The 71841-nt window shown below is 44.6% G+C and overlaps 1 protein-coding gene and 1 long non-coding RNA gene across 9 annotated transcripts; both read left to right on the top strand.

Moving 5' to 3' along the window:
* The first annotated feature begins 7340 nt into the window (after positions 1–7340).
* Positions 7341–12321, top strand: LOC128780280 (uncharacterized). The gene is made up of 3 exons (XR_008426221.1): positions 7341–7667; positions 10910–11017; positions 11394–12321. It is a non-coding gene; the product is annotated as an uncharacterized lncRNA (long non-coding RNA).
* A 14884-nt stretch (positions 12322–27205) lies between these two features.
* SLC19A3 (solute carrier family 19 member 3) lies at positions 27206–59447 on the top strand. 8 transcript variants are annotated; one of them, XM_045198440.2, is made up of 8 exons: positions 27206–27337; positions 28307–28370; positions 29941–30164; positions 39200–39351; positions 41088–41886; positions 43723–43915; positions 45049–45190; positions 59007–59447. In XM_045198440.2, exons 4-8 carry the CDS (start codon positions 39202–39204, stop codon positions 59031–59033), a joined length of 1311 nt encoding a protein of 436 aa, XP_045054375.2. In that variant the 5' UTR covers positions 27206–27337; positions 28307–28370; positions 29941–30164; positions 39200–39201; the 3' UTR covers positions 59034–59447. The 8 variants fall into 8 exon arrangements, with proteins under 8 accessions (XP_045054375.2, XP_045054373.2, XP_024420081.2 ...); XM_045198438.3 differs by lacking the exon at positions 59007–59447 and adding an exon at positions 45981–47597 and having other exon boundaries at positions 30037–30164; XM_024564313.4 differs by lacking the exon at positions 59007–59447 and adding an exon at positions 45981–47597.
* The last annotated feature ends 12394 nt before the right edge of the window (positions 59448–71841 follow it).

The following is a 71841-nucleotide window of genomic DNA, read 5'->3' as shown; positions in this document are numbered from 1 at the left end:
TTTTATGTGTGGCCATTAATAACTGTGAGTTTGCTGTCATTTTTACTGTTCCAATTTTTGATCTTCTTTTTCTTAGGTAACTCCCTTTAACATTTCATATAATAAGGGCTTGGTGATGATGAGCTTCTTTAACTTGACCTTATCTGAGAAGCACTTTATCTTCCCTTCCATTCTAAGTGATAGCTTTGCTGGATACAGTAATCTTGGATGTAGGTCCTTGCGTTTAATCTTGGGTAATGTAATTATGATGTGCCTTGGTGTGTTCCTCCTTGGGTCCAGCTTCTTTGGGACTCTCTGAGCTTCCTGGACGTCCCGGAAGTCTATTTCCTTTGCCAGATTAGGGAAGTTCTCCTTCATTATTTGTTCAAATAAGTTTTCAGTTTTTTGTTCTTCCTCTTCTCCTTCTGGCACCCCTATAATTCGGATGTTGGAACGTTTCAAGGTGTCCTGGAGGTTCCTAAGCCTCTCCTCATTTTTCCAAGTTCTTGTTTCTTCATTCTTTTCTGGTTGGATGTTTGTTTCTTCCTTCTGGTCCACACCATTGATTTGAGTCCCAGTTTCCTTCTCATCACTATTGGTTCCCTGTACATTTTCCTTTGTTTCTCTTAGCATAGGCTTCATTTTTTCATCTGTTTTTCGAATAGATTCAACCAAGTCTGTGAGCATATTGATAACCAGTGCTTTGAACTGTGCATCCGATAGGTTGGCTATCTCTTCGTCGCTTAGTTGTATTTTTTCTGGAGCTTTGAAGTGTTCTGTCATTTGGGCCATTTTTTTTTTTTTTTTTGTCTTGGCGCGTCTGTTACTTTAAGGGGCGGAGCCTTAGGTGTTCACCGGGGCGGGGTAATGCTGGTCGCTGCGCTGTGACGCTGTACGTGGGGGAGGGGCCGAGTGGGAGCAATGGCGCCCGCCTCACCCTCCTCCGGATTTCAATCTTTCACTCCGACACCCACAATCAAACTGGGCCCCTCTGGTGCTGGTTCCCGAGTAAGTGGGCCTGTGCACACTCTAGGCCCTTGTGGGTCTCTCCAACAACCTCTTCTGTGAGGCTGGGGGTCTCTCCTGCTGCCGCCCCAACCCCCAGGGGCGCTTTCAATCAGAGGTTTGAGGCTTTATTTCCCGGAGCTGGAGCCCTGGGTTGCACGGTCTGTCTGCTTCGTTGCCCGCCGTTCGTCAGGTTTATCTGTGGGCGAATGTGGTGCCGCGCGGGGTGCTACCCGCTGCTCTGCCTGCCCCACTCTCCGCCACTCTGAGTCTGGCCCTCTCGGTTTATCTGCGCAGATGTGGGGCCGCAGGGTCTGCTAGTGCTCGGACTGCCTGCGCCATTTGTCCCACACTCCGCCAGTCTCAGTCCCGCCACAGCCGCGCGAGTCCTCTCCACCCCGGTGCCCGTCTCTGCCCCTCCTACCAGTCTGGATGAATGGTTATTTTCTATTTTCTTGGTGTTGGTCCCCCTTGTTGTTCGATTCTCTGTCAGTTCTGGTTGTGCGAGGAGGCGCAGTGTGTCTACCTACGCCGCCATCTTGGTTCTCCTCCATCTATACACAGTTTTTAAAGCGGTTCTTAGAAGGGGCAGTGCTGTCAGAGAAGGGAAACGGGCTACCTTCACGCCGACAGCCTGGAGGCTGTTAGAGGTCAGAAGATGGTGTGTTTCTGCCTGGGCTGAGGCTGCGACCAAAAGCAGCTGGGCCGCAGGGGTGTCCACGGGCATCCATGGGGCAGGGAGTTCAGCCAGCTCCCTCGGTGCACCCACCCACCACTGTGGGTTTGCAGCATTATTCCTGGTACCGCAGCTGGTTTCTGGGCCGTTCACAGCACCATCAGTGGGGAATAACTCATCTCTTGCCAGGAAGTTAAGTGCAAAAAAGGATTTTCTCCTCCTGGATTAGTTCGACAAGTGATTTTTAAGCACCTGGCCAAGCCAGCCTGAAAGAGTGCCAGTTAATGCACAGTCGTGGCTTCTCATCGCTGTTGGGATGAAGACCAGATGCCCAACAGGGCCAAGGCCTGGGTGGCCGGTCCCCAGCAGCCCCTGCAGCCTCATCTTGCCTCTGGCCTGAAGCCATGTGGCCTTGGAAGAAAACAACCTTCCCAGGCAGACCAGGCCACCTTCCCTCCACTGACTCGGGCTGTGCTCCCGCCAGGGGTCAGCTAGCTTTTTCTGCAAAGCTCTGGATAGCAAGTATTTTAGGCTTTGCAGCCCATGGTCTCTGTCACAACTACTCAACTCTGCTGTTGTCGCACAAGAGCCCCCGGACAGCAAGTAAATGCATGGACGTGACTGCATTCCGATAAAACTCTATTACACAGAAGTTGGAAGTTCATATTATTTTCATTTGTCACGAAATATTATTTTCTCTTGATTTTTTCCCAACCACCTAAAACGATGAAACTAGTCTTAGCTCATGGGTGGAACAAAAACAGGTGCAGGTCTGATCTGGCTCACGGGCTGCAGTTTGCCGACTTGCTCTGGATCCCCTGCCCTTGCAAAGTCCAGACGAGGCCCTGCTACTTCAGGTTCTGTGGCAGGACACCTACCTGAGCCACCTCGTCAACAGATGGAATCTTAGGCATTCGAGGACGCGGAGTGTAACGTGGTAACTGGGAATCCACGCTACTCACTCTAGCTGTGGCTGCAAGCTACCATTTCGCAAAGATGCCTCCTGTGTAAGTCAGCTTGGGCGGCTCTAACAAAGGCCCCAAACTGAGTGACTCAAACAACACAAGTCTGTTGCCTCAGAGTTCTGGAGGCTGGGAGTCCAAGGTCATGGTGCCAGTGTGGTTTATGTTTGCTGAGACCTCTCTCTGTGGCTTGTGGATGGCCGTCTTCTATGGTGTCTTCATATGGTCATCTCTCTCTGTGTCCTAATCACCTCTTCTTAGAGGGACACCAGGATTATTGGATTAGGGCCCATTCCAATGACCTCTTTTAATCTAAATTATGTCTTTAAAGGTCCTATCTCTACATATGGTCATATTCTGAAAAACTAGGGGTTAGAACATGAATATGTGAATTGGGGTTAGAGGGGCACCATCAGCCCATAGCAACACCTTTTACAGGAAATCGTCTATGGCCATCTCTTTGTCCAGCCCCAACGGCCAAAGCACTGGGATCACACACAGCAAATGACAAGACTGGCCATCCTCCAGGGCAAACGGATTGACCCTTCTGCTCTAGAAGATACCTCCTGAATCTAAACTGACACAGAGCATCCACCTTCCTGTCTCGGCCAAGAACTCTTGTCAAGGCTGCCAATCTCCATATCCAAACTTCTTAGCCTCCAATGATCTCCTGGAGGGCTCGGGATGGAGGCACAGACACTCGCTGCGAGGGTGTCTCTCTGGAAGCTCTGACTCCGCCCACCACCCTCCCCAAATCCCCAGGGGAGCAGGGAAATGGCACCAGTGCTTCCTTGGGCTGCATGGGGTCTGTGATGAATGACAGGGCTGGTGAGACTTCCCTCCCTTCACGTGCCCAGTTTCCATCACAGCCTCCACACACTCACGACTCCAGGACCCCAGCACTATGGAGCCGTTCAGAGCCCTCTGCTCTGGGAGCAGGCCTGGAAATATACGAGCGTCTTCTCCCCATACAAGAAAAAAAGAAAAAGATGACAGACTGTAACAGAATTACCCAAGAAGCAACAGCAGCATGTAAGATGGTTAACTTTGGGGGAAAATAGTTAGGAGTGGAAATAAAATCATTTATGTGAACTGGCCTTGGAAAAACAGGAAGTTCCTGATTATCTCTAGGGAGGGTAATATTAAAGTGATTTTTTTTTTTTTTTAGTTTTCTGTGTTTTCTAATTTTTCTACAATAAGTATGTGGTACCTTTGAAATAAACAATAACCAACAAAAATTTTTTTAATGATTTTCTATTGGGTGACCTGGTAGTTTATTCTCAGCAGGGGACATTGAGACTCATTTCTGTCCCTTTGGTATTCTGCAGGGAGGTGGGGAGGAGTAGTTCATCCTTTTTTCTTTTCCTTCTGCATATACACAAACGAGTACACACAAATGTTTTACGTAGTTGAGAGAGTACATCAGATCTGAATCCATATTCTACCTATTTTTACTTTACATGCCCAGTGTGGATATTGGGGGAAAACCGTCTCAGTGTTTCCAGACCTGGGCTCCTTTAAGAGCACAGCCTGTGTCAAAGCTCAGCACAGGGCAGCTCCAGGCGAGCAGCGGGGCGGGAGGCGGGCTGGGAAGGAGGACCAGCCTCACCGCACACCCCACCGCTGCTGGGCCGAGTAAGATCCTGTGCTTCCCAACAGCTCACGGGGGAAAGGCAAAGAAAGACCCCTGCTCTCCCCACTCTGGTCAGCCCAAGTCCATGTCCTTCTGGCTCATACTGTCTGCCTCTCAAGACCATGACCATGACCCCCAACCCTCTGCAGAGCCGGTCAGAGGGGACCCTATGCCTGCTCTCTGGCTCCTTGCAGGGCCCAGTGTGTGGCAGGCTGATCAGAAGAGGGGGGATGTCGGCTGGAGGCTGGGACTGTCCTCTGAGCCAGCAGGTGAGGCCCTACAAGCAGTGGGCTGAGTAAATCTGGGGTGACACCCAGGGTCCTGCCACCTGCCTTCTGAATGCCACACCCTAAATCTGCACTAATGAGGAACCATTTGTCCCCCAACTGTAATATGTTTCATATTCTCAGGCAGCTTTTCAACTGCAAATAACTTGGTTAAAATGCATGTGGCCAGCCCTACATTTAAACTGTTCCCAGACCCTCTATCCCAGGTCTCTACCACAAGACCACCCTGCTGGGCAGTGGGCAAGGAAAGCTGCTGCCCGTGGCCCAGGGGCCCCACTCCCTGCTCCTAGAAAGGAGGCCCTGCCTGGGAAAGCAGCCCAGGAAGGCCTGGAACTTACCCTCAGAACAATGAACACCTGCTTGCAGGAGGTCCTTATTCCTGTTAGTCTCCTGCTTTATCCAGGGACTTCCCTGAAATGGGCGGTAATCTAGCTATCTGGGCCTGGACCCACAGAAGCCTATCAACCCCTCACGGGGGCTGGGAGTCTGGATGAACACAGCCCTGCCACAGGCCAGAGGCCGCCTGGGGTGCCCAGCCTGGGAATCTGTCTGGAACACAGCCTGATTCCTGTAAACAGGCATTGGGTTGGCGATACCTCTTCTGCTCTGGCCCACAAGCTGCATCAGGGACAGATGCAGGGGACAGGGCCTGCCCACAACCTGCACCAGGTTCCTCGCCAGCAGCCACGCAGCTGAGTGCTGGCATGGAGCTGGGTGCCTGCTGAGGCCCCCGCCTTCGACGCTTGGAGGCTCAGAACTCTTTGCTGTGGGGGCTGTCCTGGCTACAGCAGGATGTTTGCTGGCACCCCCTGGCACCCACCAGCACACCCCCCCACCAGCTGTAAGGACCAAAGATGTCTCCAGACACTGCCAAGTCTCTGCTGGGGGACAAAACGGCCCTGACGGTGCAGGGTGAGATGAGCTCCAGGAGCAGTCTGTGACAACTGTGACCATGTTTTTTCTTGGTGTCCCTGAACCTGTTCCGCTTTCTCTCTGTTTCAGATGGACGGGATCAGACTACAAAGTGGGCCCCTGGCGTCCACTCTCTCTTCTCCTCTCACCCTGACCACTCTGCCTCCCACTGACTTCTTCAACCCACGCTCTCTGCCCTCCCCCCCATCCGCCCCCAGCGATTCAGCCACTGCCCCTCTCCCTGTGGCTGCTCCTCCCTGGGTTCCCGTGCCCAATCTTGTGTCCCGCACCCATTGTCCTGTAGCAACCAGGGCGTTTATATCCAGTGCAAACCGCATCACGTGTCTCCAGAGATAGAGAGCTCTGCGGTGGTGGTTCCCATCAGCTCCAGGACAAAGTCCAGGCCTCTCCCAGGACCTGGTAGGAGACCTCTCAAAGTATCTCCTAACACACCCCTCTCCTCTTGACACCCCAAGTTCGTCTCGTTCCCCACGTGTGGCTCCATGACTGCAGCCTGCACATGCTGTTCCCTCTGTCTGGACCATCTTCCAGCCCAACCTTCCTAATTTCCTGCAAGTTTACATCTTCCAAGGAGCCTTCCCTGGCCGTCCCCGCCGCCCCGGTGTCCTCGTACTGTTGCACCTCCAGCTTACAGCCACGAGGTGGCAGCACAGGGCTGTGTTTAAGAGCTTCTGCTCCACCAGCCTGGCTGCTTACAATTAAACTGTCGGCCAACTACCAGTTAAAGGACCCTGGGTAGGTCGTCTAATGCCTCTCTGTGCCTTCTTTTCTTGATCTGTAAGGTGAGGGTAAAATGGAATCTATTTCATAAAATCACTGTGTGGATGATATGAGCTAGTAAATGGAAAGTGCCCAGAAATTCCCATGGTAACTGCCCAATTACTTTCTGTTCAGATGTCTGCCTCCCAGAAGACAGGGATTAATGGTTCATGTTTAAGCATTAATAGCAGGCAGGCTACTTCCCAGGAGTCTCTTAATTCTATCCTTAGGGCTTACATTTTCCATTTGTAATAACACCGCCCACCCTTCCCCCCACTCCCCACCCCCACTTCCAGCTGTGCATTTATTTCCCAAACCCTTTGCTCGTTTATATCCTCATCAGAGGGGATTTTAAGAGCAGTTCTGATCATGCCACTCCCTTGCTCCAAAGTCCTGTCTGGTTCTCAGTTGTTCGGAGGGTAAAGTCCAAAAGCCTTAGCCTTGCTCACAAAGGTCCCTGGGTTTTAAGGTTAACTGTGGGGCACCTGCACACCTGCACAACCAATTGCACGTGCTTCCTGGTTCCACAGGCCTTCCTCACACTCATGGCTGTGTGTTCACGGAGGTTTCTGCCCAGAGACAACCACTCTCCCCTCATGGGGCTTTCCCCCTCATCACAGCTCCCCCACACCCCCAAATATCTCTTCCCTTCTCCATGTTTCCATTGCAGGTTGCTTACGTCACTCTGACGGGAACTGTCTCAGAGTTGTTGGTGCTGGCATCTGACTTTTATGGATGGATTTCCATACAGTTAGTCCAAGTTCATAAATTTTTCAGTCGAGACAGCGTCTGGCTTTATGTAAATGCATCTTTTCTTTCTCCATTAACAGTTTAACAGTGTGGAGAGCCAGAAATAAATAGATATTTGACCTTAAACGCTCAGGAAATTTGGCTGAGCCACAAATAAAGGGTCTAAGCCTAAGCCAGTGTGGTAGATTCCAGGTGACCGTGAGTTCCTGCCACTCCCCTTTGAAGAGAGGAGGAGGTCACAGGAAGAGGAGGGGCCTGAGGCTAATGGAAGGGGGAGGAGGTCTGCTCTGCTGCCCCTGGTGGGACCTGGAAGGTTCCAGCCCCACTTGCCTTCTGAGTGCAAACAAATGAGGTGCACGGAGAACCACCAAGCTGAGCCACGTCAGCCCGCAGCACTGCAAGGAATAATAGAACAGCTTGTGTTTTAAGCCACCGAGCCTTGGGGTGATTTGTGATTCAACAACAGATTGTGGAAGCAGCCATTCTTAATTATTAATGGGTTTTCTGAAGAATAAGAATTAGCACCTTTGCCTCATGTTGACTACTCTGAATTTTAACTGACCGGGGCTGCCCCAAGCTGATGGATGGTCAGTACCTGAGTAACCATTTTAGCAGACTCAGCTGTCCAGATCTGACACTCATCAGACCTGACAATAATCAGACATCCTCCAGGGCAAGAACAGGTGAGCTTTATTCTTCTCTGAACACAGGGAAGAAAAAAACAATCAGTGCCCATTCGATGTGTTATAACTGAGCTGAATTGAACATAAATTCCTTCCACTTGACTTAGGTTTATTACTCTCATTTTCTATGAAAATAATGAAAAATTGGTAAGCTTGGTGGGGCGGTGGGGGGAGGGGGGACTAGCATTTGTTTACTTAAGCACACTAACATATTTTCTGAAATAAAAATGCTCAAGAAGTATCTGCGGGCTTGAAATCTAAACTTGAGATTTCAGTCACAGGTGAAATCTAAACACCGGACTCTGACCAAGGAACAGGCTATGGTTGTCCAAGCATCAAAAAAGAAAGGGAAGACATAAGACCACCCCTTCCTGATATCCACAAGCTGGGTGGTGAGATAGATGTTAGTAGATGCATAGAGAAGAGAAAAGCCTGTGAGAGTAGCTGTCAAATGTAAAAGGGGTTACATTTGGGTGACAAGATTCCTGGTGGACTTCTCCTTTTTATTTTGTCTAATTGTGAACTGTTTAAATTTCTCCATTATCATGATCTATTTTTGCAACATACAATTAACATAAGTTTGGAGTGGTAGGTAGACAGAATGTGTGCATTCTCTGTAAGGCTACGGTTGCCTTGTGGTTCCTGTCAGTACCGAATCCTAGTTATCCAGGAAAGAATAATAACAATGTAAATAGTCACAGCAATCTCTGAGCGAAGTCCAAAGTGAGCGGTGAGTTACAGAAGCCAGAGAGAAACATCCTAAATGTCCTCGTCCCTCTGTCTTTCCGGTACCCTCCACACCAGAGCACGGCACAGCTCCTCGTCTCCCCCACTCTTTCAAAGCCACCCCCGAGTTCCCGAAGAACTCAGTCTTGGCTTTCTCCTGAGGATCCCTCCTGTATTCCTTCCTCCTCAAATCCTTCCCTGTCCTCCACATAGAAATAGATTTTGTCTTTTTGGACTCGACGTTCAGTTCTGCACCCGTCGGCAGACCCAAAAGCTATGGGGTGGAGGGGCAGACCAGCATGTTCACCATGCCGGCACTTACCTGTGTGGCACACGCCACACCTTGTGCAGAGACTCTGCGCACACCTCTACGTACCATGATGATCGCGTCTCAGGCATTTCCTCCAGAAATACGTGAGCTGCGAGAAGCCAAGCGCAGGAAAAGATAACAAGGATCTCCTACATTTAATATTTGATTTATAGAATTTCTGGCCACAACGGAAGCATAGGTGGATACACTGTGCCCCTCGCACAACCAAAAGGACAACAACAAATTTAAGAACAAATAACCATAACTGACAGGAAATCGAACTGTATGGAAGGCCGACAACCAAGGAGCTAAGGAAGAAACACTCATCCAGACCTGTAGGAGGGGCAGAGATGGGCAGCCAGGCAGAGAGGACTTGCAGCAAGGAGGCAGCTGGAGGACCAGGGTGGGCAGGCAGCAGCTGGAGGACCAGGTGAGGCAGCGACTGGCAGACCATGCAGTCCCACATTTCCGAGCAGATAAACTGGGAGGAACAACTGGGGAGCGAGACAGACTACACAACTCAGGGTTCCAGTGCAGGGAAATAAAGCCTCAAAGCCTCTGACTGAAAACACCTGTGGGGGTTGAGGCTGTGGGAGAAACTCCCAGCCTCACAGGAGAGTTCATTGGAGAGAACAACAGGGTCCTAGAACATACACAAACCTACCCACCTAGGAATCAGCACCAGAAGGGCCCAATTTGCTTGTGGGTAGTGGGGGATGTGACTGAAAGCCAGCTGAGAGCTGAGCTGGCTGCATTGTTCCCTCTTGGACCCCTCCCCACATACAGCATCACAGCACAGCCATGTGGGTTGTCCCACCCTGGTGAACACCTAAAGCTCCACCCCTTACTACGTAACAGGTGCGTTGAGACAAAGAAATATGGCCCAAATGAAAGACCAGATCAAAGCTCCAGAAAAAATACAACTAAGTGACAAAGAGATGGTCAACCTATCAGATGCACTGTTCAAAACACTGGTAATCAGGAAGCTCACAGAATTGGTTGAGTATGATCGCAAAATAGAGGAAAAAGTGAAGGCTATAAAAAGTGAAATAAAGGAAAATGTATAGGGAACCAAGAATGATGGGAAGGAAATTGGGACTCAGATCAATAGTTTGAAGCAGAAGGAAGAAATAAACATTCAACCAAAACAGAATGAAGAAACAAGAATTCAAAAAAGTGAGGAAAGTCTTTGGAACATCCAGGACAACTTTAAATGTTCCAACATCCGAATCATAGGGATGCCAGAAGGAGAAGAGGAAGAGCAAGAAATTAAAAACTTATTTGAAAAAATAATGAAGGAGAACTTCATTGCAAATAGACTTTCAGGAAGTCCAGGAAGCTCAGAGACTCCCAAAGAAGTTGGACCCAAGGAAGCACACACTAAGGCACATCATAATTACATTACTCAAGAATAAAGAGAAGGAGAGAATCTTAAAAGCAGCAAGAGAAAGGGAGACAGTTACCAACAAGGGAGTTCCCATAGACAATTGGCTGACTTCTCAAAATAAAACTTGCAGGCAGGAAGGGGCTGGAAAGAAGTATTCCAAGTCATGAAAGGCAAGGACCTACATCCAAGATTGCTCTATCCAGAAAAGCTATCATTTAGAATGGAAGGGCAGGTAAAGTGCTTCCCAGATGAGGTCTTTCAAAGAGTTCATCATCACCAAGCCCTTTTATATGAAATGTTAGTGGGACTTATCTAAGAAAAAGAAGATCAAAAATAGGAACAGTAAAATGACAACAAACTCACAACTATCAACAACCAAACCTAAAAAAAAAAAAAAAAAAAAGCAAAAACAAACTAAGCAAACAACTAGAACAGGAACAGAATCACGGAAATGGAGATCACATGGAGGGTCATCAGAGGGGAAGGGGAAGGGGGAAAGGGGAGAATTGGGGAAAAGGTACAGGGAATAAGTAGTATAAATGGAAGGTAGAAAATAGACAGGGGGAGGTTAAGAATAATGGGAAATATGGAAGCCAAAGAACTTATATGTACGACCCATGGATGTGAACTAATGATGGGCAGGGAGAGGGGAGGGGACAGGGTTGGAGCAGCAATGCAGGTGGGAGGGGGTGTGCAGGGTGGAGGGGAATAAAGGGGGAGGGGGAAATGGGACAACTATAATAGCATAATCAATAAAATATATTTTTAAAAATATTTGATTTATATACTTTTACTTCTTCATTTTGATCCTCACCCGAGAACACCTTCCCACTGCTTCTAGAGAGAGAGGAACATTGATGCGAGAGAGAAATATCAATCAGCTGCCCTCTGCATGTGCCCCAACCAGGGATCGAACTCAGAACTGAGGTATGTGCCCCGACAAGTAATCAAACCCCCGACCAAAAGCACACACAAACACACATTTGCACATACTCAACAATATACTTCATGCCCTTTTGAAAAAAGGGACAGTATCTACCAACTATGTTAATCATTTAAGAAGCTATTTTCCCCACTTTAAAAACAGAGTCTGGAGAAATGGCTGTAAAGATGAATTGGAGCCAAATATTAAACTTTGCCCTTTCCTGGCTCAGGTGCACTTTACTCTCCTGCTCTATGTGCCAGAGCTCAGCACAGAAACGTCAATGATTCTCTAATGTGCCATTAACCGGTATTTGGCATACTTGGTATTTAAACAAAGGAGCATTGCTTGCACTGTGTGTGACCCAGCTCTCCTCTGCAGACCAGACCTTGGGCAGAATGTCACAGAAGTGCTCCAGCACCAACCAGTAACTGTGCCTGACGTTCCTGCAAAGGCAGACGGTGCCCGGTCACAAGTAACATGTCCAGTGAAAATGTCTCTGGGACCCCTCGCCTTCAATAAACTCCCACGGCTTTCAGTAACTGACTTCTGCTATCACACAGTTCCTGGGAGACGGTCCCAGAAAAGAAGTGGAACACCTACATCACCACACCCCTTCGAAGGCACGTGCCCTCCTCACCACCGTCACCACCAACGTGAGGTCCCAAATGGGTGCAGGAATGAGAGCACCAGGCTCAACCTCCGTCTTCTCCACCAGTCACTTCAGGCTGACCCCGAGAGGCCCCTTCCCTGGGCGCCAGCCAACTGTCCCTCATAAAAACTCTTTTATGAGGGACGCGCAGCCAGTGTGGGCACATCTAAGCCCGTGGACGCCTCTGCACCCCATGCTGCGGGAAGCTGGTGTCTGTCTGTGGGATTTCCTCAGTGGCTTCACCTGTAAAGCTCCGGTTCTGCAGAACAGGCCCAGTGCTCGTGGGATCCCAAATACATCAAGGTCTGTTCTGTGATTGGAAGCTTCGCCCAAAAAAGTCCAATGAAAAGAGTCCTCTCTTGGACAGAGAATATGCATGAATGGTGTGGTTGTGAAGACAGTCAAGTATTTATAAGCTGTTTTTTAAAAACTAGTAAGGGTTTGTTTTTTTTATATCCCCAAAAATAAGCCACCAGAAAAGTTATTTCTGCCTTGTATAAAAAGAAGAAAAGAAGAAAAATATTTTTCCAATACTGTTTTTATTTAGTAGTCATATACTAGTTGATTCCACATACATGATTTTTTGTATATATACAAGCTGTTTTTTCACGTGCAGAAATAAAAATGCAGAAACAACAAAGAAATGAAGTCAGGGGTGAGTTTCATACAAAAAAAGGACTCTGTGTAGTCTAAATAAAGGATCTCAAATTGGGGTTAATGTCTCAAAAAGCAGTACTTGCACAGACAAGTATGAGAAAACACCATGGAGTCACAATCTGGATTTGGGGAACTGGTCGCAGCATGGGAAGACGAACGGACAGATGGTTAAACCCCTGATTGGACCTCAGCACAAGAGGCTGTGGTGTGTCTCGGGGGAATTCAGCCCAGTCACTTTTCTCCCTTATTTGGGTAGACCTTACTCAAAGTCTGTGTTAGCAGGTATGCCTTTGAGAATAAGAATAATTTCAGGGACCATGAAAAACGTGATTTACCTGGATTTCCACAAACAAGGTATGACTGTAAAGCGTGCAGCCCTACCTCTGTGGACAAGAGGAGGGCGAGGCCTTTATCATGGTGCAGGTAAGTTTGTCTCCTCCAGCCGTACCTGCCTCTTTGGCATAATGCACAGTTTACAGTTTATTATTTTGAGGAATTATGGGGTCCATCTTGTACTATTCATCAAAATAAGGCAGCTGGAAGTTTGGGGGAAATGATTGTACAGAAAAGTGACAGGTTTTTCCTAAAGTACACATTTTACCTGCGGGAAAGAAAGGGCTCAGAGTCTATGCATCGGAGCCAATCAGAGAAGCTGAACTCCAGGAAGCTCCAGGAAAGGAAAGTAGCCACCAACATTTTTCTTGGCTGACGTGCAGGCGGCTTTTGTTTGATTTATAATTTTCTTGCTTGCTTATCTATATTCCACAAGTGATTTGAGATGGCTTTCAAAAAGATAAGGATATGATGAAATCATGGTAAAGGAAAAATGGAGCTACGTAAATCAATGTTGAGAGGAAAGATTAACACAGAGCACATATAATATGCAGTCTTCCTCACAACTAGAGTGGGCAGAGCAGTGGACGTTATGGTTTCTCCGAATCAAAGTCGGGCCGAGAAAGTTGAGACCCATTTAACATTGTCTCCATAGCATTTAAAGTGCAGAAAATGTGTTCAGAAAATGACTCTCGCAGGGAAGGGCCTTGGACTATGACAGAGAGAGACAGAGACAGAGAGAATATATATATACACACAACATTATTTTTCAACCAGGGACAGTTTTGCCCTCCAGGTAACATTGGCAATGTCTGAAGACACCTCTGGTGGTCACAGTGGCGGGGAGGAGGGTGGTGACCACACTAAGGACCTAGTGATGGAGGCCAGGGCTGCTGCTAAGCCTCCTAGCGTGAACACACAGGACAGCCAACTGCAGAAAGAGTGGTCTTGCGCACAGGAGAGCCAAGGCTGAGAAACTCCGATCTGAAGGTGCAGAGAGCGAACAGAGAGCGGGGAGGAAGTATGAGGCCGATCGGCATCACCTGGCCTGGGAGGGTCTCTGAGACATGATACTAACTGAAAAAAAATCAACTTTCTGAAAAATAAATACATCTCGATGGCACTGCCAGCAAAAAAAGATCAAGATGTGTTCCTAAATGTGTCCATATCTGTATGTAATATCTATTTATTCTAACAATATTTATTAGCATACCATAATGTGTACTGAAGCCATGTGACTCATACAAGCATGTTTTCAGTATAATCTGAATCTAAATATTCCTCTTGGAAATGAATGCAAGAGGTTAAGATTAGATAAATAGACCAAAAAACAATTTTTTCCAGCCTAGATCTTCTTAGGTCAGCCAATACAGCAAATTAAACAGAACTGCCTCTTCTCAAAGTGCCCATGCCAATGGAATAGAGTAAAAATTTCATTGGCCCTGGCTGGTGTGGCTCAGTGGATTGAGTGCCGGCCTGTGAACCCAAGGGTCGCTGGCTGGATTCCCAGTCAGGGCACAGGTCCCCAGTTGGGGGCGTGTGAGAGGCAACCGATCAATGTATTTCTTGCACACTGATGTTTCTTTCCCTCTCTTTCTCCCTTCCTTCCCTTCTCTCTAAAAATAAATAAATAAAATCTTTAAAAATATATTTCATGAATGGACCAGAGTGATTTATGAGAGGAGATAACGTGTAATTTATGGGACCACATTTTTAGGTTATCAACCCCATTTACCGCCACACCTTACAGAGTGAGACAAACAATCTGAAAGGAGAGGGTCCGTTCCTCACCTAGGTGTCGACCATATTTATTATGAATTTTAGAATGGGTTACCTTGTACAGAATCCCAAATCTCTCGGAAAAGGACAGAGGTCACTATGTATTGTTACATCACTATTAGCCAGCTTGGGCCACCGGAACAAAATGCCACAGACTGGGGCTTCAACAACGAAGCCTTACGTCCATGTAGTCTGGAGGCTGGAAGCCCGCAATCAGGCTGCCCCTGCGGTCGGTGTCTGGTGAGGGCTCCTCCTGGGGTGCGGATGGCCGCAGTCGTGCTGTGAGTCCACCAGGCAGAGAGGGAGCTCTTGAGTCTCCTCCTCTTCTCATAAGGGCACCAATCCCTTCCTCAGTCCCACAGCCTCAGGCCCCCACTTAAAGCTGAGGACCTCCCCGGGCCCGTCTCCAAGTATTGTACCATTCCCCTTCTTCTTGTAATATCTGTCTCCAATTTTCTCCACTTGTCAAAACCTTACTAATTCTTCAAGACACACCCGCCCCCAAATCACCCGCCCCCCAAATGTCATCTCTTTCTTAAAGCTATTTGCCCTTTGCACCCAGTCCCCACCCAGACAGGTCACACGGCGTCAAGGCCTGTTGACATGTTTGTTATTATTCTGACCTGTGTTCGTGGTTATGTGTGTGGCACTGTATCATAAATCACACCAGGGCATAATTATCTGTGTTATCTTTGACCAGTCCATCCCTTGAGATCCCATAATTAACAGTAGTTCAATAAAAATAGCTCTAAAAATAAAACAAGGGAAACTGCTCAGAGTTTATGTTTGCATTTTATTGAGAGATTGTCAGAAGAGCATCTGGACCGAGGCTATGGCCACAGCAAGGACAGAACACGTATGGAACAGACAGGAAGACTTGAATTGAAAGAAGGAGGCACAGTAGAAATAATTATCACCTTTTGCTGAGCTCTGTGATCATTATGTTCTCCATTTTTTCCCTTGGGTGACTGTATGAAATGTCCATGTAGCTACCTTAAAAACAGTGAAAGTTATTTAAATTAGAACTGAGAATGAGGGAGGACAGTGCCATAAAGCCGAAGCAACAGGGAGACGATAGGAAGCAGACAGACGGAGGGAGGAAAGCCTTAGCCAGGGAGCAAGCAGAAGCCCCAGCAGCACCTGCAGACCAGCCGCCTAGCAGCAGCATTTCCTCTGGCAGCAGCACTTCTGCTGACAGCAGCCCTTCCCACCGCCGCAGCCCTTCCCACAGCCGCAGCCACCACAGCCACAGCCACCACAGCCGCAGCCACCGGGGCAGCAGCAGTAGATCACGGGGACGCAGCAGCGGCCTCCACAGCCACCACAGCCGCCACAGCCGCCACAGCCACCACAGCCACCACCACAGCGGCCACAGCCGCCACCACAGCCACCGCAGCCACCACCGCAGCCACCACAGCCACAGCACCCCATGGTGTCAGTAGAGAGGACTCAGGAGAGGCGAGCAGGGAGATTCAGGAGGTGAGGGAGGTCTGATGCCCCTCCTGCTGGCGGAGCCCTTTTATACCAACTCCACAAGCTGAGGCAAGAACAGTCAGCATCTTGTTGTTTATCTCACTTCCCATAAAACACCTCACGAGGCCTCTTATGTCCTTCCTTGTTGAAGTCTTTGCCAGGTAACATTGTTAATTTTAACTTTGACTCGACTCTTAAATCTAAATTTGGATTAGAACACACTTCTGAGAACTTGGAGCCCTGAGAACTTAAGCACGTATGTTTGTTTGCCCCAGGGCCTAGAATAGTGCCAGCTTATTGTAAGTATTCAGCAGAAGTCCATTGAGTTAAACAAATGTCTCAAACATTTCAGAGTAATTCGTATTTGTGCTGAGCATGAAAGTATGGACGTAGATCCAGGTAAAAACCCTGTGTTTCTGCATATACTTTTTAGTCATCATGACTCAGAAAAAAGATTTTCTCCCTACTGGGGCTCATTATAAACTCCTAAATTACTAAAAAAATAAAAGCTCTAGAAAGAAAAAGAAGTGAAAAAAACATTCAAAACATAAACATCTTTAAATGTGTTTTTTATCATATCATATCTCCCCATTAAAAAAACCGGAGATGTACTCTTTCTGGTCTCAGTTTCTTTGTTCACAAGAAAAATTGTTTGGTTATTATAAATTTCAAAAATAATAATCATGTGATGTCAGATGCTAAAAATATAATTTTGTGCAGCCGACTCCTAAGTCAGCTTCCTGGAATAAAGTTTCTGCTTGTTGTTCGTCCATTCAATCACTGGGGAAGGAAAAATGAAGGCTTCACCAGCGGCTGGTCTCCTCTCCTGGCTCTCAGGGTGGAGACCCAGGGCCAGGCCCAGCACACAGCCAACCATGGTCCAGGGGAAAGTTGATTTTAAATGATCTGTTTCCACGACTGTACCTGATGCCCTCCACCTCCTGCACAGGTAGCCCGTGGGCATGCTAGGTAGCCCATGAGTACATTCAGTAGCCCACAGAGGTATGTTCTTGCTTCAGTGTCCTGAGAACTGAGGCCAGACCAGCTCATCCATCCACGTAGTGCAGGTGACTCCACAGTGTCTCTTGGAACTTAAACTGCAGCTTCTGGATCCAAGACAACCTGGCTTGGATGGGTCTGCTTTTCCCCCAGGGTTGGTGTCCCTGGATTCACACCTGGCACCTCGTTTACAGGCTTACCTTTCAGAAGCTAGAGAAAGCTTTCTCTCTACTTATTTGAGGAAGACTTAAAATGCTTCCCTTGCTCTACTTCTCATCAAACATCAAGGGCTGTCAGGTGCTTCTAGCCCCCCATCTGCACGGCTCAGTGTCCTGCAGGGGACTCTGCCTGGACACGCTGCCTGCAGGGGCACTCGGGAACTGCCCACAACGGTCCACATCTGTGACACCGGCACCGTTTTCGGGCTCCTGGCACAACCTGTTTTCCTACACTGTGGCAATCATTTTTCTACGTCTGGACTAAGATACAATACACAGCTGTCTCCAAGGATGCTGCTGTGTTAAAAATAGCAATGTTATCACAAGCAAAAGTATTCAAGAAGGAAGTAAATTGAATGTCTTGTGAGATTCTTCCCTGGAAATGGGGCTAAAAAAATAAGAGGAGTTGGTATATAAGGGCTCTCAGGCAGACGGGACATCAGACCTCCCTGACCTCCTGAGTCCTCTCTCTTCATATCTCCTGAGTCCTGTCTACTGACACCATGGGGTGCTGTGGCTGTGGTAGTGGCTGCGGTGGTGGCTGCGGTGGTGGCTGTGGCGGCTGTGGTGGTGGCTGTGGCGGCTGTGGTGGTGGCTGTGGCGGCTGTGGTGGCGGCTGTGGTGGCTGCGGCAGCTGCACCACCTGCAGAACCTACAGGGTTGGCTGCTGCTCCAGCTGCTGCCCCTGCTGCTGTGGCTGCTGTGGGGGCTGCTGCAGCGTCCCTGTGGTCTGCTGCTGCCGCCGCTCCTGGGGCTGTGGCTGCGGCTCCTGTGGCTGTGGTTCATGTGGCTGTGGCTGTGGGAAGGGCTGCTGTCAGCAAAAGTGCTGCTGCCAGAGGCAATGCTGCTGCTAGGTGGCTGGCCTGCAGGTGCTGCTGGGGCTTCTGCTTGCTCCCTGGCTAAGGCTCCTCTCCCTCCATCTGCTCCCCGCTATATCCCTATCACTTGAAAGTGGCTGTGTGCAAGCTAAGAAGAGAGCCCTCACCGGAACCAGGCCATCCCAGCAGTCTGACCTCGCATCGCCAGCCTCCCACACTGTGAGAACAGAACTCGTTGGTTGAGTCCCTTGTCCTCGGAAGCATCAGTGAGTCATCACTTCTCGAGAAGGACAGCAGAAACATCTCATAATCCTCCGACAGAAAGGGATGGAGACCATCGGAATTGCTCACCCACAGCTTGGTGGCTCTGATGGCCACAGCACTTTGTTCGACTGCCCTTGGGGGAAGCAGGCCTGGCCTCTGCCCCAGGCCAGGGTTGTGGGGGACCAGACTTCCTCAGTCTGTTCTGTCTGCTGCTCCCTGAGTGCTTGCCCTGCTGGGTGAGGTTGGGCTCTGCGGTGGGACCTTGTGTTGGGGTCTCCCCTTTTGCTTTGGGTAACTCAAGACTTCACACCTGACAAATGTCTAAACCAACAAGAATAACTGAATTCAAATGTATGAGCAGCCTCCAGTGCTGGGAGAGCAGCCCCACCGCCTTGACCTCAGACCAGTAGGATCAAGGTCCTCATGATTCTCTCTGCAGCGCCTGCTCGGTACACGAGCCCCAATGTCTGCCTTTCCCCTCTCTAAGTACAGTGGACTCCTGGTTTTTCAATCTCTGGTTTGTATTTCTAGTTATTACACAGCGGCCTTCTAAATGTCTAATAAACTACACTAAGTCATCCTCAAAATTGTGACTCAGAAAAGCTTCTTATCTGGTGGTTACCTCTGAGGGAGGATGGGTGGGCAAGGTGAGCAGGGAGAAAAGAGGTCTTCCTGGGTCACCTGAATTCACTGTAGCACAGACTCCTCCGGGAAGATCCACGCTAATCCACATTAGCATTTTTAATGTTTTATCTGTTTCTCATCTAATTGTGACCCGAAATTTTTTTCTTTCAAGAAGACCTCAAGCAAACTGACAACAATAGCCAAACACGTACACAGCTTTGACAAAACCCACCATGCGCATCAGAATTCCTACCATGATTCTTCATGTATATCCCTCCGTAGGCGGAACAATTGCACGAGGACACGGATTGCATATGCAATGTAAATCTGATTGGGAACAGTATCTTTCTGACAAGTGGGTTGCCTCGGTTGCATTTAAAACCCTAGTTTAGTTACAAAAGATTAATTCCCCCAGGCTTTAGCCAACCTCAGGTATACCCACAATCTAAATATTCTCTGTAACAGGAGAGGACAATACTGCTCCTTAACTTAGACCTTTATTTCTACACTAAATGTAAACAAACCCACTTCTGCGGTTATGACGCAAGCTGTCCAAGAGGGAGGCAGATCCCTGTAGAAGGAATGATTTGAGATCCATTAAATGTTCAAAAAGCAAACAACCATACTTGAACAACAATTTAAAAAAACAATAAATAATCCCCCCTCCAAAAAAAGAGAAGAAGGTGGGCAGATCACTTGTGTAAACAGAAACTGACCCCCGAAGTTATCAGTGAGGTGTAATGAGGTGTTGTGTGGGCTGCCTATGGAGGAATGAAAGGGATTGAGGAGATTTCAGGAAGAAAGACCTAGACTGATGGAAATGTTACAGGATTTAGATGCACACACACCACCGAGCTGGGTTGTGTTCCTGTGACGTCACACCTGAGAAGTGTTCGTGTCCCCAGAGGCACCCAGCCACAGAGAACAGTGCTCCGGGCAGACGGTGGCCTCTCTCCAAGCACACACGCTGCTGCTCCAGGGCTGGGGCGGGGGGGTTCCAGGCAAAACAGTGGCAGCGTTTGTGGCTGTATGGGGTGCAGGTGCCTGAGTCTCGACTGGCCAAAGACCTCAGTGTCTCTCTCAGGGTTCCTATGGGCTGAATTAAAGCAGTTTAGGGGAAAATCAGGGAATTCCTATATTCCCATTAGCTCAGTCACATAATTCACCCTCATCTAATTCCCTTCACGTCTTCCAATTCCTACAAGTCCTGTCCAAAAGATCTTCTATTGTCAGGGAATTAGACCTACAACTGTCCCTCAGATGCCTAAGGAAACACCCAGATGAGAGGAAGGTTCCCCCAAATACATTCATCAGAGAGTGAGGAGTGTCCCAGAATACATGCTATTACCGTGAATAGAAAGAGCACTAGGACAAACATGCAGAGAGGTGAGATGCGGAAGCAGAAACTGCTGCTGCCCCCTCCCTCCTGAGCCCTCCTACTCTCACTTCACATCCTAGAAATTGACGTGAAACATTGGGAAAGCAAAATGGAAAATACAAAGTATTCTTTCTTTCCTTGTTGAACATTTTTTCTGATTCTAAAGGAACAGAATTTCATTATGAACAACATTAAAATACATAAAGTTATAACAAAGAAAGTATTGCTTAAAATAACCACTTTTACCAATTAAAATAACCCCTTCCATTGTTTTCCTATGCTTTTATTTTTCCCAATATTTTTACTTTGGAGAATAACAAACTTGCAGGAAAGTTGTAAGGGTATTAAATCAAGTCCCTGTATACCAGTGATTATGCTTTTAACATACTTTTAGTTTTAGTTCTGTGTCTCTCACAATTTGACAGTAAGCTGCAGAAATGATACTTCACCCCCCAAAATATTAGCATGTGTTTCCCAAAGGGGACATTCTTCTATGGGACCACAGTCCCATATTTCCCATTTAGAAACTGTTTGTAATGACCATATAATAGACAATTATGTGCATAATTTCTGTAACTACCTCATATCCACCACTAAGACACCTAAGTAATTAGACATTTAGCTAGCCATTTGGAAATATGGCCAGCTTGAATAGCAACCACAACAAAAGGAAAAAATGATGTTTTCTTGTTTTAAAATTTTCATAGATTTATGATTATAAAAATATTGTGTAGAAGTTTCATGTACTTCTAACCCAGCATCCCTCAAAAGTACATCACACAAAATGCCCATAACTTTGGGATGGGTTAAGTATGAAAATACAAAAGTAAAACCATAAAAATAATATAAAATATGGGAGAATAGCTTTATACTCTGAGAATGTGAAATGCCTTGCTTAATATGTCACCAAAACCAAAAATCATAAGGAAAAAATGCATACATATGACTTATAAAATATTTGAACTTCTACCAAAAATTCAACATAAACAAAGTTTCAAAATTTTTAAAACTGGGAAAATTATATAAGACAAGCAAAAGATTACTGTTCTCACATGTAAAAAGTTCTTACAAATCCATGTGGGGAAAGGTGTGCAAAGAAGAGAATCAAGCATTTTAAAAGAAATATAGACCCGGGCTCCTTGAAAAACGGATGCTTTCCAGTTTGGGTTGTGAAATGAATAGGATGAGCCCCGAAAACCTTGTCACGGGGAAAGAAGGAAGCTGCAAAGAGTAATGAGACTATATCAGGAGGACAACTTGAGCGTTAAAAACGATAATAGCTACAATGAAGTGAAACACATAAAATACTTTTAAATTTATAGTGTACAATAACACCAAAGTATAAATTACAAACTTCATTAGTGATCTTCGGAAGATGCCAGGAAATGAAGACATTACTTTGAAACTGGTTTTTTTTAATGGTGGGGAAAGAGTGAGCCTTTCGGAAGTGAACTGTGTCTCAAAGTAGCCAAAGAGTGGAGGAGGAGACAGTTCTTCCCACAGAAGTGGTCCAGGTAAAGAGAGGGAGGAAAATGACCAGCATTGTTCTGCAGTCCCAATGAATCAAGGAATGCAGGCAACGGCTAACCGTATTTGGTAAAATTCTCCTGCGAAGCCCTCTGGTCCAGGGCTTTTGTCTATTGCGAGTTTTTTGATTACTGCTTCAATTTCACTAGGTACAATCTGTCTATTCATATTCTCTGATTCTTCCTCATTTAGTTTTGGAAGATTGTACGTTTGTAAGAATGTGTCCATTTCATCCAGGTTGTCCAATTTGTTGGCATATAACTGTTCATTATATTTTCTTATAATCCTTTATATTTCTTTGGTGTCAGTTGTTACTTCTCGTCTTTCATTTCTGATTTTATTTATTTGGGTCCTCTCTCTTTTTTTTCTTGATGAGTCTGGTTAAAAGTTTGTCAATCTTGTTTACCTTTTCAAAGACCCAGCTCTGGATTTATTTATCTTTTCTATCATTTTTTAGACTCTATTTTGTTTATTTCTGCTCTGATCTTTATTATTTCCTTCCTCCTCCTCACTTTGGGCCTTGGTTGTTGTTCTTTTTCAAGTTCCTTTAAGTGTGAAGTTAGATTGTTTATTTGAGCCTTTTCTTGTTTTTTGAGATAGGCCTGTAATGCTATGAATCTCCCTCTTAGGATTGCTCGCCCAGGGTCCCGTGGATTTTGGTGGGTGAGTCCTCATTTTCATTTGTTTCAAGGTATCTTTTGATTTCTTCCTTGATCTCATTGTTGACCTCTTCATTGTTTAATAACATGTTACTTAGATTCCATGCCTTTGTATATTTTTCAGTGTTCTTCCTGTGATTGATTTCTAGTCCCATAGCATTGTGATCAGAGAAGATGCTTGATATCTTTTTTTAAATGAAGTAATTGGAGAAATTTGAGCATGACTGATGATTAAAATACATTAAAAATTGTTCTCACCTTTGAGGCTGAACAGTGGTGGTGTGGCTGTTCTTTAATTGAAGTCCTTACCTTTTTGATATACATAATGAAGTATGTATGTATAAAACAGTATCTTAGGAATTGGCTTCAAAATAATTGGCCATGAATTATTGTTGAAGCTGATACATGGGAGTTTATTATATATGTTTAATGGGGATTTTTTTTACAATAAATACTTTAAAATATAAAAGATCAAGTCATGTTTCATTAGAAAAAGATGCTCAACTTTATTAATAATTAAGAGAAATACTATTGATTTTTGTTTGCTACATTAACACGATGTTATTTTAATTATATCTAATGTTCTTTGCTGAATGCAAACAACATCCAGTGTAAAGCAAGCACCGTGCAGTGTGGGTAGGAATAACAGGTACTATTTATAGAGGGCATGTTTTGTATCTGTTATCATTATGTAAAGCTTGGGTAATCTTTGATCTAGTACTGTCACCCCGGAAATTGCCACGAGGAAATTCTCCAGGTGCTGGTTCGAGCGAGCATTTTCTAATGGGAGGCAGGCCATGTCCTTTCTAAGCTCAAACCCTCTCTCTCCTGGTTGCCATGTCACTCATGGTCAAAGCTGAAGTTCGCTATGACCTGAAATGACACTGTGAAACGAGATCCAACCCACCCCTACTCCCACCCCCACCCGCTGCCCAGTTTACCTGGCCGAACCTCCCACTCCCACTGCCTTCCCTGTCCTGCCCTCTCACTGGTCCCTTCCCACCGTCCAGGATGCTCTCGTCCCAGGTCACTGGACAGGTTACTCCCCCATCGCTTCTTATTTTTTGGTATGCTATCCTGCCCAACGCAATATCAAATGGAATTGGTGATCTCCAGATCTACCCCAAAGAGAATTTATCTATTTTATGTTATTAACTGATTATCCACTAATTACACCAAACCCATCCCAGGCTCCTTTGATGTACCTATTATGTGAGAGCTGTCATTGAGCAACAAATAACAACAGCCCCACCCTGCAACCCTGGCCTCTTTGGGGACATCTGAAAAGAGACTGGGCCCGGTGGGAAGGGCGCCTGTTCCCTTTGTCCTGTGCAACCCTGGCACACACAGCCTCTCTCTGGAAGCACCTGTGCCTTTGTTATTTGGTGTGTGTCCCTGCACAGTCCCTCCTGCACTGCTTTAAAAGCAACAGTTCTGGAGCATCAGTTCTCAGCGAGTGGGAGAGAGGAGGCCAGACCTCTGTGGTCCTGGGGTGAGGCGCTGGGGGCAAGAACCAGTGGGGCTAAACCACTTCCACTGCCCGGGGCCAGCCATCTGACCCCACTGAGGCCCTCTTCTGCCCCTCTCTCCAGCTCTCACTTTCAACACGGAGCAGATGTAGGTAGAAATTCTAAGGAATAGTACAGTTTAAAAAGGCAGTGCATTCAGAAGATGGGCTTACCAACATTGGGCTCTGCATGTGGTTTCCCCACAGGGGACTCTGAGATGTTGTATGATGTCCTCATTCATACGTTCTTGTTTACTAATGATGGAAAATAATCAAAGTGGGTAATGTTTTACTCACAGCTCTTACTAATAGATTTAGTCCCTTGTAACCACACTAGTAATTTGTAACCACAACATGCCAAAGAGATAATTAACTAGTACTGGTGATAGAATAACATAATCTCATTAAACTATAACCAGACTTTAAACTGTTAACAGAACCAAACTGAAATAACCAAGACCTAAACAGACAGATAGACATTGCTTTAGGTGTTGAATGTTGAGTCCAAAATACAATGTTTCCAGAATCCTTTTTCTGACTTATGTAAGAGGAGAGTTTAAGCCACCAAATCTTAACTATGTGTGAAAACCTATTTGGAGACAGATTATCCATTAATTATGCCAAACCTATCTCAAACAAACATTGGGGTCTTACTTTATGTATTTAATTGTATCTTTGGGTGAGGCACATTCCAATAAGAAAAATAAAAGGAAATGTGATGAGAGTTTGAGGCCAATTTGGTGTGGTTTATTGAGAAAAGAAATGACTTAGGTTTGCAGAAATGGAAAATAGTAGCAGAGATCCAGGATGTAGAAGCTATAAAAAGGGGGAAAGAAATAGCAACAAACATTTTAACAGTAATATTTCAAGAAAACATTCCATGAAAATCTTCACTGTGTTTTATTGGGTTCATACTCTGATGGGTGATGGATGGAGTTCTGTGCTGGTATTTTTCCTTTGGAGGCAGGAACTCATGGACCAAGAGACAGATGGAGATTAAACTCCCTGCTTGAGAACCAGTCTCATGTCAACCTTGTGACTTTCAAATTGTGAAGGACTGGCAGGAAGAGAGAGCATCTTACCTGTGGGAGAGTCACCTGCAGCACCTGTCCAGAGGCCGGGCCACTTCGCAGCAGCACTCCTTCTGGCCACAGCAGGTCTGCTGACCACAGCCCCGCCCACAGCCGCACAAGCTGCAGTATTTGACACAGCTGATCACTGCTTTCTCCCGAATATGCCCACCCCAGCCCATTCCCTCCCTCCTTCCACATAACTCCCTCCCCTCGCTCCGCCCGTCGCTGCTGCTCCTCTCTAGACTCATCTGTAGGTCCCTCCCCACCCAGCACTGACGCCCCAGGGCTCAGGCCTCGGCTCTCTTCTCCGTCATTCTACATGCTCATCTGATCTCTGTCTTTTTTCTTTTCCATGGTGCTTGACACTTTCCAACATACCCTAAAATCCATGCCTTGGACGTGTTTACTCTTCGGTGTTCCCTGCACCTCATCCCATGAACATTCAACAAAGCAAAGATTTCCAACTCTCTTGTTCCCTGACACATCCAGCACCTAGAACAGCAATTGGCACGTAGCAAAGTACTCAGTGAATAGCTTCTTAATGAATAGATTGTGAAAGTGATTAAAAAAAACATAATATACTAATGAAGTAATGATTATAGAACACATTGTACTAACAGACTCATAGAAAAAATCATGTATTAAAAGTTTCCTTGTGAGTAATTTGTAGACATCAGCTGTCACGGTTCCTGCCTGACCAAGGCACACCCTGACCGCAAGAACTAGACAAGCGACAGCAATTCCTGTCAGAACCAGGAGAAACACTGCCTGCGCCGTCAGCGGTAGAACTGGAGCTGCAGCAATGGAACTGCACGGTGACCCAGACAGGAGATCACAGCGGGGCCACCAGGATTTCCTCCGCCTCCTCTTCCCACGGTCCCCCTCTGTAACCTAGTTGAGACATCTGAGATGCTGAAGTGGTTTGGGAGGCAGGAGCCTGGCATCTTCTCAGGTTGCCGACTCCTACATAAATCCCTTGCCTGCTCAGCCAGAACCTGCCTCACGAGTTTGGCTTTCATGGAGGTGGACAGCCAGACCTGCAGGTCATTTTCCTGGTTTCAAAGTGATTTTCAAATTCTTTTAATTGTGGAAAGTGCCAAACATACACAAAAGTGGGGAATAGTACAATAAATTCCTAAGAACCATCACCCAATTCAATAATTGTCAACACACGGTCCATCTCTGGTCATCTACAACATCACCCACACACACCCCTCCCACCGCTGGACCATAGGGAACCAAATTTAGACCTCCAGTCAACTCGTGAGCAAATACATTCACTTTTCTATGAACGGATGAACTTCTATCATGGCTCTGGTTTAGGCCATCTATGGCTAGGACATAGCAAAGCAACACAGATGTAAACTTCTCAAGGTGCAACCTGAGGTCATCTCTTGGTGAGAGGTGTGAAGAAATCATGACACCCTCAACCTTCAAGAAAATGTCACAGTGTGGTGAACTCTGGGGGAACCATGAAATTTACAAGGGCATCTGTCCCCCTGTGAACAGGGCATTTCCAGTCCCGAGGTGCATCACGGTAATTTACAGGAGGATTTCCGCAAATCACAGGAGGGTGATAACAGAAAATCCAAACACCTGGGGTAATTTCGCTCCACCTCATTCGCAACGGCAGCCCTTAGAAACCAAGCAGTGTTTTTCTTGGGGGAGGGGTCTTCATTTCCACCAACAGCTAAACACATGTGCTAAATTCCATTTTAACCAATGAGAATGTTATAATGCTTTTTAAACCTCTGTTTAATAAAAGGTATTTAATATATGAACTACTGTACTAGAAAATTCTCAGTGTGCCAGAAAACCACCCCACCCCACCACCGTTAAAGAAAAACACAGTGATTATAAACATTGGCACTGGAGACAGGATGCCCAGATAAAAACAACAAGAAAAATCCCTGGTTCTTCTATTTATTGGCCTTACCTCTTTCTGTCTCAATTTCTTCATGTGCAGAATAAGGATCGGAGCTGTACCTCACTCATAGGTTTGGGGGAGAAATAAACGGATTTATAGCAAAGGTCATATTTATAAATAGATCGACATTGCACTCAGTCCTTCCTGCTTTATTGCGTTGACACAGGTTATCAGTATACTAATTTAAATTGTCCCGTACTTTAAGGTCTGGAGTTGGTGTTTGCCCATAGTCTGAGAATTCCCGCCTCCAGGTTAAAGCTCCGGACGCCTGGAACTGACCAATACAATATGTTGGGCGGGGCCTCGGGGCTCTGTCCAGCCTCCACCCCTACCCTCAGCGCTTGACTTCAGGCGGTGGGATGGCTGAAGGTCCGGGTCTCCCGCAGCTAATCATCCAGAGACGAGAGCGATTTGCGAGCGGAAACCCCCTTCCATAGGTAAGAGTGGCTCCTTGGGAAGGTGAATGAATTGAAGAAATGCATCATCTCTGGGCCGCAGCACTCCCCTTTCCCCAGTTTGGGGAGCGCAGGTGAGACAGGTCCCTGCGCTGCCGCTGCAGCGTGTGGGTTGGGCCCGGATACCTTCGGGAGCCTCCCCGCGCTGCCGCCCTGGATCTCCTCCTCCCACCGCGCACAGACTCGCCCAAGTAGGTGTGCCTGGATTTATCTCAGCAATGTGGAAAAGCAGGTTAATTACATCCTGGCTTCTGGCGAAGGGCCAGCCTGTCCCTGAACTGAAGAGAAGCCTTAGCACAGAAGTCCACATCCCCACCCAAAACTCGCGCTTGGGCCCAGTGCAGATAAGACAGGGATCTTGGGAGTTGAGAGAGCTGGGGCTCCTTCGAGAACTCCTTTAACTGGAACTGAAAGAAAGCACAGCCACCCAGGGACGGATACTTAATTCATCAAATAACACGCACAGCAGCGATGCGGCAAGTCAGTGTTGCTGCTGTACCTATGCAAAAGGTTTCTACAGCGCTTACAGTAGAAAAGGGTGAAAGGCGATGTTCTCTGAAACTATTCCTGCCGGTATCTCAGCGCATTAGTGTCTCCTAAGGCAAAAGGTATGTTTTCATTATGGCACATGCTTTAAATCGAGAAAACAGTGCTAAATTCCCGTGTGTTTTCCTTCGGACTGTCTTAGGAGCAGCCGAAGTGGACATAAACTCTAATTTCGTTCAGTCAGTATTGCTATAGACGAGCAATAGCGATTCAAGGCTGGGGAGTGGTGGATGCTTTTCAAGCATAAATATTCAAAGGTAAATGTGTTTGGCCTGCTGTGCCTTATCAGTTTAGGGGAAATTATGGCCTGTGAATTATTTACCTTCCTGAAGTCACTGTCTGTGAACTGTGAGTGTCCAGCTGTGTTCATTCGGGTTGAATCTACCATTTGTACTTCCATGGCAGAGGTGGAAGGACGCTGAACTGAGCCCAGGACCAGATGGAAGAGCCCCTGAGATAGCCTTGTGAGGTGGGTGCAATTATTTATATTTTAAGAGCAGTCTTGGAGAGGTTAGGTCCCTGCCACAAAAGGCAGTGGGACAGGAGGAACATGAACTTCAAGCCCCTAAGTCGTGCTCATTCCACTGGGCCCCAGTGTCCACAGAAAACCCAAGCCTGGAGAGAAAAAAAATGCAATACGCCTAAATCTGGGAAGGTCTGCAGTAAGGTGTCAAACTATTAAAGCCGCTTTGGTAATTCAAGAACCATTAGCAAATCATTTACGATGACAGGAATAAACTGGAGTTATATGGATAGGCTGGAGGCATGGTGAATGGTAACAAGCATGAGAAGATAATTTCTGGAAAAGAATAAAGTCACGCCTCTCATGCAGATATAAGAATGAACACGTATTCAAGGATTTATTAACTCATTAATGAGGAAACTGGTAAGGATGCTCCAACCAGATCAAAGAAGAATCCAAAGAATGGGTACATTTCTAGGTCAGGAATACTGAAATGCAGACAAAATTGGTTTTCCACGTGGGACAAGGGAAGAGGGCTGTTGCTTCACTGGATAGAACGCGTCTGCATGGCTCAAGACAGGAATGATTTCAAGTTGTTATCAATTACTGCAATTTATGAAGTTGTAGAATAGCTCGAACAGTGCATGGCGTTTTCCTTGGAGGACACATTTTCCCTGCCTTCCACCTCACCACATGCATTGGACCAATTACCCGCACCACAGTTCAGGGTTTAGATGCTGTGGGGTGACTTTCTAGCTGGGTTGTCCACCGGCTTTGTAGTTTTGCTAGGCATATTTCACCTGGCGCACCTGAGACTCGGTTGATGTAACCATAGACATACAATTCATCAGCAAATTAACCGTCATGCAAGTGAAAAAGAATGGTAACGTATCCGGTAAAATGGACCCCGAAGCATGTACCTATTTTGAAGGTCACCTGCATTTACTCCTTCAGTGGCGTCGACCAGCTATTTTCAACCAATCTCACCTAATGGCACACAAACTATTATAATTAGTAAAATTCTGCAACACACCAAAAAATATGTTGTATTTTTTGCTGATCTGACAAAAAAATTGGTATAATTTTCATTAATTCATACCAGATGGCTATTGTCGTGTTGGCTGTTGTCATCTTTATTTATTTGACAATCCAAGGGAAAAGAGGCCAGCACCCCTGACTAAATAGTCAGGTGTTGCATGTTTTACAAATTCTTGCAGCATACCGGTTTTGAAAATCGTTGGTTTTGACCAAAACCAACAATTCTGGCTGGCATGTTGAATATCTGGACCTAATTTGCACTCTTTGAAGTTGTATGGAGTGCTCCATTTCCGTGAAGAAGGCATGGTGTTCGGGTGTTGTTTTGTTTTTGGGGGGATACATAAAGGATGATGAGTGGTTGATAGGGCTACTTTGTGGTTTTCTGAGATTCTAAGTCACTTAATACAAAATTCTAGAGAAACTAAATTCGATTATTTTAGTAAGAACACTCAGAGGAAAATGTTTTTGATATGTCTACCTTCCTAATTGTCTGTGTTTCAGAAAAATCTGAATCTGGTTTTCTATTTCGTTTAATGAGGTGCCAAAGAGGGTGACCGCGGAAGAGGGTGGGTTCCAGTGAATGCAGCCCTGAGAAGGCGGTGAGCTTTGCTGTGTAAAGCCATTCTCTTGTCAGCCCAATTCTAAGGCAGAGGACCCGAGACTCTCTCGTGAGCGGCAACAGGAAGGAGCAGAAGACGGGACTGGAGACAGGAAACTGGACTTGGTTCTAGAAAGAAAGAAGCTCAAGCCACAGAAGAACAGGTAACTCTAATTTGATCTATTTTGAAAAATGTTGTATGTAGCCAGATTTACAAAGGTTTTTTTTTGCCTGTCCTCACTTTGATTTAGGAGCACTGTTTTCATTCTGAATTTTCTAGGACAGACCCAATTTCAAAGATGCTCTTTCGTTTTCAGATTAAATAGAACAGAGAAAGTCCAGGGCAGTGGGGAGTCCTACAGAGTAAAATGTTTTGAAGGGAAAGGGAGGGGAGAGGATATATATATATATTTTAATTGAGGCATAATTTCCATACAATAAAAACAATAGACTGTAAGTTTGAGTGTCTACAATTATATACACCTATGTAATTATGTGCCATGAAGACACAGGGTATTTCATCACTCCTGAAAGTTCCCTTGCGTCCCTTTCCAGTCAGTTCCCACGCACCCCCACCTCAGAGGTGACTGTTCTGATTTCCGTCGACAGTGGAATCGTACAGGATGTCCCTGTCCTTTTTGTGTCTGGATTCTTTTTATGCAGAAAAATGTTCGAGATTCATTTGTTTTGTTTCATGTATCAGTGATTCGTTCCTTATTTCAAATCATTTTTACTGAGCTATAATGTATATGTAATAAAATGTACATTACGTGTTCAGTAAATAAGTTTTGACAAAAGTATGTGAGTTGGGCCCCAGCCTGGTGGCTCAGTTGGTTGGACCATCATCCCATGCACCAAGAAGTTGTGGGTTCGATCCCCAGTCAGGGCACATTCCTGGGTTGCAGGTTCAATTCTGAGTCAGGGCATGTGAGGGAGGCATCTGATCAGTGTTTCTCTCTCTCTCCCTTCCTCTCTCTCTAAAATCAGTAAACATATCCTCAGGTGAGAATTTTTTTCTTAAAATATGTGAGTTTCTAACTACTGCCACAATCGAGATACACAGCACTTTCACCACTCCAGAAAATTCCTTTATGGTTCATTGCAGACAATCTCCCCCTATTTCCCACCCCAGGCACCCACTGATCGAATTTCTATCACTGTCAATTAGTTCTGCTTGTTTTAGGCAGTTCTGCTTGATCTATATATTCATTCATGGGATCCTACAAGCTTGTGTCTGGATTCTTCGGCACAGCATCATGTTTTTGTTTACTTTTTTAAATTATATTTTATTGATTCTGCTATTACAGTTGTCCTGGTATTTCCCCCTTTTTCCCCTCCACCCAGCACCCCCACTCCCTCAGGCAATCCCCTCACCATTGTTCAAATCTATGGGTCATGGGTTTAAGTTCTTTGGCTGCTCCATTTCCTATACTGTACTTTACATCCCCATGACTATTCTGTGACTACCAATTTGTACTTCTTAATCCCCTCACCTCTTCACCCATTCTCCCCGCTCCCTTCCCATCTGGCAACCTCCTGGTAACTAACTTCTTTTCTTTTCCTTTTAAGAGTCTTTCTTTATCCTTAACCTTTGGAGTGGGCCTCTTTGCAGCCATCATAATTGGGACTCGATGTGCTTCCTGACTTGCATGTCCATGTCCTTCACCAAATTAAGGAAGTTTTCTTTCACTATTTTTTCAGATAGATTTCCAATTTCTTGTTCTTTTCTCCTTCTGGCACCTTATGATGTGGATGTTGGACCTCTTAAAGTTGTCCCAGAGGCCATTTATACTATCCTCATTTTTGTGGATTCTTCTTCCTTCTTGTTGTTCTGATTGGTTGTTTTTTGATTCCTCATGTTCCAAATCATTGATCTGATTCTCAGCTTCATCCATTCGACTGTTGTTTCCTTGTAAATTGTTCTTTATTTCAATTAGTGTGTCCTCTGTTTCTGCCTGGGTCTTTTCTATGCTTTTGAGGTCCTCACTAAGCTCCTTGAGCATCCTTATAACCAGTGTTTTGAACTCTGCATCTGATAGATTGCTTATCCCATTTTATTTAGCTCTTTTTCAGGAGTTTTGCTCTGTTCTTTCATTTGGGCCATGTTTCTTTGTCTCCTCATTTTGGCAGCCTACCTGTGTTTGTTTCTATGTGTTAGGTAAAGCTGCTTTGACTCTGTGTCTTGGTAGTGTAACCTAATATAGTAGGTGTCCTGTAGGGTCCAGTGGCACAGCCTCCCCTATCACCCAAGCTGGGTACTGAAGGTGTTCCCTTTGTGTGGGCTAAGTACACCCTCCTCGCATAGTTTAGCCTTGGTTGCTGCTGACAGATCAATGGGAGGGATTTACCCAGGCCAGTCAGCTGCAAGGATTGGATATGACCACTTACCACCAGCCTCTGCCCTCCATGGAGGATCAGCTATGCAGGAGCAGGGTGGTGGTGCTCTGATGTGGTCTGTAGCTGTCCACTGGGTGCATTGACCCTGGGGTTTCCCCAGGTGGTGCAGGCTAAGATCATCCTCAACCTGTATTTTGCCCAGGGTGCCCTGTCTGAGCTGTAAAGCAATCTGAGATAGCTGCTATTTGTGCTGAGCTTGGAGATTCCCAGGTGAAGCCAAGCTGTGACTCTAATCTGGTGCAGCTAGGGCTCACTGAAGCCAGCTATTGCCTGTTTGATAGGATTTAGGAGCCAAGACCAGTCATTGTTATGGAAAAGCAGCTTGGGTGGGCCCATAATTTGGGTAGGGTAGGGCTTTTGTGGACCTCCAAGGTGGGTCACACAGTGCTAGCCAGGTTGATGGAGTCTCAGATATGGCATCAGCCTACCGCCTCTGTTGGGGGAGGGCTCAACGACAGGGTAATGGCCTCTGCTTGTCCCGATGCCAGACACTTCAGTCTCTCCCTGTATATCACTGGTGCCTTTCAAGCTGCCACCCCGGTGCTGGAGCTCAGAGGTTGTGAGTCTGAGTAGGTGAGTCTGTATGTGTGTTCCCCAACAGGAACTGCTTAGGGCTCCAGCAGCCTCCTCCACCGACTCAATCCCCACTGGTTTTTGCAGCCAGCAGTTGTGGGAACTTAGCATCCTAGCGTTGGAACTCTGGGCTGGGGGGGCCTCCTGTGGGTGTGGGACCCCTCGCTCCTGAGGTATCCTTCCTGAATTTTTATCCATGTGGATGTGGGACCAGCCCATTCCGCATCCGTGCCCCTCCCACCAGTCTGGATGAATATGGTTTCTTCAATTCGGTAGTTGTCAGACTTCCACTCAACTTAATTTCCTACATTCCTGAGTGATGGTTGTTCTATATTTTAGTTGTAATTTTGATGTGGTTGTGCGAAGAGGCGAGCCATGTCTGCCCACGTCACTATCTTGACTGGAAGCCACATAATGTTTTTTATATTCACCCAAGTTTTTGCAACATTTCATTTCTTTTTGCTTCTGATTAAATCAATATTCATTGCTTTGGGGAAGGTCTTTGCTGTGAGCAGTTAGGTCACTTCTCATGCAAAAGTGTTGCATTCAAAGTGTCACACAGGCTGGCTGGTAACCCCAACAGTGCACACGGCCATTTATCCCCAGGGCTCACGCAATGCACTGCACCTGGGCAGGTGCTCTCTGGCCTGCTGGGCAGGTGGAGCGGGGAGGCTGCCCCCTGTAGGGACCACCCTGCCCCAGGAATGAACTCAGGGCTAATCTCAGCGCTGGCCTACTCCACTTGCCTTTGCTAGCTAGAGCTTCCCACACATCCCATCCCACCAAGGAAGTGCCAAATCTCTGCTGGGAAAAGCAGGTGACTCATTCAGCCTCTCTTGTGACTTCTGGCATCTTCACTATAGATGCCAAGTCACGATAGCTTGACTGGCTGACTTCATTTAGAGAATGTCCTTTTCTCTTATCTTTTAACTTACTGTCCAGATAATGTTCTTGTACCTTTTTTTTTTTTTTTGAAGTCCTGATGGAGCATATGAGTAATTTGTGAGGATCATTGCCACAGGAGCAACAGTTAAAAAAAAATTAAAAACTATCTCCTTTGGAAAGCAAAAAAGGGGAAAGGAAAAAACATCATGCTTTAAAAGAAGGAAAACTGATCCCATCTATGCCCTCAAGTTAAATTCAGTGGAGTGAAGCACTTGCAACATTCTCTTTAAAGGAGGAGGATAATGCTATGAGGTCAAAGTAGAGTGATAAACGGGCAAGTTGCAAAACAGTGGCCTGTTTCAGCGTGGTGCTTTGCCGTGAAGGCCGCGCCCCAGCCAGACAGAACAGGCCTTCTCCAGTGATGACGAGAGACGTGCTGGTGAGGGGCGTGGTAAATGGTCAGTGAAGCAACTTCCAACGCAGCGCCCTTGTGCCCCAGTGAGGTGCATGCAATGTACAGCGTGATCATACATGGGTATTTATGTACTGATAACCCAAACAAAAGGTTTAGGGAAAAAAAACCAGCTAAACTCTGAAGTGCACTCAGTATTTAATTTTCTTCTGCAACGTTTCATTAAAATCCTGTTTGCAATTCACCAAAATGTAATTTATCACCCGCCATCTGAAAAACAGTACCCTAGAATAAACTGGAATCAGAATTCTGCAGCCTTAGGCAGGCGTCTCAACTTGTCATGAGAGGAAAATTACTGAACTTGGAACAAGGAACACTGACTCCAAGTTGAGGCTCTGAGGTTGGGTAAATGTGAAAAGGGACACAAATCTTACTGCTGCTGGCCTTCAGTTTCCCCGCCTATAAAACAAGGACAGTGCCACCTCTTCTGTCACCTCACAAAATGGCCAAAGAAAAATTGTAAAGTTTTTCCAAAGGTGAAAATTACAGGAAGAGATTATGTAGGCGATTTGATTATCACAGTCTTCGTCATGACAACGGAAAAGAGGAGCAACCCCCAATGGTGAGATCAAAATCAAAGGTGGGGGCTAGTATTTCCCAACATTCTGAGCCCATTAGCCCCAGACTTCTCCAGCAGGTGACAGACTGAGTTGGACAGCCCCTAGGTTGTCTGGTTGGAACCCTGGAGCCCACATGGACATGGCCTTTGGGGCAGATGGCAAAGAAATGAGGTGAGGAGAATGTGAAAGTGGTGGGAATGCAGTGCCACAGAGGTAGGAGACTTCTACCCATCAGAGTAGAGGGAAGATATGAACTTGCCAAACACTGCCCCGACCTTGAACTCAAGTTGAACTTTCCTTAGCTGAGTGGTCATGAGCTTTGAAGAGGCTTGGCTCCCCTGCCTGAAGTAATGGAAACATTTTATATATAATTATATAATGAATAGATAGTATACTTTATATAGTTATATAATGTGAAACATGCAATTATATACTTACATATATATAATATATACGTATAATTAGGATTGCTCTAAAGATGAGAGACAGATACAGCAGCTAGTGCACTGCTTGATGGAAAGCAGGAGTGAAGTAAATGATACCTGGCAGGTTGTTATCATTTTACCTGTGTAAGTTGCAAGCTTTATGTAGGGAGAAAGGTCATTACCTTCGGGGGAGGGGTGAAGCGTCTTGCTGGGCTGGAGGATTTCACTTACCTGTGTGCTGTGGTTGCCGATGGAGCCCGACTGTGGGATTTTATTCATTGCTAACCACAGGCACTCAGGGCTCCTGTTGGGCAAGCAGTTTGCATTGGATGGAACGGTCACAAACAGGGAGTGACATGTGCCTGTGAAGGGGTTGATATCAGGACCACCTGAGGGTTGTTTTACCTGTCCGGCTCTCTCCAGGGCCCAGAGGTCCAGGAAAGAATTTCAGGGTTGCAGGTTCTTTGTGTAGCTTTGAAAATGCTCCCTAGATGACTTCCATCCACTTCTCCCACCACCCTGCAAAGATCCAAGGCTGTGGCATGGAGCCAAAGGGTCACTTTTGGCCAACCAGCCAAGTGGGTGGATGAGGGACAGTGATCCTTGGCCCTCCTGCATCAGAATCACTCAGTATATATAAATGCAGATTCCTGGGCCTCTTGTACCTGCTGAATCCCATTCAAGGATGGAGCCCAGGAACCCACATTTACCAGGTGACTGATGCACAAGTCAAGCTCACTCAATCTTTGTTGACTGGCCAGGTTTGGAAAGGGTTATGCAATGAGGCAAGTGCTGGACCACGGGACTTAGGGTGGGTAGGAAAGGAAGGAAGTGAAAGAAGAGCCAGACATTAGGAGCTGAGAGTCCCAGAGAGTCCCACCGGGCAGTGACCGTGGCTGCGGCCCTGAGGGCAGAAGAACAGCCTCCAGGAGACGCATCATCTCTGAGGGGTCTGGGAACCCCAGGACGCTCCCGCTGCTCTGCCCAGGACTTCTGGATTAAGGACTCCTGCTAAGGTTTGATGAGATGCCTTTTCTCATTTTCTCTGGCAGAAAAGCTAGCTTTGGAGAACATGTGTATTTTCACAGGGAGGGGGCTGGATAAAATGCTGAGGGAAGGAAGCCAGCCTCCTAGGGCCCAGTGATGAACCCCCCAGAGGCTTCTCAGTTGTTTGCAGCTAAATCAGGCACCCTCCCTCATTTTCTGCCTATTAGGCTAGAGTCACTGTTGAGTCCTCCAACGTGAGGAGAGCAATAGGAAGAGAAACAACATGGGGTTGAGCAGCAAACCCACGTCCTGCATGACGCCATGTCCTTTCCAGGTGTCTGGGTGTGCCGTGCTCACACAAGCCTGCACATGCCTTTAGCATTGTTATCTTGTTCAACCCAGCTGCGAGGCACCTGTAGGGTGGAGGACTGCCCTGGCCTTGACCTGGTGCAGCCAGGAAGGGCACTTAGGAAACCCAGGCAGAGCTTTACTGGTCCTCAGGGGTGAGGTTTGACTTTCTTCTCCTTCTTTACACAAGACCTACTATATGTTGGGTACCCTTCTAGACACTAGGGATCCAAACAGACATAAAAGCTCTACCCTCCTGCTTATACTTGAGTGAGTCATATACTCTTCTTCTGCTTGACCTTCCTAACTAAGTCCAGTTGGGAACAGTATTAGGACAGTAAAGAGATGCAAAAATTGATAATCCTGGGGACTGCTGGCAGCCCAAGGAACATGGGCATAGTCCTAGGTCTCTGAGATGCACGGAGACGGTGATGGCTTACGGTCATTGAACAATCTGTCGTCAGCATAGATGGAGAGAACTGTCTAGATGTAGAGCTCCAGATGCCACCCCATTAAGACTACCCTGTGAAAGATGGCCCAGACTCAGATTGCCTTCCCAAGGCAACCTTTCCACTTGAATATCACTCACAATGAGAGAAGACCTCAGCAACCCCAGCAGCATTTCAGGCAGAAGGTACATTCCATGCATTCTTGTCTGAGGGAGGCCGTGGAGGGCGGCCAACCCCAGATGTTCTTGGCAAAATTTTCACCTTTGTCAGCATTGCTCACAGTTGCTGTCATTTGATTCCAAATTAGGATTTCCATGGTCTCAGCATTGTCTCATCAAGGGTTTCATTGACCTAAAGGACAGCAGTGTCTACCTTATTTAACTAAACAGATGAACTACGCAGCTTTCTGAGACCACCTTGCGAAACAGTAGGGTGGGCGGCAGTCGCGGTGTGACCCAGCAGACCCTCCGTACCGCCATAGTCCCTAGCCAAGTTTCTTCCCCTGGATACCTGCAATTCCACCCAGGTGACCTGCTCTCCTGAAACGAGCCTCAACTTCCTTCTCTCCGGCCCACCTTCAAACTGCAGTTGTCCCTGGGAGCCCTGTGTATTAAGCCATAGTCTTTAGTGTGAATGTTCATAAGAAGACCTTCGCTGTGGGGAAAGACTGCCCTTAGGTTAGTTCCAGCAGCCGAGGAAGAAGGGCCACCAGAATGAGGCCAAGAGGAGCAGTTGAAAGGACCCCAGTGGGAGCTAGGAAGAGCTGAATTCAAATCTTGACCATGTGGTTTGAAGCCATTGGTTGGATATCTTGAATCTCTCATATACTCACCTGGGAATTTGGGGAAATAATATATATTTTATAGTTATTATGAGGATTTAATGAGATAATATGCAGAAAAGCATTGTACTCATAGCAGGTTAATTTCTTTCTTTTTCTTTTTTAAAATTTGTATTGGATTTTCTCCATTACGATTAATCTCCTCATACCCTCTTCCATAGCTTCCTTCTTATGAATTATCTCAGAGCACTTTCCCAACAGCAGTAAAACAGGGTAAGCTTTGCATAGTGTGATCTAAAATATGAAGGAATAAGTGAATTTTCCTGTGTACATCATCCGCATGAAAAAGCAAAATGTTTTCCAATATAACCACCACAAAATGGGGGTTTCTGTTTCGTTTTTCTGTGCAGTGACAAATGAAGCCCTCCACTGAATTTTTTGTCCGATGTTTGAATTTCAAACAATTTTACTTCTGGGTTAGGGAAAAAGTTTGAATTATTGATTAGCTACCTGCCCCATTGAGTGAGCAACTGTAGACTAACAGAAGAAATGGCCCCAGTCATAAATAAAAATGAAATACAATCTAAGAAGGGATGACTTCCCAATGTAGAGTTAGCACCACAGTAAGGGGAAGGGGTGGCAGCAGTTGGAGGGCGGGGCGGGGGGGGCGGTGCAATATGGAAAAGATGGCAAGTCTGATCATTTTCCAGTTTAATTCTTTAACTGAAGAATTATAAACTTGCCAGAGATTGAAAACATCTAACGAGAATATTTTGGATGTCTGTTATGTATCAAGTGTAATACTAGGCAAAGGACGGACTAAAGGAGAGATACATGTGTAAATAAACACATGCCACTCAGTGTGTTAAAGATTTCAGGGTCACGGTGCAAAACAGAGTAGGCAAATAACAGAATGCTTCATCAACTCCATCTACGTCCTTTTGGGTTTGATGTCCTAGAAGTATCCTGCCTCCCACAGGTGCACCAATAACTCACCAGCCAATGTCTTACTTCCTTTCAAACATTCCCTGGCCCGTTGTTCACTCTACGTTAGTAGCTCCTCAGTCCCATGTCTATGAAGGAGAACACTGAAGTGAGACTCTACCCCAGCAGTAATGAACGAGAAGTTCATTGACGATGGAGGGTTTGACTGGCTCATCTGCGGAATATTCGAGAGCAGTTATTCACCACACCTTTCCATTTCAGCTGCAGGTGGATGAAACTTCCATAAAAGCATTTAGAAGTCATCAGCTTTTCATTACTCCCAAGATGCCAAGAAGAGCAAACGTGAATTAATGTTGGCTTTGCTTCTGTTTCGTTAGCCATGGCCTGTTTCCCAATTTCGCTGAGCCATTCCTGGATTTATCCCACCACCGTCCTCTGCTTATACGGGTTTTTCTCCATGATGAGACCTTCAGAACCCTTCATTATCCCCTATTTATCTGGACCAGATAAAAACCTGACCAGTGCAGAGGTAAGTGAATGCCCATACATGTCTTAATGTGGCTTAGTTTTACAGGACTGGAACAAGGGCAGAGACAGGGCTTCATCCAACTTGAAATAAGATTAACACACCAACTTCAGTGAATCTCATCCTCGTGGTAGTTGTTATTTGAATAAAACTGTTCAAACTACTCTTTCCCCCTGGTACTTGCAAAAACAGGAAACTAAAATGCATTACAGGTATAACACTTTAACTTTATAGAGAGAGTTCTAGCATTGGTCTTACTGCCTGGGAACCTTTTAGGTCTCCATCAGTTCCGTGATACTGGGTTCTCCATCGAGTCTGTTACACTAATCCTGAAATAAAACCCCTGCCAGGCACTACATCTAGTCCTAGTAAATTTCCAAGCTGCTGATGGATGAGCAGATTCTGATAAAGAATTATTGCCTTTCTTTACAACATTCAGTTTTGAAAAACTATCTACCAGCATTATCTGCTCTAGAAAACCAAATTCTCTTACTTAAAAGATCCACTTCCTCTTTTTTTTTTTTTCAATAACAAGTGCAACAGAAAATGCTGTGACCCAACTGGAGAATAACCCTGGGCTAGGTTTAAAGTCTCCAGCCAGAGCTTTGAAAACGTTGCAGAGGCTGTGGCTTCACTGGGAAGATGAACTGATGCTGGTTTCCTTGGTGACAAGGTGGCAAGTGCAGAGAGGCCAACTTATGCTGTGGTGTAAAATCACTTAGGGACAACTGTGTTCCAAAGATCCCCAGATGGAAGCATGTCATGATTAAGGCAAAAGAAATGACAGACATGGGCTCAGAATCAGCCAGTGAACCTCCTGGGGTCTGCTTCTGTGACCACCATGGACCAGTTAATGTGTCCATCCTCCAAAGCACAGCTCAGTCGCACTAACCTTTCTAATCACTGAACTTTTCATCATCATTGGCACATCATTGAAACCCACAAAGGTTGTTGTGGAAAGCGGAAGGGATAGAGCAAAGGCTAGTATGACCTGCACCCATCATGATCCAAAAGTCAACAGCTTCTCCAGCCCTTTCTCTCTGGGAGTGAAACTTGAGGTCCCTGCATTTCCAACTAAATCCCTGATATCACCTATACTGAACAGAGGCCAGAACTGAGACAAATCAGTAGAATTGGAAGAAAGGGGGTTAGGGAGCCCAACAAATTTGACCAGGAAGGATATGAAAGGCATTACTATGTCCCACCCATAATTCTGCAAGGTATTCACTCTTTGATCTTCATGTATATATTTATCCAGACTTGGGAAGGGCTGACATTTTTGACACAGTGATAAGTCAAATAAAGATAAAGGTTGTCAGATTGTTTTAGCATTGAAGCCCCTTTATCTAATGTTAATCCTTGAGCAGGAAGGCATGGTATTTTTCTAAGAGCCTGAAAAAAACAGAAGTGTCTGTTGAGCAAGTTTTAACTGATTTGCTCAAATGTGTACATTATCTGAACATAATGTAGTTCAGGTTGTACATATATTCTCCTACTGGGATGCACGTAAGTATATGATTATTTTTGCAGGGCAAGGGGAGCTCTGTTTTTCTAGTGGCTTTCTTGACAATCCCTTTTCTAGAGTTCTTTTCTGTAATCTGAAGAATATCCTATCAGACTGGATGCAAACTTTGGTATTGCACAAGCAACGTGTACCTTCATGTGTACGTAGCTGAGAAAGGTGCTCTTCTCACTTCCTGGTGTTCCATGGCCCCACAACTCATTTTCCACCTTCACAGATCACCAATGAGATCTTTCCCGTGTGGACATACTCTTACCTGGTGCTGCTGCTCCCCGTGTTCATCCTCACCGATTTCGTCCGCTACAAGCCGGTCATCGTCCTCCAAGGGATCAGCTACATCATTACCTGGCTGCTGCTCTTGTTCGCCCAAGGAGTGCCAGCCATGCAGGTCGTGGAGTTCTTCTACGGGATGGTCACTGCCACCGAGGTGGCCTACTTCGCCTACATCTACAGCATGGTCAGCCCAGAGCACTACCAGAGAGTGACCGGCTACTGCAGGGCCATCACGCTGGTGGCCTACACGGCGGCCTCAGTGCTGGCCCAAGTCTTGGTGTCTCTGGACAAATTATCGTATTTCTACCTCAACGTCATATCCTTAGCCTCTGTCTCTGTGGCTTTCCTGTCCTCGCTTTTTCTACCAATGCCCAAGAAAAGCATGTTTTTTCATGCAAAAGCCAGCAAAGACATCCAGAAGCCATCGAGCACGAATGCAGTGTCAGATGAGCCACGTGGGAACAAAGCACCCCGCTGCAATGAGGAGAAACCCGCTCTGGAAGTGGCCGCCACGTCGGGGAAGCCAGAAAATGTCGCTGTGAGAGTTTTTGTGCAGTGGTTCCAAGATCTGAAGGAGTGCTACTCCTCCAAGAGTCTTTTTTACTGGTCCCTGTGGTGGGCTTTTTCCACAGCAGGTTTTAACCAGGTTTTGAACTACGTTCAAATCTTGTGGGATTATAAGGCACCGTCCCAAAATTCTTCCATCTATAATGGGGCGGTAGAAGCTATTGCAACCTTTGGAGGTAAGTGTACATTGATTGATCTTCCTTGGATGGGATACCCCCATTAAGTTCATTTTTCCAGTTGCTAACTTCCCCCTGGTAGTAAATTAGCTCTGTTCAGAGGGCACATTAATCTTCTTTAGAAATGGAAGGTGCTGGGAGGAGAAACGGGGGACGTGACACTTCTATTTTATGTGTTACAGGTGCACCGGGTAGCGCAGGAGCTGAGAATTGAGTACCAAACAATTGAATTGTAGCCAAATTCCTAAGATTTCATTTCAGCATCAGGAAAAGTCCTAACAATGCCCTCTGTTCTTCTAGAATTGTTTTTTAATGCCAAAAGGCAAGTACACATCTTGAATATACGTAGGAGTTTTTCTAACTTTAGAAAATGAGCTGGACTATTAAGGCTTCTAAATTATCCCTTGAAGAGTTTTGCTTAGTAAAGAATTTGGTTTAAATAGCACCCACCTTCAGAAATTCCAGGCTGTACACCAAAAGTTTTCGACAGTCGCTTTCTCACAAGATTTCAGTAAGGAGTGAAAGAGACGTGAGAGTCAGGATTCTAAGATGAATGGGAAATCTGCCTTTGAACTTTGCTCTACAATAAATATTTGTAACTGGTAAGTGCAAACTTAAATGTCAAATAAGACTTTGAAGATATTTTCTAGGAAGTAGGAGATTTCCACACCCTCGTTTACAAAACGTTTCAGAAAACTCATGTGGTGTCTGTTTATTTTTGTCTCCCCTTTGGAAGACTGTAATTGAACTCCTGGAAACCAGCACTGGGCTGGGTGCTACACCGAAATCGTTTCACCTACGTCCACAGTCTAAGGGGAGGAGCGGTTTTCTATTTCCTTTGCAGGCACCGTTCTTTCTTAGACCAAATGTGAAAGAAAAAGTTAATCAAATGTCAGTAATTTGAAACATACATACCTAATTACAGTCAACTATTTGACCTCTTAAGCTCTATATATCAGTATAGAGCTGTTCACTCAAAACCTCAAGTAAATTAGGCCAGATTTGAAGATGTTAAGATGGACACTAGAATTAAGATTAAGGTTAATAAAGAATAAAATTATTAATCATAATTATAATACAATCATTATATAAGTAAGATTACTATAAATACCATGTAAGCATAATAAAATATAAGTATATAAATAATAATAAATATGAAGACCACCCAGTGCAACACATCCGTTATTCATCATTGAAAAAATACCTTAACTATAGCCCTGGCTGCTCTAGCTCAGTGGATTGAGTGCCGGCCTGTGAACCAAAGGGTTGCCAGTTCAATTCCCAGTCAGGGTACATGCATGGGTTACAGGCCAGGTCCCGAGTGGGGGGAGGGGGGCACATGGACCACACATTTCTCCCTCTCTTTCTCCTTCCCTTCCCCTCTTTAAAAAAGAACTTACTATAAAAAAATGATAAAGGCAAATATAGATAGGCCAGGAATACCTCCAGAGCAACTGTTTCATCCTCTTCTATCCCCGCTCTTCCCGTGTTGTATCGACTGAATGGGTTCTCGTCTCATCTCTCCCCACTCTGCCAGGGTCAGGAACCTTCCTGGCCCTCTGGCTGGTCAGTGCGTGGCATGGAGACGACGCTAATACAAAGTGTGACAACTAAACGATTCGAAGAATAGGAAGTAAGAGAGAAGCCAAAGGAAAACATGGTTGAGAACGGGATCAATCCTCATTTAAGTGGATCGCACTATTTTCACAAATCATGAAAGCAGTATACACGTATTCATCTTTTAGAATTACCCGAGACCTGAGTTTTTAAGAGCATGCTGGTATTTCCCACGCGCAAAGCCCACGTGGTTGATGTTCCGTGTTGTTTCTTTGTCAGGGGCCATGGCTGCCTTTGCAGTGGGTTATGTGAAAGTCAACTGGGACCTCCTGGGAGAGCTGGCCCTGGCGATCTTCTCTGTGGTCAATGCCGGCTGCCTATTTCTCATGCACTACACGGTGAACATCTGGGCCTGCTATGCTGGCTACTTGACATTCAAGACCAGCTACATGCTTCTTATCACCATAGCAGTGTAAGTGTTACCAGCCGTCTCTGCCACTCCTAACACGGAACCCTACTCTCTCTTCTGAAGGCTGACAGTACTTCGGAGAACTTCAGAGGGATTTTAATGAATTGCAATATTAGAGGTCGACTACTTCATATTATATTAGACACAATTCACTATAAAACACTGTCTAAGACCATATTGGATCCAATATTCTAAGTTATGAGAACTTAGAACATTTAGGCTTAATTTCTGGAAGTATTACTTTGGATAGGAGGAATTTGGTAATTTCCTATAACTAATTTAATTAAGCCTTTATCTATTGTAAAAGTCCCTTTCTTTGCTCTGTCTGTTTGTCTATACTGGAGGAGATTTAGTTAAGAATTGCTGTTAACAAGAAATAAGCCAGTCAGACAAAAACAAATACCATATGATTTCACTTATATGTGGAATCTAATGAAAAAAAAAATCAACCAAGTAGAAACAGACTCATAGACACAGAGAGCAAACTGACAGCTGTCAGAAAGGAAGGGGTTGAGGGCTGCAGGACGAACTGGTGGTTGCAGAACAGACACAAAGATGCGGACTGCAGCATGGGGAAACAGACAACGATGTCAAAACTGGGTCTGGGGCAGGCGGGTACTTGGGAGAGCAGGGGGCCTCTCCATAGAGTGCGTGGTTTTCCTGCCACTTTGCTGTGCATCTGAAACTGCTGTGGAGTGGTACTGAATGCAAACTTTGTTTGAAAAATAAAATTAAATAATAAATAAATATGTTTTAAATCCGAAAAAATAAAGACACTCTTTCGTCTTTTATTTTCCATTACAGTTGACATACAATATTATATCAGTTTCAGGAATACAACACAGTGACTAGACATTCATATAACTTACAAAGTGATCACCCCTAAGTCAAGTACTCATCTGACACCATGTATAGTTATTGCAATATAATTGGCTAAATTCTCTATTCTGTACATCCGGTGGCTTTCTATAACTGGCAATTTGGACCTTTTAATTCCTTCCCCTTTTCACTCATCTCCTCAACCTCCTTCCCATCTGGCAGACTGCTTTCATTGTATTGTATTTTATTTTTTGTCTTTTAAAGATAAGAATCCCATGTGTATTCTTGTTAAAAATGTATCTAATGTTTAATGACAGATTTCAGATTGCCGTCAATCTGAGCGTGGAACGGTATGCCCTGGTGTTTGGAATCAACACCTTCATTGCGCTGGTGATCCAGACCCTTTTAACCGTGATCGTAGTAGACTCCGGAGGGCTCAACCTGCCCGTCAGCATTCAGGTGAGCTCCAAGACTGCTCTTCGCACTTGGTGGGCACGGAGAGTAACTAGGTCCTCAAAGGATCCTATCCTATAACCTTACCACTGCTGATGTTTCAATTTCTCGAATTCCTTGGCTAGGCAAATTTTAAAATAAGAAATTCCTTAATTATCAATATAACACACCAAGTAGTTTCGAGCAATAATCACAATAAGTCAGCCTTTATCTTTGGCTCCTGAAACATCATCAGGTAACAGGTCAGTGTGTCCCCAGATGCCTCCTCTTCCTCCCACCACCTAGTTCCCAGGTTTACTGAAATTTAACTGGGAGGCTCACCTGGCTCCAGACCTCTGTTCCCTGTTCCTGGCACTCCTGAGGGACTTACAATTAGCTCAATCTCACATTTGATATAAGGATCTAAAAAAAAAAGGATATAAGATAGACAAAAAGTAACCTCAATGTCTAACATTCATTACTAGAGACATCACACTTAGCACTGTAGCATCCTGCAAACACAGATGCATAGATCAGCGGGAGTTAGTACTTTTCCACTATCGGCAGTGTTAGCCAAAACGTGAACCAAGCCGCCCGGCTCCAGAGCCCGCACTCTTAGTTACTGTACCGCTACGCTTTCATACCTGGTTCCCCTACGTTGGCAGAAGAAAATATTGTATAAACCCAAATATCCCATATTAAGGTCCTAGGTCTCAGTTACTCCATAATCCAAGTAAATCAACAGCATCACTATGAAAAATCAATGACATACATGGTCAGCTATTATGTGTACCTAATTCTATTTGTTTTTCTACAGTTTTTGATTTATGGGACTTATTTTGCCGTCATTGCTGGAATTTTCCTTATTAGAAGCATATACATTATCTACTCAGCCAAATGCCAAAAGGAAGTATATAGCTTTTCCCTTAATCACAATGCATAAGAGCCACACCCGGAGGGACCAAGGAATGTCATCTAATCTTATGTTAATGACTACGGCCTCTTAGCAAGAACTGTGTTGGTCACAATGTCACTGAGTGCCTTTTGACACTCATCACAAGTCTGGATTCCGATGAACCTTTTCAAAACCACAACAAAATCCCAACTTCAGACCAGGTATCTTTATGCCCAGCTCAACTGGATGCAGTCAACAGGACCCACTAATCTCAATGAAACAGCCCACGTCAGGACCCCAGTGAATGGCGGTAACTGAAAAATTCTGTTCTGAGCACTTGAAAGGACATGCCAACGGCATGGAAACAAACCTCCATCCTGGAGGTGATGTTCCCCATCTGTGAGCAGCAGTGCTAATAGGATTGACCCCGCTTCCTGGCTTAGATATGTACTTTATGCTACCAAAACAGGCAGCATGTGGAACATTTTTTGTCACATGAGTCATTTTCCTTTTTCTTCCATTAAATGTATTTCTGTATAACACAGTTCTGTAAGAGAATTACAAAGTTTGATCCCATTTCTAAGGACTCCTCTCCAATCTTGGTAAGAGCATTATGAACAAGCTTTTATTTGATAATATCACCACTTGATTTTTTATGATAATTTTTCACTTCGAGCTTTGCTGAGCTTTATTGTTGAAACTCTACCTCAACAATAATTCCAGACACTCCTGTGTGTCCCCAGAATGACAATCCATCTCAATTCCTAGTGGCCCCAAGACAGGTGATGCTCTTTCTTCCTGTTATGACCCCAGATAGGTGTTTTACTGCTACATCAGTGTAATGTCTGCCTAAAACAGAAAACTGGAACAGAAATTCCACAAGTTTCTACGAGTACTCATAAATAAGACCCACTGATTGGGGGTGGGCACCTAATTTTTAAATGGCAGAGATTGTACTCAATAAAATAATATGTACAGAAATATTAAAGAATCTTTCTAATTTTCTGATGAATTGTGCTGAAAATTATCCGAGCTTGTCTGCCCTTCGAAACTTCAGCAGAGGACCCATTGAGCAGTATGCCACTGGGAACAGAGAATGCTGACTCGAGGTTTGTGTTGCAAATAGGCTTTTCTCCGAACCCCAAAATCCAATCACTGGACTAAAATCCCAGCTCCAACGCGTCAACACACACTTAGTGGAGAAAACTAAGTGACAATCCTACTTATGTCAAAAGCAAGGAAGGCATGACCACTATTATCCTTCTCACTTAACTTATTGTACCAGAGATATTAGCCAACACAATTAGACAAGCAAACAAATGACATTAAAAATTGGAAAGGAGGAGGAGAACTATTACTGTTCCAGAGGCTACAAGTATACACCCAAGAAACTCAACCAAAAACTGATAGTAGTATAGAGAGTAAGTATACAGAGAACAACAGCTTTCATGATATAGCAATCTTTTAGTGAAAGACCTCATTTGCAGCAGAACTAAAATAATTAAATTTAATCTATTTGATGATTTAATAAATGTGAAGACATATATGAATATGCCTGAAAATACTTATGAAGATTACGCAACAACACCTACACATATGGAAAAACCTACCTTGTTCCTGGTTAGGAAAATATGTATATGAATCCATCAGGCTTCCTAAACGAATGTAGACATTAAATCTAATTCCAGTGAAAAAATACATGTTTCTTTTTTCCAGAAATAGTAAGGGTGATTCTAAATTTTATTTGGAAAAATTAAGGAAGAACCAAGAAAATGCTTTTTAAAATAGAAAAATAAGATAAATTATTTGCAGAGAATAAAATCCTACTCTTGACTCTCAGTCACAGTAACATAGGAGCAGGAAGAGACAATCCAATAAAACAGAGTAGAAAATTCTGAATTAGTCCTTAATTCATTTGGGATTTTAGACTCTAATAAAGATAGAATTTCATGCAAGAGGAAGAAAAAATGGAATATTTAATAAGATTAGAACAATTTAATTTTGGTTTTAAAGGAAAAACTAAGTAGGACCCAAGAGTGCTAGAATAACTCTTATCAATATGTAATTATATATGTATCAATATGCAGATGTAAAAAAATAAAACTACAAAGGACAGAAGGAAAACATGTAAGAATTTATAACCACAAACCTTTCTAAAGTAAGTCCTAGAAGTCAAAAAACTAAACTTATGCATGGAAGAAAAAAACACTCCAAGCAAAGCAGCAACAACAGAAAAGGTAACCTGGGGAAATTATTGCAACTCATCAAAGCTACTTTCCTGAATTTAAAATGAACAAATACAGGTCAATAAGAAAAAGATCAACAACTGGATAGAAAAATAGGCAAGGAGTGTGAACAGAGAATTCAGAGAAAGGGAAATGCAGATGGCTCAGACACATAAAAGATGCTAAAATTAACTCATAAGACAAATGTATAATAAAGCAACAGTGAGAGATCATGTTCAACTGTCATACTAGAAACTAATCCAAAAGTGTGACAATACATTTACTTTGGGAATGAGTCAACAGGTAATCTCAAAGATTGTTGAGGGGGGTGTAAATTAGTGTCATTGCTACAAAGGAAAATTCGGTATTCTCAAAATTACGAATATGTTTATCTTTCTATCTTTCCACCTATAGATTCCTCTGATAGAAACATACACTACCAGTAAATTTGCATACCTGGTAACTGACTTGTAGAAAAGGTTTTTCTTTGAATTATTGTTCTAAGAATAAAGGATTGAAAACTATTTAAATTTTATTAAATGGGGACAGGGAAAATGTATTAATGTATACCTATATATTTACTCATAATAATACTAGCTAGATAAAAAATGAGGGAGATCCTTACATAGTAATAAAGGGCTCTAAATTATAGAGCCCTTTAAGTGGAAAAAAGTCAACTGTCAAAATAGTAATAGGTGTAATGACTCATCATTTGTGTAAAATTAAGGTGAAAAATACGGTATTGGCTTATATACGCATACAACATTTCTGGGAGAAAAAAACCAATCCTAATGGTTACGTGTTGGGGGGTAATGGGACCTATGGGGTAATGTCACCTTTTTACAGGGTTTGCATGTTTGCACCGTCTGAATGACCCACCCCCAAATTAAACTACTAATTTTTAAGAAATGTTTTAACCTCATAGGAAATCAATTAGCACTAAAGAATAAGAACCTGGAGAATTTTTTTATTTTTTATATGCAACCATTCTGCTGTTTTTTACATTTTTTGGCAATATGTATGAATACGTCATTGTGCATTTATAATGAATAGGAACAAACACAGAAGAAAAGATAGAGTATTTTTTTTTTAAGAGAAAGATTTGTTTGTATTAAAACATAGTTTTGCTTTGCAAGCTGTAGGATTTTTTGCAGTCACATAAGAACACCTTATGGAGAAATACCTTAAATGTCCTGTACGTAGGATGACTCTGAAACACCAACAGCATCAAAGTTGACAGAGAAACGACAGAAATAAGGGGCTAGAAACAGCTAGAGCATACTCATCTCTGAGGAGAACAGAAAAGCCGTAGGTCGCTTGTTTGGACTTGTCCCCTGCCTGGGACTACTGTCTTAACCGTGGTCTGCTGTTTACTGGCACATTATTATGGGCTACGTAACTGGGCAGAATTTCACAACTTCTCCCTCGACAGTGGCTGGCATTCCCTTTATTGCTAGGGTTTCTAGCCTTGCTCTACGGGAGCCAGTTTGTAGCACAAATAGGAGATGGGGGGACTCTGTTAGAACATGGTCATGCCACTCCTGGCTCCTCCAACGACTTTTCTTTTCACTTCAAGTAAAAGGGCCATCGCCTCAGCGGCTATGATCTCCAAGGCCCTCCAGGAGTCCTGCCGGCTTTTGCCTCCCTGACTTTGTCCTGCTTCCCCATCCAGCTCTTGAGGAGGACGAGGATGGAGTGACCCGGGACACTGTGGCTTCTTCTTGTAATTATTTGTTCCAGTTTCCAGAAAACAATCTCAAGTCTTTCTCATTTGCATACTTACTAGAAACGTTGAGCTTAACGAGACAATCAACTTTTAAGAGAAGTTGTTCTAAAATGTCAGAGGACCCAATTCTCACATGAAGAACCAGGCCTCCCAGATTTAAAAACTCAAGGCGGGACGAACAAAAACGAGAAATGTGAATGCCTCTGACTCAGCTGGCTACGGGGAGAAGAAAGAAAAGAAAAATAGAGGTGTGAGTTGACATGGATCCTCTCCTCTCCTGGGATTCAACTTAAGAGCGTGACCCTGAGTGCCCCCCAGTCCAATCCCATATGGGATGGAAGAGACCCAGAACGTCTCCTGGCCCCGTGGAGGTGCTGAGCGGACGGCAGACGGTGCTGCCTGATGAGGTGGCCAGCATTCAGGACGGAGGGATAAAATGATCCAGGGATGAAGAACCTCAGGGCTGACAGCCAGCACCAGGATCAAGTGACAGGCACAGCCCTCTTCCAGGCTATCAGCAGCAGCAGCAGAGAGAGCCAAGTGGGCACAGTGCCATCAAGGAAGAGCCACTGGGTATTATCGACAGGGGCCAGAGAACAGGTTTTAGCCCTTTGTGGGCCGCTTAACTTCATTCCATTGTCATAGCCACAGACTCTACCTAGATCTCCCTACTGTCTTATGCATGTACAGCATGGTTGGCACATCAACTAGGGGGCAGAAATGTGTGTTACTCAGAGCAGCAATCACCACCTCGAGACACACGTTTGAAAGTACACATTCTTTGGACAAGGAGGAATATGAAAACAGTATTCATTATGTCATCCATTGCTGATGTATTGACCTGCAAATTCAAAGAAAAAGATGGTGTCATAAATAGATAAAAGAGAATGAAAGATATTGTAAAATAACTATGTAATTGAAATGTGATCGTCCCAAACTAGGCTTTTATTTGAATTTTGAATTATATTAGAGTCACCATCTCTCTGATATCTCCCACTACATTCCTAAAACTTAAGCCTTAATTCAGATTACAGGGAAATGTCAAGAAAAATGGCCAGATGTTTGATCAGTTTCCAAAGATGGGTTTATACCCTCAATATACTGAATGAAGAAGAAAAAATATTTCTCCGCAGAGGGAAATTACAAGAACACTTATCAATAACAGAGAGAGCCTTTTATTTTCGTTAGTGATACATAGATGAGGGCTGTTTCTTATAATCAGTTACATCTTGGGTTCCACAAAATGTATAAATGTAAAAGGATTAATATGTTTCAAGAAATAAAAATATTTAATATAAATATGGCAAGGCAACACAAGGCTATCAACCATTACCAAATAAATTTGCAAAGGAGCCAAATTTCTAAAACATCTAGCAGTGAAAAATGAAATAGAATTTAAAAACTCCATAAGGTTTAAACAGATTGCTAGACACAGCTAAAGAGAAAACCAGTGATAGAAAACACAGCTTCATAAATTAGAATTCGGCACAGAGAGGCATGGATTAAAAACGTGAAAGGTGAGAAGACATGGCTGAACGAGAGAAGATTTATCACAGTGTTTCCCAAGCAGGGGAGTTGCTGCTTACCTTAGGGAGCATTTGGAAACATCTGAGGACACTTGCGTCACAATGGCATTTACTGTCTGGAAGCCAGGAATGTAAAATGTCCCACAATGCAAGGAATAGTCCTACACAACAAAGAATTTTCCCAACCAAATTTACCATCGTGCGTCTCATGAAACACGGCCTAACCAACGTCTGACAGATTGAAGAACATAACACAGAGCATGGAGAAGACATAAAATTCGAAGAGAGTGGGTGATAATTTTCCAAAGTGATTTAAGACATCGATCCTCAAATTCAAGTGTCTCAACAAATACTGAGTTGGACAAGATCAACAAAATTCCAACCACACACATTGTAGTGAAACTGAAGAACAGAAAAGAAATATAAAATGGAAAAATAGCCAGGAAAAAGGGGAATTTACGTAGAAAGAAACAATCATGAAACCAAAGGCAGATGTCTCAACACAATGGAAGTCAGAAGCCAGGAGAATATAAAGGTCAACCTAGATTTGTATCTGAAACTCTTTTAAGAATTTTTCCCACAGGCAAGGAGGATGGTCCCTCTACTGGGCAGAATTCACATGCGTGTTGATAGACAAAAGGCTGACAATGAAACACTAGGATCAGGTCATCGGAAAGAGGTGCTCCAGAGTCCAGAGAAAGGCTGGTAGTTCTCTAGAGACACACAACGCCCTTCTACATACGAAACATTCCAAGTGGGCATGGTGCTGAAAACTACTCATTACAGTCGTGGTAAATGGCCTGCATGAAAGACGATCAAATGACACAGGCACATAAATAAATCAACTGGGACAGTGACCCAAACACTGGAATAAAGCTGGGGTTGGAGAGACATTGGAGAGACAGGGTTTCCCCAGCCTCTCTTAGGGCTGAGGTTGAAGGTCAAAGCCAATAAGGGTGCTTTTCTTACCAGGAAGTCCCCTGATGATTGCTGCAAACCTCAGCTCTTCTCTGCAAGCCCAGACTGGCCTCTTTACTTACCCTTCTAAGAATAAAGGTCTCTGGCTCAGCTCTGAGTACATGGCTTCCTGTCATTCCCCCGCTGGCAGAAGCACCAGTTTTGGGCACAATGAAAGTGGAAAGAGTCCGGAGAAATACAGCCGAAAGGAACCCCTGAACACTCCCAAGGTCAGAGGCGAGCCCTTCACCCTACCCCAGACCACCACTCATTGTTTTCATCTGCCAAGACCAAGATCTAGACCACAGAACACTTGTGCATTTCCAGCTCATGAAGACAGGTACACAGTTGCTAGTTGTAAAATGGAAAGAAGAAAAAGAGGGAAGGGGGAAAAAAGGAACTAACGCTATACTGAGCAGTAACGATATGCCACATACTGTGCTAGGTTCCTTATATGCACAGATCTCATTTAATCTTCGTAGCATTCCTATGAAGCTTCTATTACAATTTTTATTTTATAAAATGAGGCAAGTGGGGCTCAGTGGAATTTCCATTCACTTAAAAAGCATTTATTAAGCCCATACACTACCAGACTCTTTTACAAGCACTGAGAGTATTACTTGCAAACAAGAATAATAGACTTGATCCTTAATGTCGTGGAGCTTAGAGCCTAATGGAAAACTTGGCTATTAACCCAATAAACACAATAATGAATGAATGTAAGATCACTCCCTAGGAAATGCGTGCTGTAAGAGGACTGTCTGTGAAAGGACATGACCAAGGAATCTGGCCTGAACTGGAGAGTGAAAGAAAACATCTCTGGGGAAATGACGTGGGAGCTGGGAGCTGAAGAATGAAAATCAGACAACCAGGGTACAGGGTGAGCAGGCCTGTGCCATCACATGAAACAGCATGTGCAAAGGCCCTGGGGCAGAGGGAGACCGTGTGCTGGAGGAACTGAAAGATGGCCAGTGTGGCACACACTCATCGTGAGAGAAAGAGTGAGTGGCTCATGATAGTACAGGGGTTGGGGAACTGTGGGGAAGAAGGAGGATGTCTGAGGCCTTACACGTCATGGCGGGGAGATTGGGAGTCTATCAGAGGATTTTTGAGTTAAAAATAATTATTATTTTTGCATTTGGAAAAAATCATGCTGGCTGTAGACTTAGAGGGAGGGCCAGAGGATGTGTGGAGAGAACAGCGAGTAGGCATTTATCCAGACTAAAGATAATGATGTTAACACTAGGGTGTTACAAGGAGAAATAGAGAGAACATACCTGAGAATTATTTAAGGTAAAATTGATAGGACAGGGTGATGAATTTAACGTAGCTACAGGGAGGGAATTTCTAGATTTCTGGTGTTACCACGATTCTGATAAAGAGCAATGGAAGGGGACTGAGTGGGGAGGATTGTGAGCTACATTTGAAAGTGCTGCATTCAAACTCCTCTTGAGCCATTCAAGTGTGGACGTGAAGTTCACACCAGACATAGAGGATTCAGAGGAGGTGTCTCTGCAAAACACACAAATGTGTTGGTACCATCTCGATGGTAAGCAAAGCTGTGATCATAGATGAAACTGCCTAAGAAGAAAGTACCCAGTGAGAAGAGAGTCAAAGATGAAGCTTTTAAGAACGTCAATTATGGGTCATTTAAAGAAAAATGAGCATGCACAGAAGTCTAAGGAGAGACCAAAGAGAAAGGAAAAAAACTTAGAGGGTTTTGGCTGCTGTACTTGTTAAAAGAAGAGAATGTTTGAAGCAGGAAGGAGTGATCAGCAATGTCAAATGATGGTGAGAAGTCAAGTAATAGGTGGACACATTTCCACTGGATTTGCAAACAAGGAGGTCATTTTTGACAACAGACTTTCCCATTTAGAGGAGAAGATACTTTAAAGTGGGTCAGAAGGTGAGAGGGTGGCGAAAAGATGGAAATAGTCAGTACAGATAACTTGTTCAAAAAGCTTGTCTCTGGTGGAGGGGAGAGAACTCAGGTATAACCAAATAGGGCTGTTGAGTGAAGAGAGGGTTTGCTGAAATGGAACATGTTGAATAAGGATAATTTTTTTAATGAGGAGGGTCAAATTAGGTAAAACAAGTGAACTATAAAGGAAAAACTGTAGTGCCAAAGTTCTCAGGTGGGAGGAAGAGGACTTGGAGGGACTGGCCCTAGAGAGAAGGGGCAGGGGTGGCAGGTATAGAATTGTATGCTCGCTGCTGAGAACATAAGGGAGATGGCATCTGGGTTCTTCCCTTTTCTATCCCTGAAGTAAATTCTAGTCTGAGAACGAGGGAAAGATGAGGGAGTTGGAGGACTGAGAAGGACAGGTAAGGCGTGCAAAGGCCTTTAAGGAGAGTAGGAGGACTGGGCAACTAGACAAATCTGCCAGACTGGCTCACTGGCTCCTAGTCACCTGACTAGGAGCTCGGAGTGCAAGCATTCCGCTTTGGTGGGTGACTGGCTCCAGAATGCACAAAAAGGTCCCCCTCCCCCTAGAACTGAAGTTTTCTTCACAGGTGTAATCAAAACATAGGCAGGCAATGGAGCTTAGAGCTTTGGTGTGATTATTATAGAAATAACAAGGGAAATAAAGACAAGAGCATTCTGGGGGCTTAGAGGAGAAGAGAGGTATCTTGATGAAGTTGGAGACTGGTACAATGGAAGTAGTTGACCAAGTAAACAGAAGAGATTGTAGTAGAAGGAGCCAAATGACTGAATTTCCTGTGTTAGAATGAGAATAGGGTGTGGCCACATGAAGGTAGCTGAGATAAAGCACAAAAAGGAGTCTTTGAGATGAGGAGATTGCAGAACTGGAAAGACAAGATGCCTTTCACGTGGACATTGAAGAAGTGCACGGTAACAGCAGGATTTGGGATGAAGAGTTGATGCCAAAGAGTTTAATGACAGGAAGAGACATCAGCTCAGTAGATATCAGCAACCCGATCCCTGGGAAATGGCCTGGTTAAATGAGCTTCAAAGAAAGGAACATTTTCATTTTCTCCCAAGAGGTTAGGGATAATTATCTGGAGCCAGCAAGGAGAAGCAGGAACAATATCAACAACCACAAGTAAATGTCCAAGCTCTTCGCATGAAAATGAGGAAGCTGGTATTTGAACTCAAGAACCTGAAAAACGCTAGCAGCATTATTTTCCTCCTTATTAGTCAGGGGGGTTAACTTCCATTTCCCTTGTCCCTCAAAATTATGTTCCTCCCTCCTACATCCATGCCTGATTCTGACACGTTTTCCTATGCACCCTCTCCCCTCTCGGAAGAGGCTGTGGTTCTCTCCCCTCATCAAGTGGGAGATCGTGGGGTTTTCTTGTTAGGTTTATTTCTGATATACTCAAGACAAATCCAGAAGGCAGGAGGGCTAAAGCAGGCAAAAAGATGAAGCAGAGGAATTTCAGCATTGCCAAGGTGGCAGAAATAGTAGTGGGTCCATGAAAGGCCTGGAAAAGAAAAGACGAGAAACTCAACTGAAAGTTCAACTATGATGTTGTGCAAATAACCCATGGTCAGACTAGACAGAAAGAGAATGGATGGAAGAAGAGAGCAGGCTTCCAGGAGCACAGATTACAGGATGGCATCCAGGAAGGCTAACCTACACGAGAAAGACCTAGAAACCGCGAAAGCATCCCAAGGAGAACAGCAACTCCCTGCCTTCTGAGAAGGATTAGCTAGAACGCAGTCACTTCAGTTTAATCACTGGCAAATATTTTCATTTTCATCATCACTCTTTATAGATGTAATTCGGTTTCTGATTGTCATCGCCACCTGCTCTGTTCAAGAGCTTTGTTGATACAAATGAGATCAGTATTTATCTCAAAGAAGAGGACAGCTTATCCAATGGGTCTCCAAGCAGGGCTGTCTCCATGTGACCCACCTGGTGAAAGGATGCAGGGGGTGGTGGGTGGGGAGGGGTGACCTGGAAGGTCCTCCCTCCCAGAGTTTTTGCTCCATTCTGGGAGCATCATCTTCCCTGATGATCATTATCTCTAAGCTCCTTTCAAAGTGAGATTTCCAGAGGACTAATTGATTGTTACTAACAAGTACATGGAAATGTGTTTGTAGAAACACTGCAGCCAGGGTTGCTGCAGCTAAAAATCCCCGAAGCCAGGTCTTTATCACAACACATTTGTTTTCAGGCTTTCTTTTTATATCAAAGATCACACACACACACACACACACACACACAGAGCCCTCCATTCCCCAACCCTATTGCCTCACCATCAGCAGGGGATGTGGGGCCTTGTGATTCAAGGACAGAAGGTAACACCCTATGAGGCTCAGCAGGGGAGGGTCCTCGCAGAAGGTGGACCTTATCATAAGTCAGTTAACCTCAAAAACATCTTTGAAAGGCCCTGTGCTTCCTTGTCTGTTAGCAACTCAACATCCCAACACCTCTACCACCTGCCAGGGTCTCCTCCCTCCTGCTTGGAAGAAGCCTGGGACAACATTTGCTGAAGTCACTTCCTTGCAGAGAGCAGGTTGGTCTGCCCACTGCAGGAACTCCTGTGAGATTTGGGGATGGACGATTGTAAAGTGGCCAGTATTCCACAAGGCTGTCATCTTAACTGCAGTCAAACCCAGGGTAGAATTCCCTCTCAGAGGGGCCTTTGGATAAATATAAATACCTGTCACCTTAATAACATTTAAATTCAAACTTTCCAAAGGCTGTAAGAATATTCTCTAATACAACCAGACTGTATAAAATAAAATACCAACCCCTTCCACCGAGAACGTACTTTTTTCCAAGGAACCACAGTTGTGTGGGTGCGGGTAGACTTTTTACACGGGGACAAGTTCTTCCAGCATTTTTACCTGTACGTTCCGAGACAGTTGGGCGCATCAGTCCTTTCAGCAGAACCTGCCTTAGGCACTTAACCTTTCGTGGCTCAGGCACCCCAAGACAAAAAAAAAAATGGCTCAAATGAAAGAACAGATCAAAGCTCCAGAAAAAATACTACTAAGCAATGAAGAGATAGCCAACCTATCAGATGCACAGTTCAAAACACTGGTAATCAGGATGCTCACAGAATTGGTTGAATTTGCTTGCAAATTAGATGAAAAAATGAAGGCTATGGTGAGTGAAATAAAGGAAAATGTACAGGGAACCAACAGTGACAGGAAGGAAACTGGGACTCAAATCAATGGTGTGGACCAAAAGGAAGAAAGAAACATCCAACCAGAAAAGAATGAAGAAATAAGAATTCAAAAAAATGAGAAGAGGCTTAGGAACCTCCAGGACATCTTTAAACATTCCAACATCCTAATCATAGGGGTGCCAGAAGGAGAAGAGGAAGAGCAACAAATTGAAAACTTATTTGAACAAATAATGAAGGAGAACTTTCCCAATATGGCAAAGGAAATAGACTTCCAGGAAGTCCAGGAAGCTCAGAGAGTCCCAAAGAAGTTGGACCCAAGGAGGAACACACCCAGGCACATCATAATTACATTAGCCAAGATTAAAGATAAGGAGAGAATCTTAAAAGCCACAAGAGAAAAGGAGACAGTTACCTACAAAGGAGTTCCCATGGGACTGTCAGCTGCTTTCTCAAAAGAGACCTTGCAGGCAAGAAGGGGCTGGGAAGAAGTATCTAAGTCATGAAAGGCAAGGACCTACATCCAAGATTGCTCTATCCAGCAAAGCTTTCATTTAGAATGGAAGGGCAGATGAAGTGCTTCCCAGATAAGGTCAAGTTCAAGGAGTTCATCATCACCAAGCCCTTATTATATGAAATGTTGAAGGGATTTATCTAAGAAAAAGAAGATAAAAAATGTGAACAGTAAAAATTACAGCAAACACAGTTATTAACAACCACACCTAAAACAAAAACAAAAGCAAACTAAGCAAACAACAAGAACAGGAAAGAATCACAGAAATAGAGATCACATGGAGGGTTATCAGCAGGGGAGTGGGAGGGGGAGAGAGGAGGGAAAGGTACAGAGAGCATAAATGGTAGGTAGAAAATAGACAGGGGGAGGGTAAGAATAGTATAGGAAATGTAGAAGCCAAAGAACTTATCTGTATGACCCATGGACATGAACTAAAGGGGGGGAATGTGGGTGGGAGGGGGTGTGCAGGGTGGAGGGGAATAGAGGGGGGGAAATGGGACAACTAATAGCATAATCAATAAAATATATTATTAAAAAAATAAAAAATAAAATAAAATATCATTAAATTTAAACAATTACTGGAAAGTGCCATACATGATACTTCTAAACCCAGAAATGCAAGTGGAAATTTTTCTATAAATTCCTATAAAATTCAGATTATCTGGGTCCTGTTAGAACTATTTCATCAAACCCACTAGTTTTTACTATTTGCATACATTTGACATGTAACATATGTAACTCCTTTGGTTCTGTGCCTCTGGAGAACCCAGACAGTATAATCAATCTTACATTATATCCTTTTATAGAATTAGTTAATTTATCCAAAAAATGTTGTGAGTTAAGAATATGGTAGGCACCAACACGGATAAAACCCTTTCTTTCATGTCTCTTCTGTTTCAGAGGGAAGAAACAGAAAAATCCAGTTAAGCACATTAATCTATAACCAGTGGCGACAAGGCAAGGGAAGGGAAGAGAGAGCAACGGGAGGAGGGCCACTCCCAGCAGGCTGGTGGGGAAGTCCTCCCAGACAAAGGGCATCGGAGCACTGTCTTTGGAGGGGGTGGGGCGAGGCCCGCAGGGACTGGGAGGAGGAGCAGTCCCGCAGCTGCAACAGGAAGATCCAGGTCCCGAACAGGCAGTGCCCCCTCGCCTCGCCTGGGTGTTGTCACCACACACAGTCCCACAGGTATTCTGTCCAGGGGAAATGAGACCAGCCCTGTCAGTGCCCGACAGTCATTTTATCTCCTGCTCTCTACTTCCTTTACGAAAAAGATGAAGGCTTAGAATCAGATCGATGTTTTCTGTTCCAGTCATCTTCTTCCTCCTCCAGAAGTTTCCAATGTCCAAATAAAGGTTCTGAGGACATTCCAGTAAAGAAACCCATGTAACTTTTTTTAACCCCACATTTCTGAATGGATTTGGTCTCACAACTCTGTTTGCATAATTAATAGAATTCAGGCGTGTTGAAAACAGTTTGAGAAACACCGGGCTCAGAAGCCAACTTGCCTTTCAATTCTAACGTTGCCTGAAAAACGAGACCTAAAGTCACAGGCACCCAGAGCCGCACCTCCCAGCTAACAGGCCTGACATGACAAGGAAGGGACTGGAGACAGAGCAGCTTTTAAACTTTTTTTTTTTTAAGATTTTATTTATTTACTTTTAGAGAGAGGGGAAAGGAGGGAGAGAAACATCCATCAGCTCTCACACACCCCTTACTGGGGACCTGGCCTGCAACCCAGGGATGAGCCCTGACTGGGAATCGAACACGCAACCCTTGGCTTTGTAGTCAGGCGCTCCATCCACTGAGTCACACCAGCCAGGGATAAACATTTTAAATCAGTTTAAAAATAAACTTATTTTTATCAGCAGAACCTTTCTTCCAGATAAATTCTTATATGAAGTGTGAACAAACAGAAGAGGTTAAACAAAGATGCCTGGGCTGAAACAGTGGTTAATTCGGACGAGCTGGTGTGGAGTTGTGTGAAGTCAGCCTGCTCTCCAGCCCCTGAGCTGTGATCACACCGCCCTCTGGTGTCTGATCTTTAAAGAAAGAAATCTAAAAATCAAACTTGCAGCCTCCAAACTGACCAAGACTGGTTGGTTGTCTGTCAACTAGTGACCTCACAGTGAGGTTCCCAACCAGCAGCATCGCCACCACCTGGGAACATTAGGAAAGAAAATTCTCAGTCTCAACCCCTCCCCCACCAAGGCTCGCTGAATGAGTAAAGTAGGGAGAGACCCAACTATTGGTGTTTCCGCAAGGCCTCCAGATGAGGAACAAAATCCCAACTCAACCCATCACCCACGGGTGAGAGTAGATATTTTTTTGTACCACGTCACTTTCAATTAAGAAAAAAATGGACTATGGGAACAGCTTGTTGGAAACCAAAAAGCTCATAAACAGACGAGTTTCTATACTTAGCATTAGTTCAGCAGTTCTCGCCTTACGCCATGTGTTCAGACTCAGTGCGTGTTACATCCATTCCGACAACACCACTGCACCCAGTGTCTTTGTAGCACTGCCAGGAATAACAAAAGAAGGTTCTAGAATGGACCTGCTCTTTTCTTTCAAATAAAAATGGGTCTTTTCTTTAAAATAAGATTTCTATGGTGACAATGCCCATTGTAAAACAAGAGAACAGGTTTTGCGTAGAGAAGGAGCCGTGCCAACCCTGTAAAGCCACCTGCGTTTACCACATATACTGATGGCACTTCCAGTACAAGTCCTTTTGGTGGCCAGCCATGGCAACTTCACTCTCTGTCCATGACCAGGGAGACCAGAACAACGTGCATGAATGTGTTACAGAACAGACGGGGCGGGGGGTTCCCAATATACTATTACAGAAAGGATCCCCGCTTTCTCTCTCTGGGGGTCCCCCCCCACACACACACACCTACTAGGTTCGCAATGCCCATGGCCAGAGGAAAGACGTTCTCAATGCCAGAGACTGGTGAAAAGGAAAGAAATTATTTATTTAAAAGTTATACAGACTTAGAGTAATGACTTAATGTCTTCATTAAAATACTAAAGTCCTCTAGAATACCCACAGATGGACAATCCTTCCCTCTCCCTCTGCCCAGTCTGGGGTACCGTATCTCAGGAAAGGAAGTAGAAGTCCATGATTCAGGCTCCCAGCACCATCAGCTGTGTGGCTGCTGCAATCTCCAGTTAATCCAAAGCCATGTGGCACCTTCTCATGGCTCACCAGCAAGAGTCCTTTCTCCCCTTTTCTTCCCAGAAAAGTCTCTCCTGCTGCCTAAGCTGAATGGCAAAAAGGAGCACCCCAAAACCACGTGGTCCTCTCCCTTCTCCCCAAAAACCACATAGTCCTCCCTTATTCACTCTTCCAAAGCTGTGTGATCATCTCCCTTCTCCCTCAAAACCATGTGGTCCTCCTCTCTATAGGTGCTGTGCCTAGGTTTAAATCCCAGCGCCCGTCTTCCTCTGCAGCCCCATATCCGACTCCTCCCACAATCAGTTACACCTGCCAGCATTCCCTATTCTTCCAGCTTTACTGGGCTGCCATAGTAAGTCTGGGCAGGTGTGCGCCATGGCATGGAGCCAATCTTCTCCAAGCTCTCACGCAGGCGCTGTAACCAGGGGGAGTTGCTTCCCAGTTACATCTTGGGAAGTCACTCCCATCCCCCTGGCTCAAAGCATAGCCACAGCTATTTAACATATCTATGAAACCAGTTAAAGGTTATAGATATGTTAAATGAGCAGTCCAGGGGCAGGCTGCAAAGCTGTTGCCATACAAAATAGCTCTGAATGGCCCTGCTCCATATGTCCCTTCCCCCAGCTCAGGCTTGTGGGGGTGAGGGCATCCTATATACATATTTCTAATATTTCCTGGACACCTTGAGTTCTGGACTCCGTTACAAATCCCTGTTTGTGGCCCACCTCTTGGCTGCACCCTGTTTCAAACGGATTAGTGCAAGTTCTTACAACTACAAGAAAAAAAAAAGCCTTTTTTCCTTCTGTCCTTCTTTCTTCCCCTGAGGCTGGATTGGGGATCTGTTTGTTGAAAGTTCAAATTTGTTTGGCACACTTATTTCCAAAGCTTGATAACTTGATAAAGAAGAAAGACCCAGTAGAAAAAAAGATCGGTGGTTATAAGCAACAGTAACTCAGGAGAAAGATCAGTTTAAAATAACTTTACAAGTAGTTACTAAGTTATAAGGAAATTATAAATCATTATTTGAAAATTCCAGTTTGCTTAGAAAGGCAGGTCACTGGGTAAGGCACCCCTTTGTCATTTCTGTATTTCAAAGAACATTGAGTTTAAAAAATTAAAATTTCAGTCTTCTATGAGAACACCAAAGTTTTCAAACACTATATGAAGTATTCCAATGTTCATTACGTACCTAACGATATCGCTGGGTAGCTACAGAAAAAAACTATTCTATTGGCTATTTATATTTAATAATAATGAAAGTGTAGAAACATGGAAATCCAGGGTAGGCTATATTTAATGAAAAATTTCAATGTGAAATGTATCACACATTTTGTCCAAATTATCAAAAATTCAAATTAGGTGTATGCGGATCTTTATCGGGTTCCTAGGGTGGTTATAACAAAATACCACAAATGCGTGGTTCGGCAACAATGACGTATTGTCCCATGGTTCTGCAGATTAGAAGCCCAAAACTAAGGTGTCAGTAGGACTGTTTCTCCTTAAACTTGTAGGGGAAGATCCTCCCTGGCCTCAGCTAGCTTCTGGTGTTTGCTGGCAGTCCTTGGCGTTCCTTGCCTTGTAGATGCGTCACTCCAATCTCTGCCTTTCTTGTCACATGGCCACCTTCTCTCTGTGTGTCTTTGTTTGCGTCTTTTCTTATAAGCACCTCACCATATTTCATCGTGTATAATGAGCACCCACATTTTTGGCCCAAACTTTCAGGGAAAAAAAAATCTTTTGTTTTAGTTCCTTTTTTTTTTTTTTTTTTGAAACAACAGAAATTTATTGTCGCACAATGCTGGAGGCTGGAAGCATGTGACCAAGGTGTTGGCAGGGTTGGGTTTTTTCTGAGGCTCCTTTCCCTGACTTGCAGATAGTGGTCTTATCCCTGTGTCTTTCCACGGTTGTCCTCTGTAATTGTCTGTGTCCTGATCTCCTTTTCTGGGTTCTAAAGGGCACCCACCTTCCAGGACTCGTGGTCCTTTCCTCCATCTTCAAAGCCAGAGATGTTGCATCCCTAACAGTTCTTCTGTAATCACGTCTCCCTTTCTCTGACTACAGCCAGGGAAAGTTTTCTTTTAAGAACTCATGTGATGCTATTCATTTATATTTAGAAACAAATTATTGTATTCTAATTTTGCATACAGATATTGTTATTGCTTTCTAGAGTTACACTTTTAATGCATAAGCATAAATAAAAGAATTAAAAACATTTATATAGGTACCAAGTTAGTACTACCCGTGTATAATGCGCATCCTTATTTTTCAAAAATTTGGGCAAATAAAGTGTGCATTATACATGATAAATACGGTACATTGGGTTAAGGACCCATCTAACTCCAGCATGACCTCATCTTAGTTTAACTAATTATATCAGCAACAACCCTATTTCCAAATAGGCCCCACTTTCAGGTACTGGAAGGTAGGACTTCAACATATTGGGGAGGGGCATAATTCAACCCATAACACTCTACTGTCCCCTCTAATTCACCCCAATTATATCATCTAAATCACTGTAGGTGAGACTTAGGGCATGATGCATCCCGGGATAAAATTCTTTTCCATTTATTAACCTGTGAAACCGGAGAATAAGTTATCTGTTCTCAAAATTCAGTACCCAGGCTTAGGATAGACATTCTCGTTCCAAGGGGAGAAATTGGAAGAGAAAACTGGGTAATAGGTCCCAAGCAAGTTTTAAAAACTAGCAGGGCAAGTTTTGTTAGATTTCAAGGCCTGAGAATAATTGTCTGTGGCTTGACGCTCAGTCGCTCAGTCGTCTGGCTCAGATGGGATGGCAGCCCCACCTTCTTGTTCCAAGCAAGGGGTCCCATCGGCCAAGTTCCTGCGTGTAATCGCTCTGCCCTCAGACTCATATTCCTCCTTCACTCCATGCTCCATCTGTCCTTTGTGGTCTGGGCTGGTAATGATTCTGCTAGTATAAAATCCTCAAAAACCTTGTCAGAATCCCATGCAATTCACAGAGGTGACCCATCCAGAGAGACGATCCTCCATGGAGCTTTCCTGGATAACCCGATCTCTGTTGCTGGTTTCCACTGAGTGGGTGATCAAATCCCTCAGCCACACACCTAATTAATGTCTTTAGCAAATGATTGTCCATCCACACCCTTGGCTCCGTTTCTACAGTGGCTATCTGAATAGGCTGAGAATCTCCCACAATAATCGAACACTGGCTCCTTTGTACTTTGCAAGTTCTTCCTCTATTAATTTCTTCCCTCTCTCAGTTCACTACAAGCAGCAAGGACAAGCCAGGCTGCACCTTCTGTACTGCTCGGAAACCTCTGAGCAAAATATTTAAGTTCAATGCTTACAAGTTCTATTTTCCTCCCAATAGTAGAACATAATTCAACCGTGTTCTCTGCCACTTTATAACAAAAATCACCTTTTCTCTAGTGTCTAATAACATGTTCTTCCTTTCCACCCGAGACCTCACCAGACGCATCTTTACCCTTCATATTTTAGCAACATTCTGTTCACAAGGATAGGTGTGTTCTCTACTCCCTATAGCTCTCCTCTCTTCTTTCGGAGCCTTTACCAGAATTGCCTTTAATTAACATCCATGTTTGTACCAACAATCTCTTCAAGGCATTCTAAGCTTTTTCCATCAAGTTCCTTAAAACTCTTCCAACCTCTACCATTATCCACTTCCAAAGCGGCTTCCACACTCTTAGGTATCTGTCACAGCAGGGCTCCACTCCCCAGTGCCAAAACTGGTATCGCAACTCATCAATCCTTGGGATTTCCCGGGTGCAAGGGAAGCGCGCCATTGAAATAAGCCCCTAGTCCTAGCGCATAGCATCCACATAGCAAGATGAGTGATGTGGCTGTTGAAAAACGAGCTAGGAGGAAATTCTGTGCAATTGTCATTAATAATGATGAGACTCCCTGGCCGATGTGTATTAACCAACACCGCTGGTTAAAAAGGGCAGGGCAAGGTCCACGTGGAACACTGATTTTCGTAATCTGGCTAAGAAAATACGTCCAATACCAAGGCATGGCAAGATGGAACATACAGATCACATCTCTTTGATTTTTTTACAAATACATGAAGAAAATGTTCACTAATTAGGCTGTTTAGAGAAGAAGCTAAGTGGACGAGTGAAGCATTGGAAGGAGAGCTTGTGTGGGGACAGCAGGAACTCCGAGCAGAACCGGGTTAAACTGGCCCAGTGTTCCCCAGAGTGGAAGACTGTAAAGATATGACCACACAGCAAATAAGTATGATTTGTGATCTTGAAATTCCTTAAAGAAATAGTTTTCCTTAGAACTTTACTTAAACTATGAATTGGCTTTTTCAATCATTCCTCGTTCTTTCCAGATGAGAGTGGGGTGGGGGTCTGGAAAAGGTGAAGAGGGTAAGAAGTTACAAAATAGTCGTGAGGATGTAAAGTACTAAAGCATACAGGATGTGATCAATAATATTGTAATAACCATATACGGGGCCAGGTGGGCACAAGAATTATCAAGGAAATCACTTCACAAATTATAATTTTCTGACCGCTCTGCTGTGCATCTGAAACTAATATAAAACATAACATAATAATAATCTTGAAGTTAATTATACATTTTGTACTGACTATCAATGATTCAAATTAGCTGGCTCTGACATTATGAGCTTCATTTTATGAGCAGTTCATTGGTCCCTGTGATTTCCTGAGTCACTGAAGCGAGACCAGATTCTGAAAGCCAGGGAAAAGACATTGGCATTGAACTAGGCACACCCCCAGTCCTCTCCTGCTGACCTCCTCTACTCCTCCCAGACCTTAACTAGATCATTTGTATCTTTTTCAACCAGTGGGACTCCGAGAGCTAAAGAATTTGGGTGTGGTCAGCCCGTCATTATTATGCAGAGCACGAAAAAATATATATCTGAAGGTCCACATCGCAGTAATAGGATGTTTATTAAAAGCCCACCCACTAATGCCGGTCAAAAACGGCCGGGGTGTCGGGCTCGAGAACCCCGGACTGAAACAGCTGGGATAGACCAGTGTTCTGAAGCAGAAGCCCACAGCTTTCCATGTCCCCAACTCTCTTAGGAAAGCTAGAAATTTCCATTTTAACATAATTAAGGGAAAGTAAAAGCATTTGTTTGGTAACATTTTAACTGATTTTCCAATGACCTTTGAAACAACAGGTTTACAATTAACTAAAAATTACCACCTGCTTGAAATATTAAAAGTTACACCACTGAGATAACCCGGGACTGTACTGTGGTTCCTTTTTTTTTTTTTTTTGGTAGCTATAACGCCACCATTAATTTTTACAAGGGAAAAGTGCTTTTGAATTAGAAAAAGAGCTCTAAGGAGTGTTTTCATCTTTCCTGCTGAGTTCTTTGCTCCCTTCAGTCTCAGCCAGGAGCACATAATCAAGGAATCTTTTACACCTCGTGTTTTCAAAGTTCTTCCTAAGGAGCCCTTAGTTTTTTGTAGGACGCAAGGAAAGCCCTTCAATTCAGAATAGGCAGAAAGAACACCAGCAGACAAAATAAAAACACAGTCTTTTTGCAATAACTGAAGACACCAGCAGGGGGCAAACTTGCAGCCTACCTGGAGGGGTGGAAATCACCTTCACCAGGATTTGTTGCAGCTGTTCTCTGGGCTGCCTACGGATTCCAGAATCTAGTCAAACCAACCAATCCAGACATTTTCAACATTCTACCTTTACAAACTGTCCCCCAGCGTGAGCCATGGAAGTGGTAGTTATTTCCAACATCAAATCCTGAAGCCTGCCCTGACCGGTGTGGGTCGGGTGGTTGGCTTCCTCCCGCAGAGCGAAGGGTCGCCATTTGGATTCCAGGTCAGGGCACAAGCCCGGCTTGGGGGTCCGGTCCCCAGTAGGGGTGCGTGTAAGAGGCGGCTGGTCGATGTTTCTCTCTCTCCGGTCTCATGTTTCTCTCCCTCTTTCTTTCTCCCTTCTCCTTTCTTTAAAAATAATTAATTAATTAATTTAAAAAACCTGAAGCCACGGTCTCCTTGGCACCAAAGCACCTGGTCTCAGAAGTGCTGCGTGGTATTTCACCCACACCAACACCCGAGTGGACCCACATGGACCCAGTACGAGGATCTGAGATTTGCTGGCCACAACCTCCTTCAAAAACCGCAACGGATCTGACAGTGAGAAATTATGAGTACCTGTAAAGTATGCAATTACTTACTATTTCACTCTCCAAGGGATGCTTTTCAGTGAATGTTCCCTTTCACTGCCAGCAGGTCCGATCAGTATGAACAACAATCACCACTGCTTGACCTCCCCGAAAACCTGATTGTCTCGGGTTCTAGAGCCCGCCTGCAGCGTAAGCGTTTCACGCTGCCGCAGAAACCAGAGCAGCGGTGACAAACGCCAACGCTGTCTGTAAACGCGGAGCTTCTCCGATTCCTTGCCCTGGAAGAGGGTGTGGATACTCCAGGCAGAGCCAGGACCCAACCCGTGTTAAGCACCTGCAGCAACGGGATAGGCACTACAGCAGGAAGTCTCCTCAGATTATGCTTTGGGATGGGCATTATAATCGACCTACGCAGGGCAGGAGAACTGAGGCCCTGGCACATTTAGAAACTTCTTCAGGGTCACATGATCGAAAGGGGTGATCAGAGGTTTAAATTTGCCCAACCACAAAGCCGTGTTTGCCCTGAGCGGGTAGCTCAGATGGTTTGGACATTGTCGGGACATGCAGGTTTGGTACTCGGTCAGGGCACACACAAGAAGCAACCAAAGGAAGTGTAACGAGCTGCATGAAGAAGGGAGTAAGTGAATAAATAAGTGAAAGAATGCGTAAATTAGTAAAACAACCAATCAATGTTTCTCTCTGCCTCTCTCTCTCTCCCCCTCCCTTTCGCTCTACAATCAATAAATGTGATTTTTAAAAATAAAGCCCATGTTCTTCTTATCAGCAAATCCTCCTTTCCTTACTCTCAAACTACTTTAAGAGCAGCCTCCAGGTTCTCATGTTGCTTTTCCTTGGCTGGTAAGTGTCTGCTTTGTCCTGATCTACCTACAGCTGGATTCTGATCTTGCATTTTTTCCTACAGAAAAAGGCAAGGAGACTGGGTGACCTCGAGGAGGTCCCTGGGGGATGGGGGGTTTCCAGCATCTGCTCCTGGATCCACCCTTCAGCACCCCCTGGATTTGCTGCTGGGGCAATACTTCCCTCCTTGCTGGGAAGCGAGTGTTGGGGATGGGGAGTTAGAAACTCGTCCATGCGCTCTTCCTTCTCCCCAGAAGATATTTTGTGACGTTCGAAATGCTTCTGCAAAGGGAGTGAAGTACAGAGAGGGAGGGAATGTGGGCTGATGGAAGAGTTAACACCCTGAAATGAGAAGGGCGCAGTCCAGAGCCCTCTTTGAAGTGAGCTGAACAATGCACTTGGATTTTCCTGACAAAATGCAGCTTTTACATCAAATAAGACTTTGAAGATATTTACTTTGGGGATGTTCCACACCCACAGAATATTTATGGAACATTGCAGGTCCATTGTTGAGTTAATATTCTTCTGTGCTTTCTGAAATTCCAATTTGACTCCTTGAAACCTGGTCTAGGATTGGTCCCCCTTACACTCATTTCCTCTAGAAGAGCTTGCTTCTGGGGAGAAGGGGAGAAGTCCTCTTGTCTTCTGATCATGTGCTCCCTACTTAGAGGCATGTGTAGAAAAGGTAAACTTTTCATAAAATGTGTTCTTTAAAAGCTCTTTAAACACAAATAGCCCTTAGTCTCCTTGTGAGAATAAGGTCCCTAATTAGTGTCGAACTTTTAGGCCAAAGCAGGTGAAGTGGGATTGACCTAAGGACTCATAAATTGAACCACGTCAGTAACGAAACTGGGGGAAGTAAGAAACCTGACAACTAACTACCAAGTTCACAGCACACGGTAGGAACACCGTACAATTACATCCAAAGAGTGCCCGTGATAAAACGGATTTCTCCTGGGGATGTGTCTCGTGGCTACTTGGGCTCTCAAGCACGTGGTTCACTGGGGCAGGATTTCTCATCTCAGCAATATCGACATTTGGGGTGTGATAATTCCTGGTCATGGGGGGCTGTCCGGGGTACTGTAGAACATTCAGCAGCATCACGGGCCTCTAACCCACTAGATTCCATTCGTGTACACATATCCCCCCGCCCAGTCACGACAAACCAAAAATATTTGCAAGTATTGCTCTTTATAACCATGAGGGCAAAAACACCCCCCTATGAGAACCCCTGGGTAGGATTTGTGTTAGGGTCAGAGTTTTTACAATTCTTATCACACTCTATTAAAACTATACACTTATTTTTCAAATTTCCCTACTAGGTTGTATTTTTTTTCAAGAGCAAGAATCCAAAGTTTACCACCATATTTTCCCACAGAGAAGCTCCAAAATTCTTGGCGGATGTATCAGTGAATGAATGAATGAATGAATGAATGAAAAAGTAAAGAAGGGAGTGACAAAACACTCAAATGGGGAAGAAATGTGTTCAGAGAATCTTGAAAAGAATTCTGTCAGGGATCTTGAGGAAACTTTGTAAGTGAAGTTAGAGAAAAGGTAGAGAAAACAGAGACAAAGGTAAAGAGAGAAGCCATTCTTGCTGGAAAAAGAGCCTGGGAGAACAAGCTGCCTTCTCAGTTACCCAATTCTTACCCTTGACGTTGTCTTGACCAAACATTAATCTGGCTCCTCTCTTTCCTACAGGTCCCTACGCCCTGCTTGCTCCCAACCTAAGTGAGCGAGCGCACACACACACACACACACAGAATGTGGAACAGGCTCCACATCATCAGCTTCTCCTGGGAATCAGCTGACCACAGCGGGACACTTTCCTGTCCGACTCCACTGGTCATCTCCCCTTGCTTGTCCAGCTTCTCCACCAAAGGCCCTACTTATCCCTGCCAGCACTATAGCAAAGGATTATCCCATAAAAGAAAACCCTTCTTCCGTTGGATTTTAAGATGCTTGCAGATTTCAGAGATCAGAGCATTCTCCCAATTGCAATAGTCTTTCTTATTTAAAAAAAAAAAAATCCTCTCCCCATCAAAGTCTGGATTTGTCTTTATTTGAGGCCAGGTTTCCGAGTCTGAGCTTGTTCACTTGTTACTCTCAGTTTTGTATTCCACATGTGAGTGAGACCGTATGATTCTTAACTTTTCTGACTGATTTATTTTGCTTAGCCTGATATTCTCAGTGATTTATCACACATCCTTTATTTTAGAACAACTATTATTGAGGTTCTTTCCTGAAAAGTTATTTAAAATTCAACTCCTAAAGAAAGAACTAGTTTACCCAGGTGCCAGAGTGGGGTAAGCAAAAAATATAGTCTAAAGGTATAACAGAAGACAAATCCTGATTCTATAAAATATTTCCCTCCGTTACTGAGCAAACTGGGGCTTGGCCATCTGGCACCTTTATATATGACCCAACAATGAGTGTTGAAGGAAACAGGTTTTTATTAACAGGGATCCAACCTGGGGTGGGGGTGCTGCAAGCCCTCCTGCTCAAAGCCCACCTCTCTCACAAGGCCCAGAACTTCCCTTGGTTCCCGAAAGGCTACAAGCCAAAACCATGCCCAGAAGTTCCTCATGTCCTTATCAGTCCATCAGCCGTTCCTGCAAACAGATCTCCATCCTCCCTGGAATGTGCTTCTGTGGGTTTCAGAGTCACCATCCTCTGGCAGCAGCTCTCTCCTTCGGGATCTGGGGTGTGCTGTTCTCAGCCTCCATGTAACAGTCCGGGAAAACATGTGCCCTGTTACCCCTCACTGCCCACCTCATGGCTCTGTCCCTGACTTTCAGACCTCCCAGCGGACCTCCTCTCTCACCCCAGACCTCGCGGTTCTTTCTCTGATGTTTAGCATGCCCTAATTTAAATGCTCGGCCTGGAACTTCCTGTGTGACCTCATATCCAGCCCTTCCTATGAGGTGTTAGTGTCTGCTATTTTTGCCAGCTCCCCAGCATCTTTTGGCTGCCATCTTTATTCAAGGCAAAAATTCCCAGCAACCCACCCTGGCTTCTGGGGTGAGCATCCACCCCCTGCCTCTCGCACAGGTGCCGTAAGAGCCTCCCCACCCAAGTCATGAGCCACTGAGCCGTTTTTACAGCCACGTACACAGTTCGCCCTGGGCAGCAGCCCTCTTCCCTTCAGGAAGGCATGGCTATTAACTTGCCTTTGTCATGCAAGGTAACTCAAAGGCCATACCATCCACTCTTCCCTTCCCCCAGTCAAGAATTGCGGGGGTTATGCTCTGTACCTCATTACACCTAGAACAAAATGTATTATTGGAGGTACCTGGTTTTGAAACGCAAGCTTCTTAAAAATTGATTTTAGTAGTAATCTAATTAAATATGCTTGAATTAAACTTCTAAAAGCCAAGAACGCAGAGGTATATTGACTGCTAACTCCCAAATCTCAATCATAAATGTGCATTTATCATTCATTATGCACTTTTGACATCCCACAAGCTTCTTAACATAATACCACATGCCCTTTTAAAAGATTGGAATTTAAAAATTGGAAAACTCCATCTGAGTCAGCATGTTCATATCACACAGAGGGTCCTCAGAGAGAAGGCTTCGG

This window comes from Desmodus rotundus, chromosome 2, assembly GCF_022682495.2.
Source record: "Desmodus rotundus isolate HL8 chromosome 2, HLdesRot8A.1, whole genome shotgun sequence".
In the NCBI taxonomy this organism is placed as follows: domain Eukaryota; kingdom Metazoa; phylum Chordata; class Mammalia; order Chiroptera; family Phyllostomidae; genus Desmodus; species Desmodus rotundus.
This window is presented reverse-complemented; position numbering and strand designations above follow the sequence as displayed.

Excerpts from the sequence above, each read along its gene's own strand:
- SLC19A3 (XM_045198438.3), top strand. The coding sequence starts at position 39,202 with ATGGCCTGTTTCCCAATTTCGCTGAGCCATTCCTGGATTTATCCCACC. Across the intron at positions 39,352-41,087 it reads AAAACCTGACCAGTGCAGAG|ATCACCAATGAGATCTTTCC; the intron begins GTAAGTGAATGC and ends CCACCTTCACAG. Across the intron at positions 43,916-45,048 it reads CTTCTTATCACCATAGCAGT|ATTTCAGATTGCCGTCAATC; the intron begins GTAAGTGTTACC and ends GTTTAATGACAG.